The sequence below is a fragment of the Neopsephotus bourkii genome, unplaced genomic scaffold (assembly GCF_033783945.1).
Source record: "Neopsephotus bourkii isolate Nb327-2 ecotype Australia unplaced genomic scaffold, CSIRO-AGI_Nbou_v1 NB_1330, whole genome shotgun sequence".
NCBI classification, from domain to species: domain Eukaryota; kingdom Metazoa; phylum Chordata; class Aves; order Psittaciformes; family Psittacidae; genus Neopsephotus; species Neopsephotus bourkii.
In genome coordinates this window covers 1-59,591 of record NW_026901810.1, presented here as the reverse complement: position 1 = coordinate 59,591, position 59,591 = coordinate 1, and the positions used below count along the sequence as shown (strand labels likewise).

The following is a 59,591-nucleotide window of genomic DNA, read 5'->3' as shown; positions in this document are numbered from 1 at the left end:
GGAAGGGAAGGGAAGGGAACAGCCAGCACTGTGCTCTGCACCGGGCCCTCCACACATGCCCCACCTTCACACGTGGATGTGCAAGGGACACTCTTTCCGTCTTGAGATCCCTCTTCTTCTAGTGTTTCAGTGCCGTTCTCAAGGGCACTGGGCTGATTTGTTGTCACGGGTAAGTCTGGTGAGAGATGCAGCCTCTCATCAGTGTGACACCTAACAGAGGGCATCGTCAACCCCGCTGTCAGCAGGGAGGTCGAGGTTTTGTTCTCTGTGGCCTCCTCTTCCAGCAAGGAGAGCTGTCCTTGTGGAGCACATGGTTCTGTTCCTGGTGCTGAATCCTGCTGTGTCACTTCCTCCTGCTGCTCTTCAGCAGCTACTGCTGGCTCCTCTTCATAGGTTCCATGCTTTTCTCTATGGGAATAAATCCACCAGCACGCAAGAAGTGCCAGCGCTCCAGGTACGGCAAATGGGACGGAACTCCGGAAGCATAAAGGCATTTTAGAAAGTCTCAGCAGTTCTGCCTAGAAGGAGAAACAGAAAACATGTTACAATAGCCACAGGGGAGGGAACAGGAAGACTCAAGTTTCATAAATGCCTTGAGGTACCTCTAGTAGTATGAACAGGCTTGTTTTCCGTTTGCTTTTTAAATTCACACCTCTGCTCTACAGAGACCACAGAACGAGAGCCTTACCTAAGACCAGGGATCTCTGGACATTTCTCACCATTACAGTCACCAGTTTCACCTTACCCCTCCTTTCCACTCAAACCCCGTTCACCTTCTTTCCCCTGCCTCCCCTTTGCTACCCACAGGGACAGCATCCAGCACTGCAGCCTCTCCAGCAGCAGGCTGGCTTCAGAACAGTTTATTCCACATTAAATTCCCTACATGGAGAGCTGCTGCTCTGGCTTTTGACTCCAGAAAGTGTGTGAGCCCTTCCCTGCCTGGACACCCCTGGGACTCATGTGCCAGCCATGCTCCTCCATCTACAAGCCTCATCTAGGTTCTAGGAGGCAGGGCTGAGAGGCCTTTCCATTTCCTCCATATGGGGCTAGGAGTATCCATATATGACAAGGGACCTCCATATGGGACCACAAGCATCCATCTAGGGCTTAGGGCTGAGGGACTCCATATGTAGCTATGGGCCTCTATATGAGACCAAGGACCTCCATGCAGGACCAAGGGCCTCCATATGGGACTATGAGCTTCCATATGGGGCCATGGGGTCTCCAGACAGGACCATGAGCATTTACATTGGCCTGAGAGTTTCCATATGAGGCCATGAGCTTCCATATGGGGTCATGGGCTTCCATATATGACCAGGGGCCTCTGTATGGGACCAAATGCAACTCTATGGGATCATACATGCATCCATATGACACTGAAGACTTTCCCTATAGGACAGAGGGCATTCATATGGGGCTGAGAGCATCTCTGTGGGGTCAGGAGCCTCCCCGTGGGGCTAAGGACCAACCCTGATGGGGCCACAAACCTCCATAGGGGACTGAGAATATCCATCTCTATGGTGCTGGGGGCTTCCCTATGGGGTTCAAGAGCTCCCTATGGGGCTCAAGTCTTTCCTATGGGGCTGAGCCTTCCCTATAGGGCTGAGGCTTCCTTATGGGGTTCAGGCTTTCCCTATGGGGCTGAGGCTTCCCTATGGGGCTGAACCTTCCTTATAGGCTGAGCCTTCCTTATCGGGTTCAAGCTTTCTCTACGGGGCGGAGGCCTTCCTATAGGGTTGAGGCTTCCCTATAGGGCTCCACCCCACCCCATATATCCCTTTTGCCACCCCCATATCCCTGGGGAGGGGGGTGTAGAACGGGACGATACAATTCAAGGCAATAAGGGGTTGCAGGAGCCCCTCATTTGGGGGCCAAATCCTTAATAATAACAATTAATAATATGCTAATTAATAATTAGGCTCTTCTAGCACTTTATTCCCCTCCCCCTAAATTATTTCCTCGTGGAAACCAATGGGTCTAACCCCCCCTTTATAAATCACTATATTTGTATAAATGGTGCCTTTCCAATCCTAAATCTTGCCTTTTTCTGCCCATTTTATTCACAGGGAGGGGCCTCACTGTGATCCCCTCCGACTGGGCCCTCCCCAAATCATCCCCCCCATTGTGTATATTATTTTCTATGTCCCCATAACCTTATTTAATTCCCCTACCCCCCGTTTTGATGCTGATGGGAAGAAAAATGCTGCCCCCCCCTCCCCACAGTGGTTTGTTCCATAAGGGAGGAGTAGAAAAGGGGGCTTGCAACCACTTTGGGGATGGGGGGTCGAAGCCATTTTGGGTGTTGGGGCTCCCCCCATTTTGGGGTGCTGAGATCCCATCTTGGGGGAGGTGTCCCCCATTTTGGGTAGGGGGGATGCCCTCTCCGTTTTGTTCCCGATGAGCCCGCCCACAAAAGGGGCGTGACTACGACGGATTGGGGGGGCTCTGATAGGCTGGGCGCGATTGGGGGGCGTGGCTTTATCCAGTGGGCGGTACCAAGAGGCAGAGCGACGGGGAGCACACCGGGGTGCGCGGGTGCGCTCAGTGGAAGCGAGCAGGGATTCTGATGCTGATGCATGACTTTTAGCGTTATAATGGACCAGATTCCTTTGGGAACACCGTTTTCTGCCCCAGCGCCACCCCCTTTGCTGATCCATGGAAGCAGGGAAGCCCGGAAGGAATCACTTCATCTTCATTGCAGTATAAACGGGGAATCACGTTAGGAGTCCGTGCTGCCTGGATGCTATCGGAAATGGAGGGGAGGGAATGGGACGGCGGAGGTGATGCCCTTCAGTCTCCGGAGCTCCTAGGTCCAGGTTTGTCTCCGCCGTCCTTTTCCCTAAGGAAAACTGCGCCGTTCCTAGCGGAAGAGCGCCCGCAGGCGGTATCCCAGGCTCCGCTGCTCCGGTGTGCTCCGGAGGATGAGCAGGGTCTGAGCTGTCAGGGAACGGAGGCCGGGATCGCCCTCATCCGGCACTGCTTCCAGGGCTGTGATCCAAAGATACCGGGATGAGCCCCTCCATAGCCCCCAGCATCCCCCCAATCCCTGCTCCCTCCTCACCTCTGCAGATCTCCTGCAGCTTCCTTGGGCTTTTCCCTCGTAGAGGCTGCGCAGCCAGTCCTGGGCACAGGAATCCATTGGGATCCATCAGCATCCATTTGGATCCATCAGCATCCATCAGGGATGCAGCGGTGGGGACCGGGATTGGGACTGCAGGGGCTCACCAATGAACCTGACGGCTGCCTCTTGCAGGGGGACCTGAGCATCCTGCAGGTACCGCAGGCTCTGGTGCAGGTATCCTTGAGCCCTCTTCCTGCTCCGCTCCAGCTGCAGAGGGAATGGGATGCTACAGAACTCCCCCATTGGCTGCAGCAGTCCCAAGGCTCCCTTTCCCATCGGATGTGGGATGGGCAGAGCGGTCCAAAGGGTTCCAATGGGAATAGGGATGGATACAGGGCCCATACCAAGCACTGCGCAACCCTCCACGTCTGCCTTGACTCCAACAGGCGCCGGAGCTCTTCCCATCCCAGGAGCGTCGCCGCAGCAAGGAGAGCTTCCCAGGAAGCCTGCACAGGATGGGATGGGAGATGGCACCTTGGGGATGATCCCACCCTCAGGAACAGTGGGATACGGGTGTGTGTGGGGGGGTGTCCGTACCTCGGCCACGCTGCAGCTTCGGTCGCTCATGCGCAAGAAGAGCGGGAGCAGCAGATCCCAGGTTTCGCTCCTCATCCTCCTCCTGTCGCTGCCAAGCACCGACACCAGCAGGGACCGGAGCAGGCGGATGGAGAGGAGCCGGAGGTGGCTGCATCCCTGGAGGCAAGGAGGAAAAGGGGGGACTTGGGCAGATCCTGATGGGATGCGAAGCCCTGGAGCCATCCCCATGCGAGCTCCAAATCCCTGCAGGGGCCCACACAGCCCTTACTGCATCCAAGAGGGGCCGGAGGTCCTGCACCAGCCCCACGGCAATGGAGCTGGCCTCCTTCCTCGGTAGGTAATTCATCACGTTCCATATGGTCATCAGGGCCTTTATCCTGAGCTCGTCCTCGGCATCCTGGAGCCCGCCCATGATGTGGGGCAGGAGCCACTGCAGTTTCCTTGCCTGCAGGAAGAGATGGGGGCTCCTTGTGGGGAAGCCTTGACCCAAGGCTGTGGTCACCAAGGTCATGGCGAAGAGGGGTCCCCATGGCCATGCCCTGCCCCATGTCCAAGAGGGCTCCCCATGACCCATGGAAAAGAGGATTCCCCATGGCTGTGCCCTGCCCCATGGCCAAGAGGGTTCCCTATGACCCATAGCCAAGATGGTTCTCCATAGCCAAGAGGGCTCCCCATGGCCATGCCCTGCCCCACAGCCATGCCCCGCTCACCAAGCGAGGTTGCTCTGACAGCTCAAAGAGGATTCTCATCAGCATGGACGCTGTCACCAGGCTCTGGAGGTCCTCAGCACCCTCAGCACCACCAGCACTGGAGGCCATGGGCTAAAGGCAAACACAGGCATTGAGACCCCATCGAGCCTGCAGGGTTCATGGGACTCATCAGGGCCCTTTGGGACTCACAACCAAGGTGGGGATGGAGGTGTCCCGGGTGTCCTGGAGCATCTCCAGCAGCTCCCGTAGGGCCTCCAATGTCTTGGATATGTTCAGGAACATCTCCCACATGGCCACGCCAGCGCTGGAAGGCAGGGCACTGAATCAGCGTGGTCCATGCATCCCATGGGATGCCCAATGGGGGTTAGTGGTGGTGCTCCCCATGGGGTGGGATGCAGGGACCCACTCCTCAGGGATGTCATAGCATCATGGAAAGGGCCTTAAGATCATGCAATTAAAACTCCAATGCCATGGGGTTGGATGGAGGGACCCAATCCTCAGCATCATGGAAAGGGCCTTAAGATCATCCAATTCCAAACCCTTGCCATGGGTCTGGATGGAGGAACCCGATCCTCTGCATCGTGGAAAGGACCTTAAGATCATCAAATTCCATCCCCAATGCCATGGGGTGGGATGCAGGGACCCACTCTTCAGCATCATAGAAAAGGCCTTAAGATCATCCATTGCCATGGGTCCTCGGGTCTGGTGGCCATAGGGACCAAGCCCTCAAGGCTGGTACCTGTCTCTCAAGGGCACGTTGAGGACCATGCTGATCAGCAATGCCCTCGGGTGCTTGCTGGCCATCAGGATGAGGAGCGCGTCCATCCTGCCCCGTGTCGCTTCTCTTCTGCTATTCCGCAGGCATTCATGGATGCTCCTCACGACACTTGGAATCTGGAAGCAGGAGCAGGGGCAAGGATGGTGCTGGGCCTGCATTCCCCATCCCTCTCTGCTGCATCTTGGTACCCAGGACCCCTCCTAGGTTTGGGATGGAGGAGGAAGGACCAAAGGGGATGGGAACGCAGCCATGGGGCACCCACCTCCACCAGCCAGAAGTCGAGGTTGCTCATGACCAGCTCCAGGATGTCCTCTGCCACCCTCCTGTTGAAGATGCTCGAGTCCTTCATGGCCTCGATGATGATGCAGACCATGTCTGTCCTCTCCCATGGATAAAGGGAGCCTACAAACCTCTATGGAGGAAGATTGGGAGCATGGGAGGGGCGTTGTCCCTGCTTGGGAAAGCATCCCACCATAGGGTCCAGCATTGGGGTGAGTTCCATTACCATGGTGAGGTATTGGCTGTTTTTTTCACCCCATCTCAGCTCTTCCGCTTTATGCTCTGGCTTTGGCCTTTCTGAAGAGCAAAGGGGACACAGGAGATTCAGTGGGATACAGGAGAGTCAATGGGATACAGGAGAGTCAATGGGACACAGGAGTGTCAATGGAATATGGAAGAGTCAATGGGACACAGGAGTGTCAGTGGAATATGGGAGAGTCAATGGGATATAGGAGAGGCAATGGGACACAAGAGATTCAATGGGACACGGGAGAGTCTATGGGATACAGGAGAGTCAATGGAATACAGGGGAGTCAATGGGACACAAGCGAGTCAATGGGATACAAGAAAGTCAGTGAGACACAGGAGAGACAATGGGACACAGGAGATTCAATGGGACAGCGGGAAGTCCATAGGACACAGGGAGGGGTTGGGGGGAGCCCATGATGGCCTCCAGTACCTTTCTGCTGCAGGAGGTACTCATGGAGGCTGCAAAGAGCATCCAGGGCCAGGGAGCTCGTCTTGTCCTTGGCATAGCGGAAGAGGAGGAGGTGGCCCAAGAGCTGGCCCAGGAGAGGCACCGGGAGCTCCTGCGGGGAGACAGGGCTGAAGAGGCTGCTCCAGGTCAGGTGCAGGTTTTGGGGAGGGAGGAAGAACTTGAACGAAAGGTGAAGGACCCAAAGAATGAGGAGGAGAGAAAGCAGAAAGAGAAAGAGGAGGAGAAGGAGAAGGAGCTGGAGCTGGAGCTGGAGCAGGGGCAGGGGCAGGGGCAGGAGCAGGGGCAGGGGCAGGGGCAGGAGCAGGGGCAGGGGCAGGAGCAGGGGCAGGGGCAGGAGCAGGGGCAGGGGCAGGGGCAGGCAGACGCAGGATGCTCTGCAGGTCCCCGTCTCCCCGTGCAGGGGTCGCTGCCGACCGCCCCGGTCCTGCCGGGTCCTTACCCTCAGTGTGCGGTGGTGCCACAGCAGCCGGGCCAGGGCCACGATCCTGCCCAGGGCCCTCTCCCTCACGACGGGGCTGGGGGAGCCGCTGAAGCGCAGCAGGATCTGGGCAGGGGGAGAAGCCGCGGGTGAGCCCCGGAGCTTCCATTGCAGCTCCCGCTGAGCATCACCGCGGGGCGGGCAGGGGTGGAGGCAGCGGCACGGGAAGGGATGCAGGGGCTGAGGGCTTGGTCCCCTCGCTGTGGGTGATGCCCCGGCCGCAAGGACCAAGGCACTGCCCCGCTTCCAGGGCTGGGCTGGAGCTGGCGGTGACAATCAATGCCTCAGCACTGCCCCTGCCCTGGGGCTGCAGGGGCTTGGGGTCCTTTCCAATCCAGCCCGCTCTGTGCTGCTGTGGTTGCGGTGTACGGGTACATACATGTGAATAGGGATAGAGCCATAGAGCTGAATAGATACATGGTGGGTCTAAATACCATAGAAATATCACAGAAAAATAATTATTATAATTAGAGATACAGATATATAAATATAGATCTAAATAAAAAATAAATATATGGATATATTAAACAGATATACATACTATAAATATCGATATTCATGCAAGTAAATATTAAAATGAAATTATAAATAAAATATTAATATAAACGTCTACACTAAAATATTGATATTAATATTAACATCAGTATTAATGCATCAATATCAATATATCCATAGACTTAAATATTGGTATTAATATTAATATATTGCTAGTATTATTTCATTACTAATAATTATGAAAATAATATAGATGTACAGATATAAGTATAAATATACGTAGATATCTAAATAGATAAGTAGATACAAGTATAAATTCATATATAAATCTATATACATACATACACACACGTATATGTACATATATTTACATATATACACCTATACATACATATACATATGTATACATATATACACACATATATATATACATATCTATATTTATATCTATAACAGACAAGTTCCTCCTATAAGACCTCTGTATGCAACAGTTCAGGGCAAGGGAATTTCCAGAACCAGCCCATGGGCCCCAGCAGCCTGGTCCCAGCCCATGGGGCCAGGAAGCAGCAAAGACCCCATCCCGGGGGGCCTCAGCCTCCTCATGTGGGGTCGCCACCCCCTGCAGCCCCCGTGCTCCAGGAGGGCCTGGGGTTACCCAGGGGAGGGGGACCCCATGGCTCTGGGGGGCGCCATGAGTGAGGAGCAGCCCCCATGCACCCCGCTCCGCACAGGCCAGACCTGCAGGATGCTCTGCAGCTCCTTGCCGGCCCTGGGGTCAGGAGAGTTGAGCACCAGGCTCTGGAGCATGTTATCCATGGACTTCAGTGCCTGCAGGGACAGAGCAGAGCCTTTGGGTACCAATGGGGCTTCAACCGCAGGCATCCCCCAGCTCCAGCACTCCAAAGGGAGCTGCGGGCTCCTGGAGCACCTTACCTGCATGTAGAAGTAGATATCCAGGCCCGAAAACTCCTCTTTCGGAGGCAGGAAAAAGACGCTGTTGCAGCAGGTCTCTAAGAGGCGTCTCCCTTGGTCCGCAAGCCCTGACTGCACTGAGCTGCAAAGGGAAGAAGGCGCCAGTTGGATGCTGGTGATGGGAGCAGTGGGGTCCCCAGGAGGGATGCGCAGTTGGTACCTCAGTTCCGCTATCGCATTCATGGCGAGATGCCGCACCTCCGTGCGCAGCTGGTCCATGGGCTGCTCTTGGAGCAGTGTCTGTAGAGCACAGTGGGGATAAGGGACCTCGAAGTGCACCAATGCTGCCCTCACCGGGGGCTGGAGGCCTTTGCCCAGAGCATCCCCATGGGGGTCCCTTCACCTGGATGGTCTCTGTGAGATGGTTCTTACAGCAGAAGACATCCAGGCCCTCCTGCAAGCCGCAGATCCTGGCGATGCTCAGCAGGGAGTAAACGCTCTCAAGGAATCCAACCTTGTCACGCTCAGTCTGGAACCAGGGGGGATGGAGGCACAAACAGAGGGTATGAGAGGGGACGGGGGTACCGGAGTGCTAGGGGTGAAGGCAACAGCACCCATCAGCATTGCAAAGTGCTCACCCTGGTTGGGGTGCTGACAAAGGCCTCGATGCGCTCCACGTTGTCCCGGTCCACTACATACATGGGTAACCAGCTGGCATCTCATGGAGGAAGAGGAGAGGTTTAGAGAGCAGAGGAAGCTCTGCCCCCCACCAGCATCCAAGGAAAGTGGTGCTGGTCATAAAGTCATGGAATCATAGAATGGGTTGGGTTGGAAAGGACCCGGAGATCACCCATTGGGTTTTCCAACCCAACCCATACTATGGCTCTACGATTCAGTGTCACCAAGGCTGTGTCCAACGTGGCCGTGGATGGAGCATCCACCCTGTGCCAGCACCTCACCCCCTCCACATGGAACAACTTCCTTCTATCCAAGCGGAGCTTCCCCTGTTCCAGTCTGAACCCATCTCCCCTTGTCCTGCTCCCATACCAACACTCACCAGCCCTCAATGGCACAGGCGGGGATTCCTCACAGGGCTCTAGTGAAGAGATGCTCCCCTCAAGAGCCTCATCCCTCTCCCAAGCCTGCCGGGGGGATCTGGGGGCTCTCTCCATTATCCCGCGGGATGCAGGAAAGGGATCGGGATAGCGAAGGGGAAAGCTTGGACCAAACACAACAGGGCTCGAGCTCAGAAGCAACCCACTGGCTCCTTCGTCCTGCTCTTTCCTGTCACTGCCTGCTCCCCTGAGCAAAGCATTCAAGCAGGGTGACCCGAATGAGGTCACAAAGGGCCATGTTTTGACCCGTTGCCATGGTGACCCAGCTGGGTTCTAGACTGAAGCTGTGGGAGAGCCTGCTGCAGGGCCATGGGCTGGGGCTGTCACCCAAAGCAGCACCTCTGCACCCCAACATGCTGTGTGTGGGCACCCTTCCTTATGGGGCTCAATAAAGATGGGGTTTGGGGCCATTTAGGAGTACCAGCAGTGCTGGGAGTGATGGAGATGCCTGGGGTTGGTTGCGTTTTGGGGTACCATGGGTTTTTGAGGATTTTAGGAGCACCATAGGGCCTGGAAGGGATGGAGATGCCTGGGGTTAGTTGGGTTTGGGGGTACCATGGGGTTTTGGGATGGTTTAGGGGTACCATGGGGATGGGAAGGGATGGAGATGCCTGGGGTTGGTTGGGTTTGGGGGTACCATGGGGATGGGAAGGGATGGAGATGCCTGGGGTTGGTTGGGTTTGGGGGTACCATGGGGATGGGAAGGGATGGAGGTGCCTGGGGTTGGTTGGGTTTGGGGGTACCATGCAGTTTTGGGGTGGTTTAGGGGTACCATGGGGAGGGGAAGGGATGGAGATGCCTGGGGTTGGTTGGATTTTTGGGGTACAAGGTGGATTTTGGGGTGGTTTAGGGGTACCATGGGGACTGGAAGGGATGCAGATGCCTGGGGTTGGTTGGGTTTTGGGGTACCGTGTAGTTTTGGGTGGCTTAGGGCTACTGGGATGGATGGAGATGGCTGGGGCAGGGTGAGTTTCTGGGTAGCAGATGGGTTATGGGATGCTTTGAGGGTACCAGGAGGCACACCATACATAATGCCGCTGACTCCTTTGAGAGTTCACAAAGAACTAGTCTCGAGGAGAAAAGACAATGCAGGAAGAATCGCGCCCCACCTGTTCCACCCAAGGAGACCTTCTGCTGTGCTTTCTGTAGCCGGATTTGCCTATCCCACATTGGGCTTCTTAGTCATCAGCGCGCTTGTAGTAAGCGTGGGTAAAAGCCCTTCCCAAATCTTCGTTCGCGAAGTCAAGCCATGATGATGATGATGATGATGAGGGTACCAGGGCTACTGGAGGCAGTGGGAATGTTGGGAGTGATGGAGATGCCTGTGAGTGAGGTGAACCAGGACCCTCCTGTGAGGACATGGAAGCTGTGGGGCTGGGGGGGTGGCAGAGCTGTGGAGTGGGCATGAGGCCCCATGGGTCTGTGGTGGCCATGGAGGGTGCTGCAGCAGCAGAGCTGCTGCAGGTGATGGAAGCCCCTTGAAGGAAGCTGCTGAGAGCCAGGCTGAGAGCACTGGGGCTGGAGAAGAGACCTCTGAGCAGCTTCCAGTGCCTGAGAGGGTCACAAGGATGCTGGAGAGGGACTCCAGTGCCTTGAAGAACCAGCCCCATCTTGCTCTCAACAGAGAGCTCCCCATCTACAGCTTGCAATTGAGCGTGGTTTTGATTTCCACCTTACAATTCCCCCCTTGGAGCCTCGCAGCATGCAGGTGGGCCCCATAAGCCTCATCTCCTATCAGTTTCCCATCTCTAATGCTGAAAGCCCATTGTGAAGAGCAGCACTGAACCACTGAAACCCTCGTAGGCTCCAAACACAAATCAATCTGTTCCAAACAGATTCTTTAATCATGTCCAATTGAACAGTCAAGAGTCCCAGTCCAGTTCCTCACAGCAATCAGTCAAAGCTTGGAGAGTCCAGCCTCACTGCAGTTCAGTCACTCACAAGGGGATGGGGTGGAATGGGATGGGAGGGGATGGGGTGGGATTGGGATGGGATGGGAAGGGGCCGGACAGAATGGGGTTGGGATGAAGAAGAGAAGAGAAGAGAAAAGAGGAGAGGAGAGGAGAGGAGAGGAGAGGAGAGGAGAGGAGAGGAGAGGAGAGGAGAGGAGAGGAGAGGAGAGGAGAGGAGAGGAGAGGAGAGGAGAGAAAGAGAAGAGGAGAGAAAGAGAAGAGGAGAGAAAGAGAAGAGAAAGAGGAGGATGAAATGAAATTCAATGAGATTACTTCAAATGAACATGAAATGAAATAAAATAAAATTAAATTATATGATACAATATGAAATGAAATGCAATTAAATTAAATCAAAGTAAATTATGATAAAATGTAATGATATCACATAAAATGATACGACATGAAAGGGAAATGAAATAAAGTGATATATAATAGGATAGGATATTATATGGTATGATATGATAGATTGTGACATGATATAAAATGTGATATGGTATTACATGATAGAATATTTTTGAGATGATGGGGAAAGAAAATGAGGAGGAGGAGAAACGAAACCAAATGCAATGAAATGGAAATGAAATGAAATTATATGATCTGATATGACACTGTAACATGATGTAACATGATATAACATGATAAAACATCATATGTTACATGATATGATACAAGATATGCTGTGAGATGGGGAGGGTGAAATGAAATTAAACAAAATGACATCGAATGGACATGAAATGGAAATAAAATGAAATGAAATGAAACGAAATTAAATATACTCATATGATACGGTACGGTATGGCACGGCATGGCATGCATGATATGCTATGATAGAGAAGATACGCTATGATATGCTTTGATAGGGTTTGCTATTCTATGATATGCTATAATACGATGTACGATATGGTGGTGTGGTATCGTGTGGTATGACATGATCAGATATGATAGATTATGATATGATAAAATGTGATAAAATATGATATGATATGAGATACGATGCGACATGACATAATATTTTGGAGAGGAGAGAAAATGACAAGGATGAAATTAAATTAAATGCAATGAAATGGAAATGAAATTATATGATATGATGCTATAACATGATGTAACATGATATAACACGATAAAACATCATATGTTACATGATATGATACAAGATACACTAAGAGATGAGGAGGATGAAATGAAATGAAACAAAATGACATCAAACGGACATAAAATGGAAATGAAATGAAATTAAACAAAATGAAATAGAATCAAATTATACCATATGATACGGTACGGTACTGATAGCGGAATAGACTCCACAACGTCGTTAAAGTTGTAAAGTAGGTATGCTTTATTCAGCTGAAGACGCACGGGGGGTTGGTCCTCCAAAAGGCATGCGTGTCTTAGTGCCGTTTTTCTTCTACATTTATCCTGTAAAGTCATACGTATTCATATTCTATCCCCGCTTCGTATTATAAGGAGCTAAAAGGCTCTCCACACATGCGCAGTGCCTCCTGCTGGTCTTGGGCAGGGGTCTTCAGATGAAGTAAGTAGTCTTCCTCTTGTGGGTAGGGGTCTTCAAGATGAAGTAAACGAGTCTGCCTCAGGATTGAACTTTTTACCTCTGGTCCTCTCGCATGCTCTTTAGGAGCTGGATGGGTCTGGTCTATGTCTAACTGGTTTAATGAGCTATTCCCTGCGTTAGGAACTTTATCTTAGTACTGCCTGATAAGGCACCTGCTGAGCTTGTCAAGCCAGCTATGACTTAAGCAGTACTCCCTGTACAACCCCCCCATTCTCCTCATTAGGAGGTTCTGTTCTGGTGCTGCCTGATAAGACATCTGCTGAGCTCGTTAAGCCAGCTATGACTTAAGCAGTACCCCCCTGTACATTTTGTCTAACCCCCTTGTACAACCCCCCTGTACACAGGCCACATCAGTTTCAGTACAGCATGGTATTCACGATATGCTATGGTAGAGAAGATATGGTATGATATGCTTTGATAGGGTTTGCTATTCTACGATATGCTGTAATATGATACATGATATGATGGTGTGGTATAGTGTGGTATGATATGATAAAAGATACGATAAGATACGATACGACAATGTTTTTTGAGAGGAGAGAAAATTACAAGGATGAAATGAAATAAAATCCAATGAAATACAAATGAAATGCAATGATATATGATATGATATGACGCTGTAACATGATTTAACAAGATATAACATGATAAAACATAATATGGCATATGGTATGATACAAGATATGCTATGCTATGCTTTGATAAGTTATGAGATGCTATAATACAATCTATGATACAATATCATATTCTACAGCATATGATGAGGGGAGGAGAGATGACATGGACTGGGATGGGATGGAATGGAGTGCATTGGGATGGGATGGGATGGGATGGGATGGGATGGGATGGGATGGGATAGAATGGGATGGATTGGGATGAGATGGAATAGGATGGGATGGGAAGGGATGCAATGCGACGAGATGAGATGAAATGGGATGTGATGAGATGTGATGAGATGAGATGCGATGAGATGAGATTCATTGCGATGCGATGGGATGAGATGCGTTGAGACTTGAGATGATGTGAGACGAAGTTGAAGTGGGATGAAGATGAGCTGACCTGTATGATGGCACACACGGAGATGAGGTTAGGATGCGATGAGATGGGGACACCCCCCCCACCCACCCCATTGTGATGAGGAGGAAAACGCAGTGGGGGAGAGCAGGGGAGGATTTTCCACACACCCTTGGTCAGGAGTTGTCTTTCTGCAGCTTTCTCTCTGCATCTGCTGAGGTGCGGGTACCACCAATGACCCAGACACAGCGACGGCCCCGCTTTGATACCCGGCTGCGTTCCGGAAGCGCCGCTGCTCTGTGACGTCATACGCGACGGGTGACGTCACACCCAGGCAGCTTTGGGAGCTCAGGTGCCCTGAGGTGGGAATGTGAGCAGGAGAGCTTGAGCATCTTCCTGCATTTACTGTGCTTTGATGGACCCATCCCTGCAAGCAGCCCCAGAGCTCTTCCTTGGGCATTTCCAGGTGGACCTTGGCAGCGGAGGAGCCTCCAGCCCCTTTGCCATGGGAAGCCCCATCCCTTGATGGACACCGTTAATGGGGGAGCAGCCCCAGCATGCAGGGATGGGGATGCAGCAGGATTAGGCTCAGCTCCTTGGGGGCTGACCCATTCCCCCATCACCCCTATTCCCCCCATACCCCTATCACCCCTATTCCCCCTATTCCCCATCACCCCATTCCCCCATCACCCCCATTCCCCCCATTCAGGAGCCTCCTGAACAAGCCCAAGAGCGAGATGACCCCGGAGGAGCTGCAGAAGCGGGAGGAGGAGGAGTTCAACACGGGCCCGCTCTCTGTGCTCACGCAGTCGGTCAAGAACAACACCCAGGTCCTCATCAACTGCCGCAACAACAAGAAGCTGCTGGGGCGCGTCAAGGCCTTCAACAGGTCCCCATTGTCCCATTGGGGTCCCCATAACCCATCCTGTTGGGAGCCAGCACCCCCCTCATCCTCCCATTGTCCCGCTGGGGTCCCCATAACCCATCCTTTTGGAGCCAGCACCCCCCTCATCCTCCCATTGTCCCGCTGGGGTCCCCATAACCCATCCTCTTGGGAGCCAGCACCCCCCTCATCCTCCCATTGTCCCATTGGGGTCCCCATAACCCATCCTCTTGGGAGCCAGCACCCCCTCTCCCATGTCCCGTTGGGGTCCCCATAACCCATCCTCCTGGGAGCCAGCACCCCCCTCATCCTCCCATGTTCCCCTTTGGGGTCCCTGTTGTCCCATTGGGGTCCCCATTGATGTCCAACCTCATTGGTACCCAATGTGTTCCCCTTTGGGGTGTCACCCCCCCCCCCCATGGCCTTGGGTCCTGCTTGCTCCGGTGCCCCTGGTCCCCATCTCTCCTCGTGTTCCCCTTGGAGCCATGGATGGATGGATTGGGGGGGGGACCCCAATCCCTATCCTCTCCCCCCAGGCACTGCAATATGGTGCTGGAGAACGTGAAGGAGATGTGGACCGAGGTGCCCAAGAGCGGCAAGGGGAAGAAGAAGTCGAAGCCGGTGAACAAGGACCGCTACATCTCCAACATGTTCCTGCGCGGGGACTCCGTCATCGTGGTCCTGCGCAACCCCCTCGTAGCCGGGAAGTAGGGATCAGCCTGCATCCGGGATGGGATGGGATGGGATGGGATGGGCCGGGATGGTCCCATCTGCCGTGGATGAACCCCCTCGGACTGCCTGCGAGCCCTCGGGAATGGATGGAGCTCCCCCCTCTATCAGATTGCAAAGAACGCACTGGGATTCACTGGATTCATTGGGATGGGATGAACCCCCTGGATTCATTGGGATCCCCATTGGGATGGGATAAACCCGCTGGATCCCATGGGATCCCCATTGGGATGGGATGAACCCCCCTGGATTCATTGGGATCGCCATTTGATGGGATTAACCCCCCCTGGATTCATTGGGATCCCCATTGGGATGGGATGAACCCCCTGGATCCCATGGGATCCCCATTGGGATGGGATGAACCCCCTGGATTCATTGGGATCCCCATTGGGATGGGATGAACCCCCTGGATTCATTGGGATCCTCATTGGGATGGGACGAAACCCCTGGATTCATTGGGATCCCCATTGGGATGGGATGAACCCCCCTGGATTCATTGGGATCCCCATTGGGATGGGATGAACCCCCTGGATCCCATGGGATCCCCATTGGGATGGGATGAACCCCCTGGATTCATTGGGATCCCCATTGGGATGGGATGAACCCCCTGGATTCATTGGGATCCCCATTGGGATGGGATGAACCCCCTGGATCCCATGGGATCCCCATTGGGATGGGATGAACCCCCTGGATTCATTGGGATCCCCATTGGGATGGGATGAACCCCCTGGATTCATTGGGATCCCCATTGGGATGGGATGAACCCCCTGGATCCCATGGGATCTTCATTGGGATCCCCATTGGGATGGGATGAACCCCCTGGATTCATTGGGATCCCCATTGGGATGGGATGACCCCCCTGGATTCATTGGGATCCTCATTGGGATGGGACGAAACCCCTGGATTCATTGGGATCCCCATTGGGATGGGATGAACCCCCCTGGATACATTGGGATCCCCATTTGATGGGTTGAACCCCCCCTGGATCCCATGGGATCCCCATTGGGATGGGATGAACCCCCCTGGATTCATTGGGATCCCCATTGGGATGGGATAAACCCCCTGGATCCCATGGGATCCCCATTGGGATGGGATGAACCCCCTAGATTCATTGGGATCCTCATTGGGATGGGATGAACCCCCTGGATTCATTGGGATCCCCACTGGGATGGGATGAACCCCCTAGATTCATTGGGATCCTCATTGGGATGGGATGAACACCCTGGATTCATTGGGATCCCCATTGGGATGGGATGAACCCCCCCTGGATCCCATGGGATCCCCATTGGGATGGGATGAACCCCCCTGGATTCATTGGGATCCCCATTGGGATGGGATGAACCCCCCTGGATTCATTGGGATCCCCATTGGGATGGGATGAACCCCCCTGGATTCATTGGGATCCCCATTGGGATGGGATGAACCCCCTGGATCCCATGGGATCACCATTGGGATGGGATGAACCCCCGCGTTGGTACTGGCGGGAGTAAAGGGGGGGAAGGGGGTGTGTTTCCCGCGCTGGGCGATTGGCACCGCCCCTTCTGAGGAGTCATCCAATCAGAGGCGGTTCTCTCCCCGCCCTAAGCTGCTCTGGCCACGCCTCCCTGCTCAGTTTGGCGCCAGCGTCGGCCTCTCGAGGTGGGGGGGAAATCCCGGAGCTGGGAACGGCCTCGGAACGGAGCCAACTGGGAACGGGGCCTCCGTGGGGCCCGGGGACCCCCAATGGGGCCTGAGAGCCCCCCATAGGGCCTGAGACCCCCCATAGGGCCCGGGGACCCCCAATGGGGCCTAAGGGCCCCCCATAGGGCCTGAGAACCCCCCATAGGACCTGAGACACCCCCCTAGGGACCGGGGACCCCCAATGGGGCCTGAGACCCCCCCATAGGGCCCGGGGCACCCCCAATAGAGCCTGAGACCCCCCCAGTAGAGCCTGAGACCCCCCCCATAGGACCTGAGACACCCCCACAGGGCCTGAGACCCCCCCATAGGGCCTGGGGCACCCCCAATGGAGCCTAAGACCCCCCTATAGGGCCCGGGGCACCCCCAGTAGAGCCTGAGACCCTTCCAATATAGCCTGAGACCCCCCCATAGGGCCCGGAGCACCCCCAATAGAGCCTGAGACCCCCCCAGTAGAGCCTGAGACCACCCTATAGGGCCCGGGGCACCCTCAATGGAGCCTGAGACACACCCTCCCCATAGCACCCAGAACCCCCCTAATAGGGCCTGGGACACCCCCAAAGGTCGTGGGACCCCCAAGTAGGGCCTGAGACCCCCCTCCCCAATAGGGTTGGAGAGCCCCCCCTCTCCCCCGGAGCCATTTAAGCCCCTCTCTCCCCCCAGTTCTGGTCGCCCCCCGCCCCGCAGATGTGGCCCCCGGGCTCGAGGTTGCCGGGGAGGAGCCGGTGAGGGGCTGGGGGGGGGCATCAGTGTCCCCCTTTGGTGTCTGTGTCCCCCCCACATTGTGTCCTCTTGGTATCGTCCTGTGTGTGTGTACGTATCCCCCCATGTCCCCTATCGGTATCGCCCTATGTGTGTGTATGTACCCCCCCATGTCCCCTATTGGTATCGTCCCATGTCTCCCCCTCCAACAGTGTTCCCCCCCCAATTCCCCCTTTTGGTATCGCCCCCCCCTTGTCCCCCCATTGTCCCTATCTGGTATCGCCCTCCCCCCCCCCCTCAATTATCCCCCCCTTTGGTCCCCCCCTCCCCAGAGCCCCCCCCCGGAACTGGCGCTCGCTGCTCCCGGAGCTGGTCCGGATGGTTCCATGGCCCCGCGGCAGGAGGGTACCCCAAAGCGAGGTACGGGGAGAGGATGGGGGGGCACATATTGGGGGGAGCAGCCCCCCAATAACATCCCCTGGACACCCCCCCCAGGAGCAGGTGCTGGAGAATGTGCTGGGGTACATCCGGTACCTGCGGAGCAGCGTGAGCAGCGCGCGAGGGGGGGCAGGTAATGGGGACCCCCCATCAATTGGGGACCCCCCTCAATTGGGGACACCCCATCAATTGAGTCCCCCCATTCAATGGAGACCCCGCTTCGCAATTGGAGAACCCCCTCAATTGACACCCCCCATTCAATTGAGGACCCTCCCTCAATTGAGCCCCCCTATTTAATTTGGGACCCCCCTTCTCAATTGGGGACCCTCTATTCAATTGAGGACCCCCCCTCAATTGAGCCCCCCCTATTGAATTGGGGACCCCCTTTCTCAATTGGGGACACCCCATCAATTGGGCACCCCCCTCAATGGGTGCCCCCCTCTCAAATGGGGACACCCCATTAGCTGGGGACTCCCTATTCAATTAGGGACCCCCCCTCAATTGAGTCCCCCCCCATTCAACTGGGGAACCCCCTATTCAATTGACCCCTTCTATTCAACTGGGGGCACCCCATCAACTGGGGTCCCTCCCATCAAATGGGGACCCCCCCTTAATTGGGGCGCCCTCTGTGCCCCCCCCCAGGCCTCCCCATTGGTGACCCTGTGCACGTGGGACCAAGCGCTGGTGTCACCCCAAGGTAGGAGATAATGGAGGGGGGGGCACAATGAAAGGGGGGGGCACCCCTAAAGTGCTGCCCCTCCCCCACCAGCCCCCCCCATCAGAAGCTGGTGCCCTACGAGGAGGAGGAGGAAGAGGAGGGGACCCGGGGGGGTCCCAGCCCCCCGCTGTGCGCCCCCCAGCCCTATTGGGAGGAGCTGGGCAGGGAGGAGGGGGTGTCGCTGTGTCCTCCCCCCCGCCAGGGGGCGCTGTTGGCATCGCCGCCCCCGCCCGCTCCCCCCGGGGATGTGATCCGAGGTGGGTTTGGGGGGGGGAGGGGCACACAGAGGGCAATGGGGGGGGGAGGGGCCCACGGCCCTGCTCAATTGCAGCCCCCCCAGAGCTGTTCCCAGAGGCCTTCATCGGAGCCCAGGTGAGAGTGAGCCCCCCGGACCCATACCCCATATACCCCATATACCCCATATACCAAATATACCCCATATAGCCCATATAGCCTATACCCCATATACCCCATATACCCCATATAGCCCATATAGCCTATACCCCATATACCCCATATACCCCATACCCCATATAGCCCATATATCCCATACCCCAAATAGCCCATATATCCCATACCCCTTATATCCCATACCCCTTATATCCCATACCCCATATCCCATACCCCATATTCCTATACCCCATATCCCATATCCCATACCCCATATCCCATACCCCATATCCTATACCCCATATCCCATTCCCCATACCCCATATCCCATACCCCATATCCCATACCCCATATCCCATACTCCACATACCATACCCCATACCCCATACCCCATATCACATACCCCATACCCCATATCCCATGCCCCATACCCCATATCCCATATTGCCTACCCCATACCCCATGTTCCATACCCCATACCCCATATCCCATACCCCATATTCCATACCCCATATCCCATACCCCATGTTCCATACCCCATACCCCATATCCCATACCCCATATTCCATACCCCATATCCCATACCCACACCCCACATCCCCATCCCCCATTGTCCCCCCCCATACCCCACTGTCCCCATAGGAGGCACAGGCCCATGGCAGCCCCGAGCACCCCCCACGGGGCCCAGGCCAAGGCGGTGCCGCCCCCCCCCCAAAGAAGAAGTGCGTGAACGGGTTCATCATGTTCTGTCACCTCAACAGGAGGGCCTACCTCCGGTGGGTATTATGGGATGTGGGGTATGGGGTATGGGATATGGGATATGGGATATGGGGTATGGGGTATGGTGTATAAGGGATATGGGGTGTATGGGGTATATGGTATGGGGTATATGGGGTTTGGGGTATGGGGTGTATGGGGTATGGGGTGTGGGACTTGGGGTATGGGATATATGGGGTATGGGGTGTACAGGTTATGGGATATTGTATGGGTATGGGATATGGGGCATGGGGTATGGGGTATGGGATATGGGGTATGGGATATATGGGCTATGGGGTATGGGATATGCGCTATATGGGATATAGGGTATGGGCTGTGGTCTATATAGTGTACGGGGTATACGGGCTATGGTCTATATGGGGTATATGGCCTATGGTCTATATGGGATATGGGATATATGGGATATGGGGTATATGGGGTGGTATGGTCTATATGGGCTATGGTCTATATGGGATATGAGCTGTATGGGGTATGGGCTCTAAGGGCTATATGGGATATTGGCTATGGGCTATATGGGCTATGGGATCTAAGGGCTATGGTCTATATGGGATAATGGGTATGGTCTATATGGGCTATGGTCTGTATGGGCTGTATGGGCTCTAAGGGCTATGGTCTGTATGGGATATGGGGCATGGGGCCCAGGTTCTGGGATGTGGGACCTGACCCCGGTGCTGCCCCGGGGCCAGCGCTCACCCAGGCCTGGCGTCCACCGCGGCCACGCGGGAGCTGGCGCAGCTCTGGCAGAGCCTGAGCCCCGATGAGCGCCGCCCGTACTGGTTTGTATGGGCTGGGGGGGGGCTATAGGGGTCCATGGTGGGCTATAGGGGTCCATACGTATGGGCTATACGGGTCCATGGTGGGCTATAGGGGTCCATATGTATGGGCTATAGGGGTCCATGGTGGGCTATAGGGGTCCATACATATGGGCTATAGGGGTCCATGGTGGGCTATAGGGGTCTATGCTGGTCTATATGGGTCTATACGAGTCTATACGGGTCCATGGTGGGCTATAGGGGTCCATACGTATGGGCTATAGGGGTCCATGGTGGGCTATAGGGGTCTATGCTGGTCTATATGGGTCTATACGAGTCTATACGGGTCCATGGTGGGCTATAGGGGTCCATACGTATGGGGCTATAGGGGTCTATACTAGTCCATACGTATGGGCTATAGGGGTCTATATGAGTCCATACATATGGGCTATAGGGGTCCATGGTGGGCTATAGGTGTCTATACGAGTCCATACGGGTCCACGGTGGGCTGTAGGAGTCCACGTTGGGCTATAGGGGTCCATGGTGGGCTATAGGGGTCCATGGTGGGCTATAGGGGTCTATATGAGTCCATACGTATGGACTATAGGGGTCCATGGTGGGCTATAGGGGCCTATACGAGTCCATACATATGGACTATAGGGGTCCATGGTAGGCTATAGGGGTCTATACGAGTCCATACATATGGGCTATAGGGGTCCATGGTGGGCTATAGGGGTCTATATGAGTCCATACGTATGGGCTATAGGGGTCCATGGTGGGCTATAGGGGTCTATATGAGTCCATATGTATGGGCTATAGGGGTCTATACTGGGCTAGATGGGTCTATATGAGTCCATAGTGGTCCATGCAGGTCTATAGTGGTCTATACTGGTCCATAAGCATCTACAGGGGTGTATACAGGTCCATAAGGGTCAATATTGGTCTATAAAGGTCCACACAAGTCCATACAGGTTTATACGGGTCTGTATGGGTCCATAAGGGTCTCTACAGGTCCCATATACTGGTCCACACGGGTCTATAGGGGTGTATATGGGTCCATAGGGGTCCATATGGGTCCATAGGGGTCTATAGGGCTCCATACAAGTTCATGCAGGTCTATAGGGATTCATAGGGGTCTATAGGGGTCCATAGGGGTCCATAGGTGTCCCTAGGTGTCCATAGGGTTCCATAGGTGTCCATAGGGGCCCATAGGGGTCCATAGGTGTCCACAGATGTCTGTAGGGTTCCATATGGGTCCATAGGGGTCTACAGGGGTCCATGCAGGTCTATAGGGGTTCATAGGGGTCTATAGGGGTCCATAGGTGTTCATAGGGTTCCATAGGTGCCCATAGGGTTCCGTAGGTGCCCATAGGTGCCCATAGGGTTCCATAGGTGTCCATAGGGTTCCATAGGGTTCCATAGGTGCCCATAGGGTTCCACAGGCTCCCTGGGGCTGTTCCGTCCCCGCAGCACTCGCGCTCGCCTCTTCAGCCTCCAGCAGGGCCGCGCGGTGCGGCCGGACCGGGAGCGGGAGGGGGACGGCGTCGGGGACCCCCCCCCACCCCCCCTGCAGCTGCTGCTGGCGGCCCGGGGGGGGCGCTGCTGACACCCTGGGAATCGCCCCGCCCCCCAGCCAGGGGGTCCCCACCCCCATCCCATCCCCACCCCTGCCCCCATCTCCATCCCATCCCTGTGCCCATCCCAGTGGTCCCAATCCCTGAGGTCCCCATCCCTGTCCTCATCCCCATCCCATCCCTGTCCTCTCCTGTCACCTCCTTGTCCTGGTCCCCATCCCATCCCCATCTCCATCCCACCCCATCCCCATCCCATCCCCACCCCATGCCCATCCCCATCCCATCTCCATCCCCATCCCATCCCTATCCCATCCATCCCCATCCCATCCCTATCCCATCCATCCCCATCCCCATCCCATCCCCATCCCCATCCCATCCCCATCCCATCCCCATCCCATCCCCATCCCATCCCCACCCCATCCCCACCCCATCCCCATCCCATCCCCATCCCATCCCTGCCACTTTTACCCCCAACGCTATTTATTGCCCCGGGGGAGGCTGGTCTTGCCCTGCGGGGGGGGGGGCACAGGGACCACACAAACTTGGGGATCCCCAGGGGGGGAAGCGCCCGTTCCCATTGAGCAATAAAACCCCATTGGTGCCTATGGGCCCCCCCCTTCCCCCCCCCCGCCTCCCCCATGTCCCAAACCTGCCCCACAGCTTCACTGGAGCCATTTATTGCTTGGGGGAGGGGGGAGGGGCCATGGGGGGGTCAGGGCTTCTTGGCTCTTGAGGCCTGACCCAGGCACCACAGCGAGTAACAGGTACCTGTGGGGGGTGACAGAGGGGGGAGGGGTCAGGGACACCCCCATAGACCCCAGGGCCCCCCCATAAAGGACCCATTATGGACCCGCAGGTGTCTGTGCCCCCCTCCCAATGGACCTTATACCCCCTCCGGTCCTCATAGCCCCCCATTGTCCTTATACCACCCCTATGGTCCATACAACACCCCATGGTCCATATACCCCCCCCATGGTCCTTATACCCCCTATGGTCCATATACCACCCCATGGTCCTTTTAACACCCCCATTGTCCTTATACCCCCCCATGGTCCTTATACTCCCCCATGGTCCTTATCTCCCCCGTACCCCCGGTACAGATGAGGGAGGTCAGGCGGAAAAGGGCCGAGTCCATGGCCCCCCCCTTGAGATACACGGGGAGCCCATTGTCCTCCTGGGGGGGGGGAAAGGGGACATCAGGGCACTGGCACCCCCCTAAAGGACCCCCCCATAGGGACCCCCCCAAAGACAACCCTATAATGGGATTCCCCAAGTGACCCCCCCCATAGCAACCCCTTAAAGTGACCCCCCCCAAAGTGGGACCCCCTTAATGGAACCCCCCCAATTGACAACCCCAAAGTGTGACCCCCTTAATGGGCCCCCCCAATTGACCCCCCCCATTGTGACCCCCTTAATGGCACCCCCCAATTGACCCCCCCAAAGTGTGACCCCCTTAATGGCACCCCCCCAATGTGTGACCCCCTTAATGGGACCCCCCAATTGACCCCCCCAAAGTCTGACCCCCTTCATGGGAGCCCCCCCATTGACCCCCCCCCAAAGTGTGACCCCCTTCATGGGAGCCCCCCACCTGGAACAGTTTCTGGTGCTCCCGGACTCGGTTATGGAGGTGCCGGGGGGGGGCAGCAGGACTCAGAGACCGCAGCAGCCTCGGGGGGGGGGTGGGGTGGGGGGGGGGGGGGGGGGGGGGGCGGGGGGGTCCGAGCCCCCCCATCTGAACCCCCATAACGAACGCCCCATGCCCCCCCCATGTATCCTATAGACCCCCCCATGCCCCCCCCATACCCCCCCCATGTATCCTATAGACCCCCATGGGTTGTCCCCCCCATACCCCCCATGTATCCTATAGACCCCCATGGGGTGTCCCCCCATACCCCCCCCCATGTATCCTATAGACCCCCATGGGGTGTTCCCCCCATACCCCCCCATGTATCCTATAGACCCCCCCCATACCCCCCCATGTATCCTATAGACCCCCATGGGTTGTCCCCCCCATACCCCCCATGTATCCTATAGTCCCCCCCATACCCCCCCCCATGTATCCTATAGACCCCCCCCATAGCCTCCCCGTGTATCCTGTAGATCCTCATGGGGTGTTCCCCCCACACCCCCCATACCCCCCATGTATCCTATAGACCCCCCCATACCCCCCATGTATCCTATAGACCCCCCCATACCCCCCATGTATCCTATAGACCCCCATGGGGTGTCCCCCCATACCCCCCCATGTATCCTATAGACCCCCCCCATACCCCCCCATGTATCCTATAGACCCCCATGGGGTGTCCCCCCCCATACCCCCCCATGTATCCTATAGACCCCCCATGGGTTGTCCCCCCCATACCCCCCTATGTATCCTATAGACCCCCTATGGGGTGTTCCCCCCATACCCCCCCATGTATCCTATAGACCCCTCCATGGGGTGTCCCCCCCATACCCGCAGCAGCCCCATGCTGAGCTCACTCGTCCTCTGCCACCACAAAGGGCCGGTGCCACCCCCCCCAGTGACGTGTGTCCGGTGACACCCCCCGGTGTGGCCCCCCCTTTGCTCCATATAAGGGGGTGGGGGCACAAAGGGGGGGGATTAGGGGGTGGGGGGCACAAAGGGGCAATGGGGGGATTAGGGGGTGGGGGGCACAAAGGGGCAATGGGGGGATTAGGGGGTGGGGGGCACAAAGGGGGCAATGGGGGTATTAAGGGTTGGGGGGCACAAAGCGGCAATGGGGGGATTGGGGGCTGGGGGGCACTAAGGGGCAATGGGGGGTATTAGGGGCTGGGGAGCACAAAGGGGCAATGGGGGGGATTAGGGGGTTGGAGGGCACAAAGGGGGGCAATGGGGGTATTAAGGGTTGGGGGGCAGAAATGGAGCAATGGGGGGCAGAAAGGGGGCAATGGAGGTTTGGGGGCTGGGGGGCACAAAGGGAGCAATTGGATTAGGAGACAATGAGGGGGTATTAAGGGTTGGGGGGCACAAAGGGGGGCAATGGAGGGATTGGAGGCTGGGGGGCACAAAGGGGGCAATGGGGGGTACAAAGGGGGCAAGGGGGGGTATTAAGGGTTGGGGGTCACAAAGGGGGCAATGGGGGGATTAGGGGCTGGGGGGCACAAAGGGGGCAATGAGGGGGTATTAAGGGTTGGGGGGCACAAAGGGGGCAATGGGGGTTTGGGGGCTGGGGGCACAAAGGGGGGCAATGGGGGGGCACAAAGGGGGCAATGGGGGGTATTAAGGCACAACGGGGGCTGTATTAGGGTCTGGGGGGGGGGCGCCCTTCTTTCCCCACCCCCCAGCAGCACCACAGGGCTCTTCCAAAGGGTTTTATTGGAGCCATGACCCCCCCTTCCCCCCAATAAATACATTAAAAAGGAGCCAGCATTAAAAAGGACCAATTTTGGGGGGGGGGGGGCGGACTATCACACAGTGGGCTGTACAAATATACATGGGAGGGTAAGGGGGCAGTGTTGGGGGACCCCCCCAAAGGCCTTCAGAATGGAACTGCCCATGGGAGGGGTATAAAGTCCATAATTGCCCCCCTTGGGGGGGGGATAATGCTCATAATTGCTCCCCCTCTCAAATAGAGGCCATAATTGCCCCCAGGGGAATGTAGTGCCCCCCCAGGGGGTAGAGAGGCTGTTATTGCCCCCCTGGGGACACACACACACACACACACACAGAGCCCTTAAGTACCCCTGGGGGTACAGAGAGCACCCCCCCAGGATGAGATGGGGGCAAATAGAGGTGTTAATTGCCCCCAGGGCAGATAGAGGGCCCATAATTGCCCCAAAGGGGCACATAGAGCCAGAATTACCCCCCGAGGGGCACCTAGAGCCCATAATTGCCCTCAGAGAAGCATATAGAACCCATAATTGCCCATGGGGGGGCATCTAGAGCCTGCAATTACACTCAGGGGGCAACCAGAGCCTGTAAATGCCCTCAGAGGGGCAGATAGAGCCTATAATTACCCCCAGAGAAGTATACAGACCCTGTAATTGCCCATGCAGGGGCATATAGTGCCCACTGTTGCCCTCAGAGGGGTAGACAAAGCCCATCAGTGCCCTTGGGGGGGGCACATAGAGCCCATAATTACCCCCAGGGGGTATCTAGAGCCCACAACTGCTGCCAGAGGGGCATCTAGAGCACAAAATTGCCCTCAGAGGGGCATCTAGAGCCTGTAATTACCCTCAGAGGGGCTTCTATAGCCCGTAATTACCCTCAGAGGGGCATCTAGAACCCACAATCGCCATTGGGGGGGCATCTAGATGTTGCCTTCGTTGGCGTGGTGACCTGGTTCAGGAACGGCACGGCGACCAACGCCAGGCCGCTCGGGCCATCAGCTCACGGACACCAATGCGGTGGATGGCAAATGGCGTTTATTGGCGAGTAACACGGTGTTATATAGCCTGGGTTTACAACGTCACGTCCGTCTGCTTACGACCTAGGCTAGGCCCTATTGGCTACTCAGAGGGGGGTCCTACCTTTCCGTACAGCGCGACATCTTCCGACCGCCAGACCCTAACTACCTACATTTCCCCCCTCCCTATGTTTAATTAAATAGGCTAATATAAAAAGTAAAACAGTAGAAAAGTCGAAAAGGGTACACATATACATATAAAATGTTACAGGATGAGGCACTTCAGGTTAGTGGTTAGTGGCTCCAGGTAAGTGGTTAGTGAGGGGTAATTAAGGGGATGGGTTGTAAATTGGGATAAGTGGGGGTAATACTGAGTAGATACATTCTTAAAGTAGTTGGTGGCTTTCTACAAACATGTTAACCTGTTCTAGCCGGCTCTTGACAAATGACACAAGGCGATTCAATATATAGGGTCCAAGGAGTAATATCAGCACGATCATTCTACTGGCCCTACAGTAACAAACCCCAAAATCAAAATCAGACAAAGGCATCGTGGCCCCCTCCCTTGGGGGCTATTTCGCTGTTGCTCGGGTTCCGCTGGTGTGGAGCTCCCGGGTGCGGACGGGATGGTTGGTGACTTGTCATCCACTCTTGTCACCGGGGCGTACGAGTTACGAGGGCGTTCGATGATCTAATCCTGTGAACAGAAACTCACAATTTTCATTAGTTTTATTATGGAGGTCTAGTTTAATGGATTTAAATGGGCACCACCTAACTCTGCCATTTTTTCTAACAGCGGCACACCCTCGCCCTGTAAGGGCTAGCCTCCATCGTTGTTCCCATCCCCATCTCCATTCCCGTTTTATATCAAACGGGAGCATATCGTCTCTTCCGAAAACACCATCTATGAGGGTGGAGACCACGGCAGAATTAAGCCATTTATCCACAACTGCCTTAACAATTGCTTGTACATCCTTAGGGTTTATTGGCAAGCGCACCCTCTGTCCCCCCTCTGTCACCCGATCAGGAATGCTAGTTTGACTGATGGGGCCCAGTCGGCACATGCAAGCTCTATTTCCTTCCAGTCCGTGAGAGGGACTTCTTCCCCTCGCCGTTCCTCTTTAGTCCGGATGGGAATCCTTCGGCTCTTAGCTTTGTTTACCTCCGTTTCCTCCTCCTCTGAGTTTGAATCGGTTGCGAGCCGCGAGCCGCGAGCCCCAGGTAGTGCCAGAGTCCGAGTCGGAAGTCGACTGACCGGTTACTTCCGGTTTCCCGTGCCATTTCGTTGGGCTCCGGCCCCGCCCGCTTGTCTTGTGGGCGGGCCGTTCCCTCCCTCTGGGCTCTCCCCGCCCTCCTGGTTCGCCCCGCCCCCTGCTCGGCGGGGTGTTTGCCCTACAACGGCATTTTTCCCGACGGCCTCTCTGATTGGCTGTCCGCCCCTCGCTCGCCCGCCCCTCCCCCTTTCGGTTCTCCTCATTCTCCTCCCCCCCCCCCTTTGCGCGCTCTTGTCAGTTCTAGCACTTCCCTCCTGTTCCCGCCGGGGACATCTTCGCCCCGCCCTCCTCTCCGCTCGGCGCCATTTTGGGGCGCATAGGGCTGTGCTCTAACCCCAATTGCCTCGGACTCCTTCTCCGCCGCGCCCCTGCCTCCTCGACCAACCCACCCCAAAAGGATTTTGCTCGTTCCTGTCCCTCCGTAGGCGGGTCGGGATTCAGGGACTGGGGAGGCATGTCGCCTTTCTGCATATCTTTAGGCTCAGTAGCGCCGTCACCGTCTCGGGGGTGCAGAGTTTGTGTAGCTTCCCCGACTCCCAATTTCGGGATAGCCAACAAAAAGTTCTTTGCTGCCTTCCAGGTCTCCTGCTCTTGTATGGCCTTCCGCAGGGCCTGTACGACTTTCCCCCATGACTTAAGGTATTTCCCACTACCCGAGGACATCATTTCCTCGAACAACGCTTTAGTGCATTTATCCCACACCTCAGGGTGGAGAATATCCACTGGCTGGTCAATGACCCCAGTTTGTAAAAGCGTCGCAACTGCAAGAGTAAAATCTCTGGGCTTACAATCAATACCCCACTGCTTATGTAACTGAGATACGATCTTCACAAGGGCTTCCAGCTGTTATAAAAATTTAGCATAGACAGGGTTTTGGTCCAAATTTAATTTATTTACAGTTTATTGAGAGGCAATAAGCAAGCAGCGCTGGGTGCGCAGGGGAGCCTTCACTCCACCAGCAACGCACACCGTCTCTTTTGGGTTTTACTCTTTTATACATTATCACATCTGGTATCTGTGCTCTTTACATCCTGCATACGTATCCTGTTAGGGTATTGTCTGAGTCTATGGTATCCTGTTGTTAGGGTCCTTGTTCTGTTTTCTTGCTTATTCTGCCTTCTTGAAGATTGCTGAATCGTAAGTTCTTCTTCTTCCTTATCTCGTGACCTTTGAGTGACAAATCATCCCTTTGCAAAGAGCTCAATTTGTATAAGCATTGTTGGCACTACCGGACATCTGTTATTTGCTTAAGACTTAGTTCCTATATATTGTGATTACAATCTTGCATAAGCACCACTTGTTGCCTTCGTTGGCGTGGCGACCTGGTTCAGGAACGGCACGGCGACCAACCCCAGGCCGCTCGGGCCATCAGCTCATGGACACCAATGCAGTGGATGGCAAATGGCGTTTATTGGCGAGTAACACGGTGTTATATAGCCTGGGTTTACAACGTCACGTCCGTCTGCTTACGACCTAGGCTAGGCCCTATTGGCTACTCGGAGGGGGGTCTTACCTTTCCGTACAGTGCGACATCTTCCGACCGCCAGACCCTAACTACCTACATCTAGAGCCCATAATTGCCCTCAGAGGGGCATCTAGAACCGGCAATCACCCATGGGAAGGGGGGTATTTAGAACCCAGAACTGCCCCGTGGAGGAGTACCAGAGCCCACAGCTCCCCTCCCTATACCCCCATGGTGTGGGGTATGCTGGAGCCCCCATCGTTGCCATGGTGACACTGGTGATGGGGGGGTTATCCTGGAGCCCCCATTGTTGCCATTGTGACAGTGATGGTGATGGGGGGGGTGTGTTTGTGTGTCTGTCCCATTGGTGCCCACCCGTCCCTGGGGTCACACAGAGACCTTGGCGATGGCGCCAGCACTGGTGCTGAGGCTGTGGCATCGGTGGAAGGCGATGGCGTCCACGGCCTCGTCCTGTTTGCGGCGATGGGCACGGAGCTCCTGCACACAGGTCCGGTGAGAGAGGTGCCAGAGGCGCAGGGAGCAGTCGTGGCCTTAAGGGGGGGATAAAGGAGGTATCAATGGGGGGGTAATGGGGGTGGGGGGCAAAGGGGGTTATGGGGGGGTTAGGAGTTGAGGGTACAAAGGGGGCAATAGGGGGATTAGGGGGTGGGGGCACAAAGGGGGTGATGGGGGAATTGGGGGGGCACAAAGGGGGCAATGGGGGGAATTAGGAGGTAGGGGGCACAAAGGGGGTAATGGGGGGATAAGGGGGTTGGGGGCACAAAGAGGGCAACGGGGGAGACTAGGGGGTGGGGGGGCACAAAGGGGCTGGAGGTGGAGGTGATGCTGGGGATAGAGTTTGGGACACAAAGTTTTGGACCCCAAACTGCACCAGGGGAGACAAAACTGCACCAGGGGACAGCAAAACTGCACTGAGGGACCCCAAAACTGCACAGAGGGACCCCAAACTGTACCAGGGGACCCCAAACTGCACCAGGGGACCTAAAACTGCACCAGGGGCCCCCCAACTGCACCGAGGGACCCAAAACTAAACCAGAGGACCCGAAAGCTGCACCGAGGGATGCCAAAACTGCACCGAGGGACCCCAGACTGCACCGAGGGACCCCAAAGTGCACCAAGGGAGCCAAAAATGCACCGAGGGACCCCAAAACTGCACCGAGGGACCCCAGCCTGCACCAGGGGAGCCAAAATTGCACCTGGGGACCCCAAACTGCAACAGGGGACCCCAGACTGCACTGAGGGACCCCAAAACTGCACCAAGGGACCCCAAAACTGCACCAAGGGACCCAAAAACTGCACCGAGGGACCCCAAACTGCACCAGGGAACCCCAAACTGCACCAGGGGACGCCAAACTGCACCAGGGGACTGCAAAACTGCACCGAGGGACCGAAAACTGCACCAGGGGACCCCAAACTGCACCTGGGGAGCCAAAATTGCACCTGGGGACCTCAAAACTGCACCGAGGGACCACAAACTGCACCAAGGGACCCACAACTGCACCAGGGGACCCCAAACTGCACCAGGGGACCCTAAACTGCACCGAGGGACCCCAAAACTGCACCGAGGGACCCCAAATTCCACCAGTGGACCCCAAACTTCACCGAGGGACCCCAAACTGCACCAGGGGAACCCAAACTGCACCGAGGGACCCCAAACTGCACCGAGGGACCCGAAACTGCACCAGGGGACCCCAAAATGCACCGAGGGACCCGAAACTGCACCGAGGTACCCCAAACTGCACCAGGGAAGCCCAAACTGCACCGAGGGACCCCAAAACAGCAGCGAGGGAGCCCAAACTGCACCAGGGGACCCCAAACTGCACCGAGGGACACCAAACTGCCCCGAGGGACCCCAATTATACCGAGGGAGCTCAGACTGCACCGAGGGACCCCAAACTGCACCAGGGGACCCCAAACTGCCCCGAGGGACCCCAATTGTACCGAGGGAGGCCAAACTGCACCGAGGGACCCCAAAACTGCACCAGGGGACTCCAGACTGCACCAGGGGAACCCAAACTGCACCGAGGGACTCCAAAACTGCACCGAGGGACTCCAAACTGCACCAGTGGACCACAAACTCCACCAGGGGACCAAAAACTGCACCAGGGGAGCCCAAACTGCACCGAGGGACCCCAGACTGCTTCGAGGGACCCCAAACTGCACCAGGGGACCCTAAACTGCACCGAGGGACCCCAAAACTGCACCGAGGGACCCCAAACTGCACCGAGGGACCCCAAACTGCACTGAGGGACCCCAAACTGCACTGAGGGACCCCAAAACTGCACCAGGGGACCCCACACTGCACCAGGAGACCCCAAACTGCACCAGGGGACCTCAAACTGCACCAGGGGAGCCCAAACTGCACCGGGGGACCCCCAAGTGCACCAGGAGACCCCAAACTGCACCAAGGGACCCCAAAAGAGCAGCGAGGCAGCCCAAACAGCACCAGGGGACCCAAAATTTCGCCAGGGGACCCCAAACTGCACCGAGGGACCCCAAACTGCCCCGAGGGACCCCAAAACTGCACCGAGGGACCCCAAACTGCACCGAGGGACCCAAAAACTGCACCGAGGGACCCCAAACTGCATCAGGGGACCCCAAACTGCACCAAGGGACCCCAAAACTGCACCGAGGGACCCCAAAACTGCACCGAGGGACCCCAAACTGCACCGAGGGACCCCAAACTGCACTGAGGGACCCCAAAACTGCACCAGGGGACCCCACACTGCACCAGGAGACCCCAAACTGCACCAGGGGACCTCAAACTGCACCAGGGGAGCCCAAACTGCACCGGGGGACCCCCAAGTGCACCAGGAGACCCCAAACTGCACCAAGGGACCCCAAAAGAGCAGCGAGGCAGCCCAAACAGCACCAGGGGACCCAAAATTTCGCCAGGGGACCCCAAACTGCACCGAGGGACCCCAAACTGCCCCGAGGGACCCCAAAACTGCACCGAGGGACCCCAAACTGCACCGAGGGACCCAAAAACTGCACCGAGGGACCCCAAACTGCATCAGGGGACCCCAAACTGCACCAAGGGACCCCAAAACTGCACCGAGGGACGCCAAAAGAGCAGCGAGGCAGCCCAAACAGCACCAGGGGACCCAAAATTGCACCAGGGGACCCCAGACTGCACCGAGGGACCCCAAACTGCACCAGAAGGCCCAAAACTGCACCGAGGGACCCCAAAATGCACCAGGGGGCCCCGAACTGCACCGAGGGACCCCAAAACTGCACCAGACCTCAACCTGCACCGAGGGACCCAAAACTGCACCAGGGGACCCGAAACTGCACCACGGGACCCCAAACTGCACCGAGGGACACCAAACTGCACCGAGGGACCCCAAAACTGCACCAGGGGACCCCAAACTGCACCGAGGGACCCAAAACTGCCCCGAGGGACCCCAAAACTGCACCGAGGTACCCCAAAATACACCAAGGGACCCGAAAACTGCACCGAGGGACCCCAAACTGCATCAGGGGGATCCCAAACTGCACCAAGGGACCCCAAAACTACACCGAGGGACCCCAAAACTGCACCGAAGGACCCCAAACTGCACCAGGGGACCCGAAAACTGCACCAAGGGACCCGAAAAGTGCACCGTGGGACCCCAAACTGCACCAAGGGACCCGAAAAGTGCACCGTGGGACCCCAAACTGCACCGAGGGACCCCAAACTTCACCAGGGGACCCCAACTGCACCGAGGGATCCCAAACTGCACCAGGGGACCCAAAACTGCACCAAGGGACCCCAAACTGCACCGAGGGACCCCAAACTGCACCAAGGGACCCCAAACTGCACCGAGGGACCCCAAACTTCACCAGGGGACCCCCAACTGCACCAGGGGTCCCCAAACTGCACAGAGGGAACCCAAACTGCACCAGGGGAGCCCAAACTGCACCGAGGGACCCCAAACTGCACCAGGGGACCCCAAAATGCTCCAAGGGACCCCAAAGTGCACCGAGGGACCCCAAAACTGCACCGAGGGACCCCAAGCTACACCAGGAGACCCCAAACTGCACCGAGGGACCCCAAAACTGCACCAAGGGACCCAAAACTGCACCGAGGGACCCAAAACTGCATCGAGGGACCCCAAACTGCACCGAGGGACCCAAAACTGCACCGAGGTACCTCAAAACTTCACCGAGGGACCCAAAACTGCACCGAGGGACCCCAAACTGCAACGAGGGACCCCAAACTGCACCAGGAGACCCGAAACCACACCAGGGGACCCCAAACTGCACCGAGGGGCCCCAAACTTCACCAGGGGACGCCAAACTGCACCAGGGGACCCCAAAGTGCACCGAGGGACACCAAACTTCACCAGGGGACCCCCATCTGCACCAGGGGACCCCAAACTGCACCAAGGGACCCCAGACTGCACCGAGGGATCGCAATTGCACCGAGGGAGCCCAAACTGCACCAAGGGACCCCAGACTGCACCAGGGAACCCCCAACTGCACCAGGGGACCCCAAACTGCACTGAGGGAACCCAAACTGCACCAAGGGACCCCAAAACTGCACCGAGGGACCCCAAACTGCACCACAGACCTCAAACTGCACTGAGGGACCCCAAACTGCACCGAGGGACCCCAAAACTGCACCGAGGGACCCCAAAACTGCAACGAGGGACCGCAAAACTGCACCGAGGGACCCCAAACTCCACCAGGAGACCCCAAACTGCATCGAGGGATCCAAAACTGCACCAGGGGACCCAAACTGCACCGAGGGAACCCAAAACTGCACCAGGGGACCCCAAACTGCACCGAGGGACCCCAAACTGCACCGAGGGATCCGAAAACTGCACCGAGGGACCACAAAACTGCCCCAGGGGATCCAAACTGCACCAAAAGACCCGAAAACTTCACCGATGGATCCCGAAACTGCACCGACGGATCCGAAAACTGCACCGAGGGACCCCAAAACTGCAGCAGGGGACCCCAAACTGCACCAGGGGAGCCCAAACTGCACCGAGGGACCCCAAACTGCACCGAGGGACCCCAAAATGCATCGAGGGACCCAAAAATTGCACCGAGGGACCCCAAACTGCACCGAGGGACCCCAAACTGCACCGAGGGACCCCAAAACTGCACCGAAGGACCCCAAAACTGCACCAGGGGACCCGAAAACTTCACCAAGGGACCCGAAAAGTACACCGAGGGACCCCAAACTGCACCGAGGGACCCAAACTGCACCGAGGGACCCAAAACTGCACCGAGGGACCCCAAACTGCATCAGGGGACCCCAAAACTGCACTGAAGGACCCCAAAGCTGCACCAGGGGACCCCAAAACTGCACCAAGGGACCTGAAAAGTGCACCGAGGGACCCCAAACTTCACCGAGGGACCCCAAAACTGCACCGAGGGACTCCAAACTGCACCAGGGGATCCAAACTGCACCGAAAGACCCGAAAACTCCACCGACGGATCCCGAAACTGCACCGAGGGATCCGAAAACTGCACCGAGGGACCACAAAACTGCACCGAGGGACCCAAAAACTGCACCGAGGGACCCCAAAACTGCACCGAGGGACCCCAAACTGCACCAGGGGATCCAAACTGCAACGAAAGACCCGAAAACTTCACCGATGGATCCCGAAACTGCACCGAGGGATCCGAAAACTGCACCGAGGGACCCCAAAACTGCAGCAGGGGACCCCAAAACTGCAGCAGGGGACCCCAAACTGCACCGAGGGACCCCAGATGACCCCGAGTGACCCCAAATAAACCCTGTGTGACCCCAAACGTCCCCGAGTGACCCCAAATCAGCTCCACGTGACCCCAAATGACCCCCCTTGCTTCCCGGCCTGCCCCTGGTGGCCCTATGCCCCTCCCCGTGCCCCCCATGGTCCCCACCGTAGCCATCGTAGGGGTCCCTGTGGAGCTCGGGCAGGCGCCAGCAGAGGATGCAGGCGTCGAGGCCGGCGCTGCAGCAGAGCCCCCGCTCAGAGCCCATGGCCACAGCCACCACCGGGCCCCTGCGGGGTCAGGGACAGGTGAGCGGGGATGGGGGGGCACGGGGGTGATAGGGACAGGGGGAGATAGGGATCAGGGGGGGTGGTAGGGAACATAGGGAGATAGGGATCAGGGGGAGATAGGGACAGGGGGGTGATAGGGAACATAGGGAGATAGGGATCAGGGGGAGATAGGGACAGGGGGGTGATAGGGATGGGGGGGTGATAGGGAACATAGGGAGATAGGGACCATGGGGTGATAGGGATCGTAGGGAGATAGGGACCAGGGGGTGACAGGGATCATGGGGTGATAGGGACCATGGGGTGATAGGGACCAGGGGGGGTGATAGGGACATGGGGGGTGATAGGGACAGGGGGAGATAGGGACAGGGGGAGATAGGGACCAGGGGGGTGATAGGGACAGGGGGAGATAGGGACCATGGGGAGATAGGGACAGGGGGAGATAGGAATCAGGGGGACATAGGGATTGGGGGATGATAGGGAACATGGGGAGATAGGGACCATGGGGTGATAGGGATCATAGGGAGATAGGGACCATGGGGTGATAGGGACCATGGGGTGATAGGAATGATGGGGTGACAAGGGCCATGGGGTGAAAGGGACCATGGGGGTCAGGTCCCAAACAATGGGGTGACCCCAGATCCCCCCCATTGGCCCCCGTTCCCTACCTGTGCCCTCAGAAGGCATAAACCGGCTCCACGTCCACGGCTGCCGTCCTGTGCGGTGACAGCAGAGGTGACAATGTTAGAAAAGAGTGAAGTTTTTAAGATAAATAATCATATAAAATGGTAGGAACGATTATGTTTGAGAGGTTTATAAATCAATAGTGTGATTTTGTAGATTAGAAAGAGCTATAATTTTGCAGTTCCGTCTGCAGTCCGGTATCGTGGTTAACCTGTAACCAGTGATACAATGGTAGTCTTGGTAGCAAGAGCTTATATAACCATATATGGTGAAGGGTGTATGGGTGAATTTAGAGAGGTATATTGTGAAATTCTACCCAAGCAGAACCTAGAAATTACCAGAGGTAGTCAAGGGAAAATAGAACAATGCTGGCGTCCACATAATGGCTGGGATATGTCCAGAGGACAAAAAGGTGAAAAGAACAAGCCGAGGAAGACTTCTTACTTCATCCGAGGAAGACTCCTTACTTCATCAGGACGACCACCAGAGGGGGGCTGCGCAAGCGCAGAAGAGACTGATGTCATAATAGACTGATGTGGCAATCCTTAATGCATATGTATTAGTTAATGATGCAATCTGTATTGAATATGTATTAATTATGTAACCTTCAGTGTATAAATTGCGAACGCGATGTGACGAGGTCGAAGCCAGATTTGGGCGCGTGCCCCTGGTTTCCCAGTGCTGCAATAAAGCACCTCATATAACCATTCCGGTGGTTATGCGTCAGTTCCTCCGCTAACATTTTGGCGACCCAGATGGGACCTCGCGGGCATTGCTGAGGCGGATCGCGTTTCGGTCCTGCTCCAGCCGGCACCGAGAGATTCTCGGGGAGCCATCGACCGCGACCGACCTCTGCTGCTCACGACGGACCTCTGGTATGGTAAGGAAGGTGCTTTTTCTTTTTTTTCTGATTTGTAAAGTATGGTTTGGTAATTACGGTACCGAATTTTAGTATGGTTTGGTAATTATGGTACCGATTTTTCGTATGGTTTGGTATTTACGGTACCGAATTTCAGTGAAGTGTAAGGGCATAGACTTCTGATAAGCTTGGCTGTAGGCGAAGCCTGCTTGGTTTGGTGAAACTTTGGCTTCGAAAAGTCTACCAGAGAGATGCGGTGAAAGCTGCATCTGGCCTCGCGAAGTCTGATTTGGTAAAGCCTGCCTGTTAGACGCGGCGAAAGCTGCGCTTGGTTGGGGCTAGGGAGCTCCCGGGGTAAAAGCCTAGGCGCCATCCGTTAGTAGCGAAAGCTCTGCAGGTTCGGCACAAGTGGTATTGGTATTGGCATTGGTATTGGTATTGGTATTGGTATTTGTGCTGCGGGATCAGCATCTGTCTGGCTAAATGTTGTAACTTAGTGGCGAGTGTGTGGTGTGTGTGGAGTAGAGAAAAAAGGAAAAAAAAAGGCGAAAAAAAAGGAAAAAAAAGGAAAAAAAAGAGAAAAAGAAAAAAAGGAAAAACAAAAGGAAAAAGGAAAGAAAAAAAGAAAGAGAAAAAGAGGAAAAAAAGGAAAAAAAAAGAAAAAGAGAAAAAAGAAAAAAAAAATGCTGTCGGTTCCCAAGTCCTCTCCATTAGGCTGTATTTTAAGCCATTGGAAGGAGGGTGGATTTGGGCAGAGTATGCTGAAAAGCAGATTAATTAATTATTGTAATGTATGGTGGACACAGTATGAACTGGGGGTTCAGGAGAAATGGCCTGAAAAATGGGACTTTACAGTATAATACTATACTGCAGTTGATGTTATAACAGGAAAGAAAAATAGGACAAGGTATTATATATAATTCTTTAAGAAATAATGATGAGTGGCAAAAAAAAATAATCTTGTGAAATAATGGCTATAAAGGTAAATGTTAATGAACAGTGTAAGGAATGTGTTACTGAGAAAATGTATGAAGTGCCTTGTTTTAGACAATAGCTTACAACACCGGAGCGATGTTGAAAGTTTGGATTTGGCAGTCACTCCGTCAGCCCCGCCAGCATTAAATGAAGAAAGGGGGGGGGAGAAGATGAGTGATAGTGATCTCGAGAGTCTGGATAGTTGCGAGTGTAAAAGAGATCAGAAAGCAAGCCTCCCTATTACCCCAGTCTCGCATAGAACTCGACAGAGGGGAAATAAAAAGAAAAGTGCAGGCTCAGACGTCCAGAGGAGTGCTTGTGCCTTTAAGACAGAAGGACCGGTGTGCATTAAAGTACCCTTCTCACCTGGAGATTTATTTACCTGAAAACAATCAGCAGCAGAATTTGTTGGCAGCAACCCAGGGGAGAGAACAGCATCTCTCTAACCCTAGAGGAAGAGGATTTTGTAATCCAAAAGTGGGAATGAATGTACACAGGTTAGGATATAATCAATGTGCATACTGCAAACAGGAAGGACACTGGAAAAATGAATGTCCATTTAGGGGAGGACAATTTATGTCTCCAGGGAATTCTTTTATGGGATCTGATGCAGCTAAGGCGATGGTGCTAGGAGAGTTTGATAACCAAAGCTGACTAGACAGGGCGAGAAGTGAAGAGCCCCTCGTGAAAATCCAGTTGGGAGAGAAAGAAGTGAAACTTTTAATAGACACAGGGGCTACCTATTCAGTTTTAAATGATTTACATGGAAGGTTAGGGGAAAGAACTACAACAATTGTGGGAGCCACAGGGAAGGAGGAAATACGGCCATTCTTGCAGCCCCTGGATCTGCCACTTAGAGGAAAGGAATTAACACACAAATTTCTATATGTACCTGAATGCCCCATTCCCTTTTAGGATGGGACTTATTGGCCAAATTGGATGCAGTGATTATTTTTGAAAATGGTGAATATAGATTAGTACGGGATCTGAGGGTAATAAATGAGAAATCAATTACAGTTCTTTTGCATTCTGTGTGAAACTATAACCCCGTTGGAACAGTTGTTGTGGATCAAATATTATTGTCATAATAGCTGACGAGAAATATACCTCTGACCTTCCAGAGAGGGCAAGACCAGAGGGAATCAGTGCTGCAGCTGGAAGGGTCTGCCAAGGGCGGCAACCCCTGGGGCTGTGACCGCTGAGCACTATGATCCTGACCGGACCTCTTTTGGCGATGGTTCTGTTTGGGCCCATATAGGCAAATGTCGCGGCTGATAAAAGCGATGACTGTAATGAATGCATTACCACAACAGTAACCTCTCAAACACTAGTCTATCACACCATGTATGAATGTAAAGGAACAATAATTGGCAATTGTGTACACAACCAAACTCAATACGGACTTTGCAAAGAAAGAAAAATAAATTGGTTTAAAACAACTGGGACACGATTTGGTCAGTGAGCATTTTGCAGAAATTTCAATATATCGGGAATACATCTTGGTGCCTTAAATGGACAGGAAAGCAAAACGTAGCAGACAATATAGACATCGATGATTTGCTGTCTATAAATAGGGTTAGTCGGGATGTTATCAAAAACGTTCCTTGGTGGAATTGTACCAAAATTTTAGATTGTGGCACGGACCCTGAGGAAATCGCAATACCTCCAGTTAAGATTGCTTTAATGGCAGGATTTGCATGCCCGGGACTAAAATTGGAGGAAAAGGAATACAGGTCCCAATTGGCAATGAAGATTGTAAATATTCTATGGTGCGTAGTATAGGACATTTTGGTTGGGCAGCAAGTGATGGAACCTGGACTACTCACCTACCCATGGAAGGCCCAATTAAAAAAAAAAAGTCACCCTGATGTATTTCTGTATTCGAAAGGAAATAACCCGGAGCAATGCGTGGAGTCATCAAATTATAGGAGCAGTAATTAAAGAACATCCAAAATCCCTCACACCTCCTCCTATTTATCAGGAAACAGCTACCTAAGGGAATGAAAATACTTAACTTAACTTGAGTGAAGTATTTTCAAAGGGGGGAACTGTTAGAAAAGAGTGAAGTTTTTAAGATAAATAATCATATAAAATGGTAGGAACCATTATGTTTGAGAGGTTTATAAATCAATAGTGTGATTTTGTAGATTAGAAAGAGCTGTAAGAAGTGCCAGCCCCACTGACCCAGCCCCATGGGGTCCCCTTGTCCCCCGCTGTCCCCAGAGCCCAGGAAGTCGAACTCATTGAGGGCATCTTCGGAGTCATCATCATCATCGTCATCATCCACCTCGGGCAGGACAGGGCTGGGGGGCAGCTGGGGGGGACATGGGGGTCAATGGGGACATTGGGGGGGATGGGGGGGATACAGGGGTTGGGGATATTGGGGGTCACTGGGGGACATGGGGGGACACAGGGGTTGGGGACACTGGGGGTCACTGGGGGAGCACAGGGGTTGGGGACATTTGGGGTCACTGGGGGACATTGGGGTCATTGGGAGACATGGGGGGACACAGGGAGTGGGGACATTGGGGGAAATGGGGGGACATGGGGGGGACAAAGGATATGGGGACACGGGGGGATATGGGGGAACACAGGGGTTGGGGTGATTGGGGGGTCACTGGGGACATGGGGGGACACAAGGGTTGGGGACATTGGAGGACACAGGGGTTGGGGATATTGGAGGTCATGGGGACATTGGGGATCACTGAGGACATTTTCTTGATGAAATATAACAAGGGAAAGTGTAGAGTCCTGCATCTGGGCAGGAACAACCCCAGGTTCCAGTATAGGTTGGGGAACGACCTCTTAGAGAGCAGTGTAGGGGAGAGGGACCTGGGGGTCCTGGTGGACGACAGGGTGACCATGAGCCGACACTGTGCCCTTGTGGCCAAGAAGGCCAATGGCATCCTGGGGTGTATTAGAAGGGGGGTGGTTAGTAGGTCGAGAGAGGTCCTCCTTCCCCTCTACTCTGCCCTGGTGAGACCTCATCTGGAATATTGTGTCCAGTTCTGGGCCCCTCAGTTCAGGAAGGACAGGGACCTGCTGGAGAGAGTCCAGCGCAGGGCAACTAAGATGATTAAGGGAGTGGAGCATCTCCCTTATGAGGAGAGACTGAGGGAGCTGGGTCTCTATAGTTTGGAGAAGAGGAGATTGAGGGGTGACCTTATTAGTGTATATAAATATATAAAGGGGGAGTGTCACGAGGATGGAGCCAGGCTCTTCTCAGTGGCAAACAATGATAGGACAAGGGGCAATGGGTACAAACTGGAACACAAGAGGTTCCACTTAAACTTGAGAAGAAACTTCTTCTCAGTGAGGGTGACAGAACACTGGAACAGGCTGCCCAGGGAGGTTGTGGAGTCTCCTTCTCTGGAGACATTCAAAACCCGCCTGGACACGTTCCTGTGTAACCTTATCTAGGTGTTCCTGCTCCGGCAGGGGGATTGGACTGGATGAGCTTTTGAGGTCCCTTCCAATCTCTAACGTACTGTGATACTGTGATACTGTAATGGTGCACAGAGGATTAACAGACTGCCCCTACGTCAGGCGGTGCTGTTCAACCTGCCTGGGCTCGGGAACCATCGCTGCCACCAGCGCACAGAGCCTGGGCAGGGTGTGGGTGCCCAAGAGCCAGCAGTTTCGGGCTTCTTTCCCCCTGGGTGCTGCCCTGGCAGCTCTGTTGCCCTGGGTGCCCAGCACTGTGCTTCCTTCTCCTCCTCCATCCTCTCCTCTCCACCCTCCCCAGCAGAGCTGTGCAGCCATGGCAGGGCACACTGCCAGAGACCAGAAGGTGCAGGGACCACCAAGAGCAGGGCTGCAGCCGAGCTGCTCTAGCAAAGTCCTGGGAGAGGGCTGCCCTTCAGTAGGACTGAAACTCCTCTGTCCTGCAGTGTTCTTGCCCTGCCCCACCAGAGCTCATCCCCCGCTGAGTGTGTATTTCACAGCCACCAAGGAAAGACCCTCAGTGTCAGACACCGTGCTTTGCACACAGGTCTTTACTGAGCAGATGGAAGCACTGCTGGTAACAGCCTGGCTGCCCGGCGCTGCTGCTTGTGATCCTGGAGGAGGCTTTTGCTGGACATCAATCTTGGGAGCCTCTGGGCCTCAGAGGCTTTCCTGGATCCCGCCGCTGTGCACCGGATCTGCTCCCCAGAGCTGAGGAACTGAACAGAAAGCTCCGTAGTCTTGTGCAGAGAGAGGTGCAGAGCAGCACTACAGGTCTAGTCAGGACACATGGGGTGAGATCTGCTGCTGGCTGGAGATCAGATCCATGGTGCCTGGGATGCGATCCCAGCCTGCAGCGCCATCAGCTGGGCCATCAGCGGCAAACTGGTAGCGGCTGTGCCGATTGTTGAAGATGTCATTGCTCTATGTGTGCTCTTCACTTGTTTTAATATTCTTGTTCTACTGCTGTTCTTTGGTTGTTAAACTGTAGTTCCCCGGGCAAAGGGAACTGCAGCCCCTGCCTTGGAGGAGACAGATGTTCACCCTGGAGAGCACCCAGGGGTATCTTGTCCCTCTTGTGCCAGAACACAATCAGTCCAGTCCAGAGAGGGAGGGTTTCCCTTCAGAAGTTCATACAGTGGTCTTACCAGAACACCATAATCATGGATCCAAGTCTGCACCATCCTGTTATTCCCAGGAATGTCCAGAGCTCCTTGACGGTTGACAGTCGTGGAGTCTGGCAAATGGCTTCTTTTCCAGCAGTTCCAAGTTCTCCCTGTCCTCCTGTTATTTCATACCCTAGGTAACCCAAACTCAGGTTCGGATTAGTTGGGCTTTGTTTGGATACCCGATAACCGTTCAGTCCCAAAAACTGTAATAATTCCATTGTCCACTGGATACATTCTTCCTGTTTCTGTAGCAGTGAACAGGTCATGCACATGTTGTAACAGAGTCCCCGTCTGAGCAGGTGGCTGCCATGATTCCAGTTCTCATGCTAGCTGATTCCAGAAATTGCTGGACTGTTTTTAAACCCTTTAGGTAATGCTGTCCGAGTTAATTGAGTTTCCCTTCCTGTGTCAGGATTTTCTCATTCAAAAGCAAATAACTTTGGCTTTCTTTGGCCAATGGTAAGCAAAAGAAAGCGTCCTTTAAATCCAGGATGGCAAACCATTTCTGATTATTATTCAATCTAGTCAATAAGTCATTGAATTAGCTACTACTGGATGAATATCCTCTGCAATTTTGTTGATTACTCTGAGATCTTGAACCAAGCTGCAACTTTTCCCATCATATTTCTTTACTGTCCAGATAGGAGTATTACATTCCGATTCGCATTCAATTAATAATCTATATTTTAAAATTTATCAATGATTTTTTTTTATTCCCTTTGATCTTCTAATTTTAAGGGATACTGTTTTATTCTGATTGGGCAGGCCCCCCTTTTTATTTCCACTTTAACAGGCAAAGCATTTTTCACCTTACCTGGAACTTCAGATGCCCATACTCCCACATATACCTGATTAAGGATTTCTTCTGTTTCAGGGAGGTCCTCCTGTTTGCTTTTTCTGTTGAGTTAAAGATAAACTCAAAACTGCAATTAATCGATTGGTTTTAACTCTAAATTCCATTTTGCCTTCTTTAAATGTTGCTTCTCACCCTAATAAAGATTTTAGAGAATTTGGCATGCATAAAAATTTATGCATTCCTATTTGCCTTCCCAATTTGTATTTTAACGGTTTCAGAAAGAATGCCTCTCTTTTTTTTTCTTTTCTTTCTTTTTTTTCCCTTGGTGGCCAGTAGCTCCCACATCTCTAATGAATTCTTTTATCTCCAATTTAACACCAAATAAGTTGCTCCTGTATCCACTAAAATTCCACTTTATTTCCTCTACTCCCTAGTTTTAATGTAACCGGTGGGTCTGCTAGGGTAGATTCCCCAGGTCCCCGTCAGTTTAGTTCCAGTTCAGTCACCAGAGCCACCCCATGGCACTGCCAACCCCGCCCCGGGCAGCCTCACGTCCAGCATCCAAAGCCCCCATAGTACCCACACCGATCCGGTCCCACAGAAGAGGACCCCACTCCCCCACCTCCTCCCACGCCTAAACACTGGAGCTGCTCGAGCTCCCCCCCTTTCCGCCTTGGTTTTCCCTTTTTTCCTTCTCACAGCGGCTCCCCCTGCTCTGCAGGGCTGCAGGTGCCTGCCTCTGCAACAGCGCTTCTGGTTTAACCCCTTCTTAACTCTGAATGTGGATGTGCCGCTGGTTGCCATTGACAGCAATCTCTTCCTCCTTATCAATATCAGATAAGGCAGATGCAGAGGGTGCTCCTCTCGGAGGTACCTGTGGTACGTGATTTTCCACCCTATCTGCCTGATTACTGTTTTTTAACTTTAAACGTCTTTCCCCAATGTCACAGGCTGAGCATCTCCAGCTTAACTTACAGCTTTTCCCTGTCCTTTTCTAAAGCCAAAATTAAGGAATCTGGTAGAGCTGTATTAATTTTGCATTCAGTCTGTCACTCCATGTGATTTCTTAAAGTGAAAACCACACCTGCATACATTACTTCATCCCATTTTCCTTGCCCCCTTAAAACAACATTAATTGTAACAATGTATTATAATTCAGAGTTCCATTTTTAGGTCATTTTTCCTGATCTTCCAAAGTATACAAAGGCCACCATTGGTTACAATATTTTACCAATATTTTCTTATTTACCGAGCCCCCAGGAGACCCTCCAAGTTCTTTCCAGTGTGCCAAAATGCACCCAAAAGGATTCCTTTTCAAGATCTCTTCACTCTGCTGATTTTCCATTATCAATCTCACATTCACACACACACACACAGATGGGATCCCCAGACATACTCCACACAGTTACAACACTTGAGACAAAGACAGAGACTTAAATTCAACCAACCAAACAACAGTTAATAACACAGTTATAACATCCTGTCACCAGTACCAGAATCACAAGACCAAAATCATTACTGTAACAAGCCACAAAATAAGGCGAATACCAGTAGAATCAAAAGCAATACTTCCTAACCCCTATGGCTCAGACCATATCGTAACATTAATAGGGGAGTTTCCTTGAACCCTCTATAGTTGACCAGCCTGTCAGTGTCCCAAGAAGGACGAGACCCTTGTGTCCGGCCAGCCTGTCTGTGTCCCACTGTGGGAACCATACTGGACAGCCCGCTGTATCGGAGGGTAATTCGACTAACCTATTCAGGGACCCACGCTGATGGCATCACTGAATCAAATCCCTTATGGGCTGTTGATAGCACACTGGACCCAAAAGCATTTCCACAAGACACCCTCTGTGTCTTGTAGGACCGAAATCACAAGATGCCCCCTGTTTAGTTATAACAGTCTGTCACTGACAGCAAAATCACAAGACCAAAATCCTTAATGTAAGAAGCCACAAAATAAATCAAGTAACAAGATCCAAAACCATTTCCACAAGACACCCCCTGCATCTTGCAGGACCCAAACCACAGGAAATCCCCTGCTTCCTTTGGGTGTATACCAGTAAAACCCAAAACCTTTTCTGCAAGACACCCCCTGCATCTTGCAGGACCCGAACCACAAGAAGTCCCCTCCTCCTTGTGGGTGCACACCAAATGGACACTAGCAGCCGGGTACACACCTTTACCTACAAGATTTCCTATCTCGATTTATGGAAGGATTCCAAACCATGCATACGCTTACCAGGCCAGCTTACCAAGCCAATTTGCAAAGCCGAGATGCCCCCTGCACCTTACAGACTATATCAAAGGAAATAATACCTTTTATGAGATGGTCCTTGTCTGCTCGCCTTATCAAGCCAAGATGCCCCCTGCATCTTACATGTTGGAGTGGGAGTCGGGCCCGGAGTAACGACGCAACCTCAATATGAGTATGATCGTTCTCGTTTATTGTTTGCATACACAGTGTTTATATAGGATTCTAAATAAACCACGCTCCTAAAGCAAAGCTATCATTGGTCCCCAACAACTGTTCACACGCCTGTCTATACATTGCTATTGGCTAAGCTAAGTTTTACACACATATCTCTGCAACAGCAGGGTGCGTGCCTTGTGATAAGCGGTGCATTCCTTGTGACCAGCAAGCTCCTGTTTCAGCGTTCTGCTTACATTTCTTTGACTCCAGGCCTCCCCAGCTCAGCTGAGTCAGAGAGAGTTCAAGGCTGTCTCACTCAGCTCTAATCCTGGGTTGTGCAGGCCCTCGTGAGAATAACCATTGCTCCACAATTCCCCCGTTTTTCTTTTGCACAAACCAGGATGCTTTCTGTCGCACAAGGAAAATTTTGCTAAGTGATCTACTAAGTAAGCTTTGCAAACATTTGCAAACATCCCGTTTTCTAACCTCCTTATTCCTCCCTTCAAGATGCTCATTAACTACAAGGTCAGTTTTACCCCCCTGCACAGCTGGTGTTTTTTACCGAGCTGGGTTTCTCACTGACTTTTACAAAACTGGTCCCTGGCCAAGTTCAGCCATGGGAACGTAACCCTTGCCTGCCAACCACGCTTCCACAATTCCCCCTTTTTCTTTTTCAAGCATATTTGTTACAATTTTCATAAGGCTTTGCTGAATACATTGAATAATACAAGGCAAACAAATCAAGATAAGCAAAAGTAAGATACATACAGGCAAAAAATGACTTAAAATACTGCTTAGCCAGGATCCTAGTCCCAGTGATCTTAACCAAGAGGTGAGGTCCCAAAAGTCACATTCTTTTAATTTGTGCAAGTTGTCTTTGAGTTGTTGCAGCTCCTTGTGTATAGAGCTACTATGGCCTGAGAGATTCATGCAACACATATGGCTCTCTGGTATCAGGGGAGGCCATCCTTCACATCAAGGTCTGGCATGGCATGTGTCCCTACCACTCCACGCCTGCTGGGTTGCAGCCAGCAGCGGAGCTAAAGGTTCTTCTTGGTGGCAAACACAGAGGCCAACCCAGTCTTGCCCTTGATTGTGGTAGCAGGTATTTGGTCAGCCTCAGTCCTTACACCTTGTTGTCAATGCAGTTTCACCTGCTTCATCCAATACCAAGCTGTTATTACAGCAAGGCACACACACAGATTTACATCAGCAGAGTAACTATTACAGGGTGCAGCAGCATGTTGAAGATGCTGATGCCAGCAAGGGACTAGCCAAAGAAATTTCTTACCAGTGGAATTCTCTCACCCTCTTAACTTGTTCCTTTACCTGTTTTATAACACTACCATTGTATTAGAATATTTCTATCTTTTGCCTTAGCATTTTCTAGCAGCTACTACAAATTTGCATACTCTAACATCTCTTTTAGAAGTGACATCCATATAAATACAAGGTGTAGTTTGTTATCAGTAACTGACTAGTAAATACAGGTGGTTTCATACACAAAATCAAAGCCTCTAACAACAGCTACTTTACAAACACACATATTCAAGCTGTTACTTTTCAGTTGCTTCCAAATAATGTTTAGCAATCATTGTTTTTTCTCTTCCTCTATCTCATTCTGCTCGGGGTATTCACGTTCAGCTCCTGTAGCTGAGGCATCAGGTCCCTCCATTTGTCTGTCCAGCTCATGGCAAGGCTTGACAAACTTTGCAGGCAGTTGCCATGGACCTGTAGGCAGGAGGACACAAATATACCCACTTTTCCAGGTTATCAGTTCTTGAGAAGTAGATAGGTTCTGTATCTGCCACCCTGATGTTGCTTAGATGACGGCTCGTAATGCTTGTGGTTGCACTACCCCTCTCGCTTTTTCAATTAGCAGTTCTTGTTTCAACCGATCTATCTGTTCCTCCAAGTCTTGGATTCATCCTCAGGTTACTCTAAACATATTAAGCTTGGTTTTGTTTTATTTTGTTTTTTCTCTCCTCGGATCTGGTGTCCATCCTGGTCCTTCCACCAGTGGAGCACCGGGAGCCGAATCTGAAAGCAGCTTCTTTTGAACATGGGAACTGAACTTTTATCAAATAACCTTTTTTTTTTTTTTTTTTTTTTTGAAGTTGCTCACCCTGCTTTGCACGGCAACAAACGCCTGCCTGCTCGGCAGCAGCTACAGCTGCCTGCCTGCTTCAGCAGCAACCATAAACATCTGTCGGCAACTTCACTTTGGCATTAACCCTTTCTTGTCTGAAATGTTAAACTACTATCTATTAGAAACTTTTACATGAACCCAACAACAAAAATACACAGAACACCGTCTGCCCTTAACACACACACACACACGTATGGGATCCCACAAGCACACTCCGCACAACTACAATATTTGAAGCACAAAATCCAGACAATCATTATTTCCACTACACAATCCCACGTACAGAACGTGGCACAAGGACCCTGTGGAGACTAACAAGAAAACCAGCTCCGAGAAGCATCATCTCAGTGCGAGGTGGCAGGCCCAACCTTAGCATGCGTCCCCGCAGAGGCTCTGCCTCCCCCACATCGCATGAGGCTTGGGCTTTTATACTGACCAAAATGCACACTCATTCCGACACAGGTGGCCAGCCTATGTTGGAAGAAGTAGCCAGCAGTATATATAAAGGTCTCCAAAGGTCGATAGAAACCTGGACATACTTATTTTTACCAGCTTCTAGTACATGAGTATCACAGAGAGATTGTATTAAATGAGTTGTATATAAGTCCACAGTTCATCACAGACCTTTCCACTGCAGGTCTTGATGCAGAACTTTAACGTAAAAAAGGTTGCTCCCTTCACCTTAAGAAGGACTGAAAACATCCATAAAACGGATGTCCTAAGATCAAATTTCAATTCATTCAATCATTGACAAGGGGGGGCGGCGGGCTGCTGAACTAGTTTTCTTTACAGTACACTGTTTCTTTTTTACAATGTCCCGTCCGTCCACAATTATAACATCTCATATCTTTAGTACCCCCGTGATCGCTCTAACCTTATTGTAAAAGGGGTTTAACAGCAGCAGAAAAGGCAGTAGCCATGTATCCAGCCTTTTCCTCTGCTGTGCTCACTTTAAATCACATCTGAAGGTGGGGAGTAAGCAACAATTGAGCTATCATATGGATATCATATGGTGCTAGGATATATGCAGAAAAAATATGTGTGATAATTGCCCGAGTATACGATGATTTTAACCCGTAGGATGTTACCGGTTGACGTGCCTCCTTTACAGCCTTTAAATCCAATGCCTCACACTTTTTTCCCCCCTGTGGAGTGTTAAACACCGGGAATGCCGAGGGACCCATAGCCGAAAATTCCCCCATAACAATTGCATCTTTGATGATAACATTTAGCAGGGTTATTACCGTAATCCCGTACCCCATGCCCAGCACCCCCCTCCCATTCCCCTTTCTTTACTACTGGATTGTAGGAGGGTGGGGCAGAGGGTTCGGAGGTTTCTTTTGTCTCCAATACTTTAATTTCTTCAGCAGCTGTTGCAGTTGACCGTCACTGAGGCTGGATCGCATCTGCCGATGAACCAAACTGTCTGAATTGTCTGAGTCTGAGTTGGGGTCAGGAAGGGAAGGGTACAAGTCCGGTTCTCCCGGAAACTCTGGGTCTGGTTCCAATTCCGATTCGGGGTCTTCATCCTCTAGGTCGAAGGTGACCGCGTTTGCACTTTCTACTTGTACTTTTGGACGCGAGTGCCGTTTCACTTTATCTTCCCCCTTATGCTGAGGAGGCTTCTGTGATGCCGTGCCAGGCACAACGGGGGGGGGTGGAGCTTCCCTCTCTGCCCTCATTTCTTTTAAGGTCTCTAGGACAGAGTTCCATTGGTGTCCACAGTTTTTGCCACATGGTTCCCCCAAAGTCTCACCATTCCGATACGGAAAATACCAGACAAATGTCTGCAAAATGTCCCCATTTTTGGCCTAACTTAATTAATCGTATCAGCTGCTTCACCGGCGCTTCTTTCCCTCTCTTGGAGAGGATTCCGGCGAGCAAGTTGGCTGCAGCTTCCTGATCCATAGCTGCACCTGGGGGTTAGAGAGCTACTCTAACGCCGGCTTTCCGCGTCTGCCTGGACCTCTTGTCCCCGGCAGGGCTTCCCCAGCCGATTCTTCCCGCTCCGACCCTCCTCTTGCTGCTTACCACAGTCTCGGAGATCTTTGGTCGGGAACCATCCTCTGCTACCAGATGTCGGAGTGGGAGTCGGGCCCGGAGTAACGACGCAACCTCAATATGAGTATGATCGTTCTCGTTTATTGTTTGCATACACAGTGTTTATATAGGATTCTAAATCAGCCACGCTCCTAAAGCAAAGCTATCATTGGTCCCCAACAACTGTTCACACGCCTGTCTATACATTGCTATTGGCTAAGCTAAGTTTTACACACATATCTCTACAACAGCAGGGTGCATGCCTTGTGATAAGCGGTGCATTCCTTGTGGCCAGCAAGCGCCTGTTGCAGCGTTCTGCTTACATTTCTTCGACTCCAGGCCTCCTCGACTCAGCTGAGTCAGAAAGAGTTCAAGGCTGTCTCACTCGGCTCTAATCCTGGGTTGTGCAGGCCCTCGTGAGAATAACCATTGCTCCACACTGCTTAGTAAGCACTTACAACAGACAATACCTTGTCTAGGCAAGTAAATTCCTCTAACACAAGTAAAATCCTCTAACACAAGCAAATTCCTCTAACCCCCCCTGTACAACCCCCCTGTACATTGGTCAACCCTCTGCATCATCTCCTGTTGCCTGACCTGGTGGAAGTGAAGGCTGAGTTCTGTTCTACTGCTTTTTTCCCCTATGCTTCACTGCACTTTACAAAGTATCATCAAAGAGCTTGAGACGGATGCTGGGTTCTTGCAGTCGTTTGGGTCAGGCAGATGACTTCAGTAGTTCAAGGTGAATGCCAGAAGCTCTTTTCCTGTCAGTCGTAGCTATTCTACTTAGGAGCTACTCTCAGGGAGCTACTCTCTCTTGGGAAAGAGGTGGAGATTCAAAGAGCTTCTGAAGGTGTAGGTGCCTTTTTTTGCTGAGTAATTCAACTTTTGGAACTTGCTGCAGGGGATATAGTTGCAGATGATGCTGGTCAGGGTCCTGAGCTGGACCCAGACTTTGATGTGAGTGCAGATAATGCCTGTGGTTTCATGAGGGGAATTTCCTGAGGGGGTGGAAGGTGACCAGTGGGTAATAGGAGTGTGGCCTGAAGGAGGCCTGGGGAGCTCTGAGGCTGCTTCTGTTGGGTGCCTGGTGATCCAAGGCTGTGGTGCCAGGCAGGGATGGATGATGCACAAGTAGGTGGGTGAAGGTCTGGGCTTTCTCTGCATTTACCACCCTTCCAGCTGCTTATTTCTAGGCCTAGAACCTGTTCTCCGAATGGCTTTTATGCACCAGGAGAAGGCAGTGGTGGTTCTTAGTGAATTTAGTAACTAAGTGGACTTCTACGGTTGTGGCACATTTCCCCTGTCCTCCAAAGTTACTCCCCTGAAATGTATTTATCAGATCAAATAGGAAATCTAATGGGTGTGTTTGTGGCCTGCAGGACTGCTGTTAATCACAGGGACACCATTTCTTCAGGTGGATTATCTCCCACAGCTGGGAGAGACTGGAAAGACAGATCAATTTAGACTTGTTCCCAAGGAATGAAATGGCTTTATTAACCTTTGTATTTCTAAACTGCAGGCATGAGCAATAGTGATGATAATACCCTAAGTTTCTGTTGATGGGCTGCAAAGCAATCAAATGGGCTGATCTCTTGACACAGTTTTGAGATTTTTTTCTTGGTTTCCCAAACAAAAAGTTTAGTGATGCTGAGAGTCACATTTGCAATGTAAATAGAAAAGGTTTGTGTGAGAGAGAGATCAAGAATGAGATGGGGTTTACAGTAAACAAGGAATTTGTTTCCTTCTGTGTGCATTTGCCCCGGGGGATGTCCCCTGAGAAGCCATTCAATGGGAAGGTGTTCACCAGCACTGGGAGTGTCCATCACCTCCTTTGTGAGCATGTGAGGGCTGTGGGAGACCAAACCTTGCTGACACTGGATGAAGAATCTTCTGGTGAAGTTCTGTTTGAAATGAGGCAGTGAGTGTTAAGCTATAAGGTGCTTAAGGTATAAGGCTTACAGAAAAAGGGTTGTCTGCAAGTTTGAGTTGCAGGCAGAAACTTCTTGGCGTCTCCAAGAATTGTTAGCTGTATTTTAAGCTACCTGCATGAGGCTGGGGTACTTAACGGTCAGATTTAAAATCAACTAAACCTGATACACAGGTTTAGAGCTCTGCAAAAACTTCCTGGAACTTTTACGGTGTGAAAGGTTCCTATAGGAACACTGTGCTTTCATCTGCAGCAGCTCATTTGGCTGGGCTGCTCTTTGACCTCTGCTGCTGTGGCTCAGAATTCAGTGTGAGCCTACATTTTAAAACAAGCTTTGCTAAATATCCTTTAACTGCTTGGCAGCTACTTCTTGCATTAAAATCTGGATTTGTCCCAGGGACACTTCACCCTTTCCTTCAAACCTTTCTTCTCTAAATATTGTCTATTGAAAAGGATTACAATTCATAAAGAGCATTACAAGAGCTCTTGAGGCTTTCCTTTTCTGGGTAGGACTTGGGCGTCCCTGATAAATAAGGGTGGAAGAAAGGAAAGTTACTTTAAAGGTAAGCTCAGGCTGGACCTTGTGTTTGGCTGCACTCGTGTTCTGTGGGACAAGCCCCGCAGGCTGGGCCTGCAGCTGCAGCAGCTCTCCAGGTTCCTGCTTGCAGTGGTCAGTGCAGTTTGTAGGTGGCTCTCAAGTGCCAGCACATCCTCACCTTGTCCGGTGTTCCCCTGCTCTGTGTGAAGAGCAGCTTTGGACAGCGGGAGCTGCTTTTTCTTTCCTGTTACAAGGTGAGCCACAGTTTTGCTTCCTTTGCTGATACGTGTGCTGCCAAAGCAGGCACAGTATTCACCTGGCCTTGCTGGTTTGTCAGAGGTGCTCTTCTGACGTCCCTCTCTTGCTGTTGGGTTGCAGAGGCTTGGCATGAGATGGGGATTGCATTTTGGTAGGTGCTGTGGATGTGCAGAGGAGATGCAATCTTTCCAGAAAGCTTTCTCACCAGAAGAGAGTGGCACTAAGAGAACACAAGTAGCATTCTCTGGGCTCTACAGAAGCAGCTGGATGCTATAACATGGCATTGAACTGTTTCTGTGTTGCATGGAGTGTGAACGTGTGTTCCCAACCATCTGGATGTTTTTCAATGTAATTGTGCAAAACATTTTCTTGTAATAATGCAGTGAAGCTTTTGCACAAGGAAATGATGTTCCTCTTTGCCACTGGCAGAGCCTTTGCCAGTTTCTGGTGGCAGCCTGGGGCTGGATCTGTGCTCCCTGTGTAGGGGTCAATCTGACCCAGCTCAGTTGGGCTGGTCCCTGTGACCCCTCAGCAGTGCCCAAGCAAGGATGGGTCGGTAGGATTTAAAGGAACTTTTATGTCTCATCTGCTATGAACAAACATGCAGGAGAAGCCTAGGTGTGAAGCACAAGGCTTTGCTGGCAAAGCAGCTGGTGTGGTTGTGTGCATGGAGCTGGGCTGTGTCCCCCTTCAGAGGGTGAAGTGCCGAATTACTCCAGGCTTTCTGGCCTGTGATTTTGGCAAGTGGGGCTTTGGGTCGCTGCTTAAATCACATTTACCTGGATTTTAGGTGTGATTACGGAAGCACAGAAGAAAGGAATAAAAGTGTGACTGTATGGCCCAATTTTCAACTCTAAGGGAGTGACTTTGGCAATCAATCTCTATGGTGTTGGCAGAACTGTGCAGCAGATGGAGTTATGGTTTAATGAGCTGCTGTAAAGCTTTCCCTCCAGCCCAGCAGGGATGTTATAGCTCAGGGAGCAGCCTTCAAGCCCTCTGGAGCCCTGCAGATGTATTTTTAGAGTTGTGATCTGGGAATTGTTTTATCCATGAGGATTCTGGCTGATGTTGCACTACGGGAAAATGGGATGTTGGTAGGATCATTTAGCCACTTGTATTTCACAGATGTGCAGTACCCTTGCAGACTGAGGTGGTTGGATAGCAGCAGAAATCTTCCCTTATTAGGTGTCTGCATGAATTTGGGTTTTCAAATGCTGTTGTATATGTCCAAACCCCTCAGCACCGACTTTGCAAAGGAAAGCAAGTGCAGGATTACCCCTGTGGAGGCTGAGCTGCAGGTCTGCTTGATCAGCATCCTTCCTTTGGCTGGCAGCTAGTACCTGCTGCCTCAGCATGACGTGAGGGACCTTCTGTTACTCTGCCGCGTGGGGAGAGATGTGTGGATGGAGACTTCCTTCCAGCTGGTTATGGCATAGTCACAAAGGTTTGTGTTCCAGGAGTAAAAGTCTCGCTTCCGAGAGAGCTTCTCGGGGCCTTCCCCATTTCAGGGACACTTCCTGAAAATACATGCCATGAGATTTGCTCTTGATCAGGACACTTCCTCTGTCAGTCCTGAGGGGTAATGGATTGCCAAGATCCCCATCTCTCAGCTGTCATGCTTCAACCGTTGTCTGCTTTTTGCTTGAGGCTTTTGTGCTTAACTGGAGCGGGTATGGAGCTTGTGTTTCTGTTGACTCTAGCAGCTACTTCTAACGAGGTTTTCTTGCTGTTGGGGTGTTTGCTGGTTCACAGATGACTCAATCCAAGGTTCCAGTATTCATCTTTGTGCTCACTGGCAAATGCTCAAAGCCATTTTCCCTGTGACTGAGACCCTGTGAGAGTGTCCCGTGCTGTGTAAGACTGGCAGGGCCTTTCACCTGTGGGCTGAGCAAACTGCAGTGCTGTCAGCATCTCTTCAGCTGGGCTGTGGCAGCCAGAGCTTTGTACCTGGAGCAGGAGGAAGCCCACGTGCACTTGCAGGGTTCTGCTCTTCTGTTGGGTTCAGGAGTAGCTGTGTGCAAGTCTGCTTCCTGTCCCGGTTTCTCCCCGTGTGTCTTAGTCCTGTAGAAGGCTGTTTTGCAAGGAGCCAAGTGCTGCTCCTGTGGGCAGCCTGATGTCTAACCCAGTTTTCTGAACCCCCCAGGTGGTTCTTGCCTGTGGTGCCACTGACCGATGAGCCTGAACTAAGGGACAAGTTGTCAGCTTTTCTAGCTGTCCTCTTGCCACTGCAGTATTGCTTCCAGAGCTCCGTGGGTGTGAACTTCAGCTCTTCGCTCGTGTGATCCATGAACTTTAATAGTCCATGGAACAGCTCCATTGGGAATGTTGTAGCAGTGTTCCTTGCTGCCAGGCAGCCCTCGCAGCATCTCCATTTCCTCCTCTGGACTTGCTCCAGCAGCTCCACGTTCCTCTTGTGCTGTTGCCCCAGAGCTGGATCAGGACTGCAGGGGTCTCCCCAGAGCACAGCAGAGGGGGAGAATCCCCTCTCTTGACCTGCTGCTCACACTCTGAGGGTGCAGCCCCGCACACAGAGGGGTTCTGGGCTCAAGCGCCCACTGAAGCCAGGCCCAGCACCCCCAAGTGCTTCTTCTCAGGGCTACTTTCAATCCGTTCTCCCCCAGCCTGTGCTTGTGCGTGGAATTACCCCAACCCACATGCAAAACCTTGCCCTTGGCCTTCCTAAGGTTCCCACAGAATGCTGAGGTCCTTGCCTGTGTCTGTGCCCTGTGTCAGACATCCTCTGCTCTTGACCCATCAAAAATGGGCTTCTGTGTTCCCATACACTATGTGCTGCTGCTGCTGCTGCCTGTTGCTCTGCCTGTATGGCAGTGAAAGGGAAGAGGTGGGTCTTTTGCCTTCACCGGCAGACCAGAGGATGACCCTTGAGTTTTTTGGCAGTGTGGTATTTCCAGGGCCTGAAAAGCTGGCTCTTCTCACTGCCTGCTTGATTTGTTATGGAAAGACTGTAATTTGTGTGGATTTACTGCAGGACTTTCTGCTAAATCCCCAGGACTTGAGGAGTTTGATCTGTGCAAAGGTAACTTTGCTCTCACCACTCAAACCCTCAATAATAGATATGAAAGGTTTATTAAGCAAAGAAGTAAATCTCCCAGGGGGTGAATTCTATTTCCCACAAGAAATACCTGAAGCCAGTCACTTGCCAAACTGAACAAGTCAGGTGGTGCAGCGCAGAGACAAACAACTGATTATTTTCCTTACAGGCTTTCCTTGGGACTGGGTAGGGGAATTTTCCCTGTGAGGAAAAATGAGTATTGAAAAGTGTTTCTGCCTTGCCAGAAAGGCAATTTTCCTTGTTGTTCTGCTGTTCAGACGCTCTCCTCAGACACTGCTGTAAGAGGCCCAAATATTTAAGGTCAAACCCTTGATATTCAGGCAGACCTTTCCTGTATCGGAAGGCTGTCTTGGGCAGGATGTTTCTTTTGTACTGAAGTCAGTCCCTGCCTTTTTAATACTGTGATGGCAGGGGGTAGGAACCAGATGTGATGCTCTTTAAGGTCCCTTCCAACAAAACCCATTGTATGATATGATTCTGTGTGCTCCATAATGCAGCTTTGGTTCTTCTGGGAGAATTAACCTGGCATGAGATTGTAGATCAGAGAGGTGCGCCCGGCGCTCAACCCTTCGTAGGCGCCCTGCCTCTGGTCAGGGGCTCGCTCGGGGCGGAGCAGCTCCCTCGCTGCGCTCCGCTGAGAACCAGCCCTCGGCACAAGCTGTTGTCGCGCTGCCGGGGGCCGGGCTCCGCTCCTTCCTTCCTCGGCTCGGCGAGAGGGGCGCGCTCCTCCTCCCTCCCTCCCTCCCTCCGTCCCTGCCGCTCGGAGTGCGGGGCTCGTCTGATTTCCAGGGCCCTGCGGGGCCTCTCGGCTCTTCCAGCACTTACACAGACAGGGTTTTGGGTTCCTGCTCCTTCCTGAAAGTCCCCGCTGGCTCATCCAGAAAGGCCAGGCTCAGAGGGCACGGAGAATTCTGTCTCAGATGCGTGGCAACCGGGCAATTGAGGAGCAATACGGCAGTATCAAAAACAGCCTTGAAGGAGAACAAGAAGTTGGAGCAGGTACTTTGAATGCTGAATGCTTGTTGAACTCTCTGCCTGTCAATGATGGCATAAAACTCAGAAGGAATGTTGAAGGCGTAGCCCTCAACAATACATAATAACTACTTCCTCAGGTAGCTGAACAGCTTTCAGTAGTCATAGAATTTCTGTAGCATGTTTAATCTGTTTCTCCTGTGTGTTCAAAAGGTCCTCATTCTTTCCAGATGGCACACTGTGCATGGACCACACCAAATGCATATTTAGAATCAGTCCAAAGATTTATCCTTTTGTCCTTAGCCAATTCCAGGGCACGTTCCAGAGGTCTCTTTCAAATCTGGTTGGTTTGAATATACAGTAATAGTTCTGTTGATTGTTCTGCAAAAGGATGCTGGATTGACAACATTAGTGACCACAATTTCTGTATTATCATGTTGCACAAGGGTGGCCTGGTATTTTTAGAAACATGAGAGTGGGCTTCTTTCTGTTCCAGGACTGCTGATACCACATGGGACACTAGCACAGTAATCCTTTGTCCCAAGGTGAATTTGCGAGCCTCTTCAGTATTCATGACAACTGCTGTCACAGCCCTTATGCATCCAGGCCATCCTTTGCTCGCTTCATCCAGCTGCTTTGAAAAATGCACCACTTCCCTCTTATAGGATCCCAATTTCTGAGTAAGGACCACCAAAGCTATTCCCTGTTCTTCACAGGAATATAGCCAAAAGGGTTTAGTCATATCCAGAAGTCAGAGCTACAGCTCTCATTAGCTCTGGTTTTTAATTTCTAATCTTTCAAATCTGGTTGGTTTGAATATACAGTAATAGTTCTGTTGATTGTTCTGCAAAAGGATGCTGGATTGACAACATTAGTGCCCACCATTTCTGTATTATCATGTTGCATAAGGGTGGCCTGGTATTTTTTAAAACATGACAGTGGGCTTCTTTCTGTTCCAGGACTGCTGATACCACATGGGACACTAGCACAGTAATCCTTTGTCCCAAGGTGAATTTGCGAGCCTCTTCAATATTCATGACAACTGCTGTCGCAGCCCTTATGCATCCAGGCCATCCTTTGCTCGCTTCACCCAGCTGTTTTGAAAAATACACCACTGCCCTCTTATAGGATCCTAATTTCTGAGTAAGGACCCCCCAAGCTATTCCCTGTTCTTCACAGGAATATAGCCAAAAGGGTTTAGTCATATCCAGAAGTCAAAGCTACAGCTCTCATTAGCTCTGGTTTTTAATTTCTAAAGCCCTCCTCTGCTGAATCAGTCCATTCCAAAGAGAGGGGTTTCTTTTAACCAGAACACCATAGTCATGCATCCAAAGTCTGCATCATCCAGTCATTCCCAGGAACATCTGGAGCTCCTTGACGGTCGATAGTCTTGGAGTCTGGCAAATGGCTTCTCTTCTAGCAGCTCCAAGTTCTCTCTGTCCTCCTGTTATTTCATATCCTAGGTAGGAAACTGAGGTTCGGATTAGTTGGGACTTGTTTGGATACCCGATAACCGTTCAGTCCCAAAAACTGTAGTAATTCCATTGTCCACTGGATACATTCTTCCTTTGTTTCTGTAGCAGTTAACAGGTCACGCACATGTTGTAACAGAGTCCCCGTCTGAGCAGGTGGCTGCCATGATTCTAGTTCTCATGCTAGCTGGTTTCAAAAAATTGCTGGACTGTTTTAAACCCTTTAGGTAATGCTGTCCGAGTTAATTGAGTTTCCCTTCCTGTGTCAGGATTTTCCCATTCAAAAGCAAGTAACTTTGGCTTTCTTTGGCCAATGGTAAGCAAAAGAAAGCGTCCTTGAAATCCAGGATGGCAAACTGTTTCTGATTATTATTCAATCTAGTCAGTAAGTCATTGAATTAGCTACTACTGGACGAATATCCTCTGCAATTTTGTTGATTGCCCTGAGACCATGAACCAATCTGCAACTTTTCCCATCATATTTCTTTACTGTCCAGATAGGATTATTATATTCCAATTCACATTCAACTAATAATCTATATTTTAAAATTTATCAATGATATTTTTTTATTCCCTTTGATCTTCTAATTTTAAGGAATACTGTTTTATTTTGATTGGGCAGGCCCCCCTTTTTATTTCCACTTTAACAGGCAAAGCATTTTTCGCCTTACCTGGAACTTCAGATGCCCATACTCCCACATACACCTGATAAAGGATTTCTTCTATTTCAGGGAGGTCCTCCTGTTTGCTTTTTCTGTTGAGTTAAAGATAAAACCGCAGTTAATTGTTTTTAACTCTTAATTCCATTTTGCCTTCTTTAAATGTTGCTTCTTGCCCTAATGAAGATTTCGGAGAATTCAGCATGCATAAAAATTTTATGCATTCCTATTTGTTATCCCAATGTGTACTTTAAGGGTTGCGTTGTTTTGCACTTTTTTTCCTCAGGGTTTTTCCTTGGTCGCCAGTAGCTCCCACATTTGTAACAAATTTTTTTCCCTCTGATTTAACGCCAAATAAGTTGCTCCTGTATCCACCTAAATTCCACTTTATTTCCTCTAGTCCCCAGTTTTAATGTAACCAGTGGATCTGCTAGGGTAGATTCCCCAGGTCCCTTGTCAGTCTAGTTCCAATTCAGCCACTGGAGCCACCCCATGGCACTCTCTCCCCACAGGGCAGTCTCACTTCCAACGTTTAAAACCCCCACAGCACACACACACCGATCCGGTCCCATAGGAGAAGAACCCACTTCCCCCACCTTTGCCCGACATTCCTCCTCCATCAGTTTCAAAGCACTTCTGTCCACATTTATTCAACAACCCCTCAGTCCCATCTGTCAACATGTCTGTTCCCACTTGTTTGCCTGCCCCAGCACTCATCCCGTGCTCAAACACAGGAGCCACA

At 52.5% G+C, this 59,591-nt stretch overlaps 3 protein-coding genes and 1 long non-coding RNA gene across 4 annotated transcripts; 3 read left to right on the top strand and 1 right to left on the bottom strand.

Moving 5' to 3' along the window:
* The first annotated feature begins 3,916 nt into the window (after positions 1-3,916).
* Positions 3,917-5,495, top strand: LOC133219229 (uncharacterized). The gene is made up of 2 exons (XR_009727383.1): positions 3,917-3,991; positions 5,230-5,495. It is a non-coding gene; the product is annotated as an uncharacterized LOC133219229 (long non-coding RNA).
* An 8,863-nt stretch (positions 5,496-14,358) lies between these two features.
* Positions 14,359-15,285, top strand: LOC133219228 (small nuclear ribonucleoprotein Sm D2). Its single transcript, XM_061366398.1, has 2 exons — positions 14,359-14,568; positions 15,099-15,285. The coding sequence occupies exons 1-2, from the start codon at positions 14,417-14,419 to the stop codon at positions 15,271-15,273; spliced, it is 327 nt and encodes a 108-aa protein (XP_061222382.1). The 5' UTR covers positions 14,359-14,416; the 3' UTR covers positions 15,274-15,285.
* Positions 15,286-17,650: 2,365 nt separating this feature from the next.
* Positions 17,651-19,946, top strand: LOC133219227 (trithorax group protein osa-like). The gene is made up of 6 exons (XM_061366397.1): positions 17,651-17,693; positions 18,003-18,090; positions 18,166-18,241; positions 18,751-18,805; positions 18,878-19,198; positions 19,859-19,946. Exons 1-6 carry the CDS (start codon positions 17,656-17,658, stop codon positions 19,944-19,946), a joined length of 666 nt encoding a protein of 221 aa, XP_061222381.1. The 5' UTR covers positions 17,651-17,655.
* Positions 19,947-23,023: 3,077 nt separating this feature from the next.
* LOC133219226 (cytochrome c oxidase subunit 7A1, mitochondrial-like) lies at positions 23,024-27,967 on the bottom strand. Its single transcript, XM_061366396.1, has 4 exons — positions 27,849-27,967; positions 23,908-24,004; positions 23,409-23,493; positions 23,024-23,087 (listed from the first exon to the last, which is right to left on the bottom strand). Exons 1-4 carry the CDS (start codon positions 27,965-27,967, stop codon positions 23,032-23,034), a joined length of 357 nt encoding a protein of 118 aa, XP_061222380.1. The 3' UTR covers positions 23,024-23,031.
* Between the last annotated feature and the right edge of the window lie 31,624 nt (positions 27,968-59,591).

What these genes read in the sequence shown, in the direction of transcription:
- LOC133219228 (XM_061366398.1), top strand. Translation starts at nt 14,417, where the DNA reads ATGACCCCGGAGGAGCTGCAGAAGCGGGAGGAGGAGGAGTTCAACACG. An exon ending in CGCGTCAAGGCCTTCAACAG is followed by an intron (nt 14,569 to 15,098) that starts GTCCCCATTGTC and finishes CTCTCCCCCCAG; the next exon opens with GCACTGCAATATGGTGCTGG.
- LOC133219226 (XM_061366396.1), bottom strand. Translation starts at nt 27,967, where the DNA reads ATGGCACGGGAAACCGGAAGTAACCGGTCAGTCGACTTCCGACTCGGA. An exon ending in CAGAGGAGGAGGAAACGGAG is followed by an intron (nt 24,005 to 27,848) that starts GTAAACAAAGCT and finishes CCCCCCCCCCCA; the next exon opens with CCCCACCCCCCCCCCGAGGC. An exon ending in AGCACCAGAAACTGTTCCAG is followed by an intron (nt 23,494 to 23,907) that starts GTGGGGGGCTCC and finishes CCCCCCCCCCAG; the next exon opens with GAGGACAATGGGCTCCCCGT.
- LOC133219227 (XM_061366397.1), top strand. Translation starts at nt 17,656, where the DNA reads ATGTGGCCCCCGGGCTCGAGGTTGCCGGGGAGGAGCCG. An exon ending in AGGTTGCCGGGGAGGAGCCG is followed by an intron (nt 17,694 to 18,002) that starts GTGAGGGGCTGG and finishes CCCCCTCCCCAG; the next exon opens with AGCCCCCCCCCGGAACTGGC. An exon ending in GGAGGGTACCCCAAAGCGAG is followed by an intron (nt 18,091 to 18,165) that starts GTACGGGGAGAG and finishes CACCCCCCCCAG; the next exon opens with GAGCAGGTGCTGGAGAATGT.